This window comes from Culicoides brevitarsis, chromosome 3, assembly GCF_036172545.1.
Source record: "Culicoides brevitarsis isolate CSIRO-B50_1 chromosome 3, AGI_CSIRO_Cbre_v1, whole genome shotgun sequence".
Classification (NCBI taxonomy): Eukaryota; Metazoa; Arthropoda; class Insecta; order Diptera; family Ceratopogonidae; genus Culicoides; species Culicoides brevitarsis.
This window is the reverse complement of record NC_087087.1, coordinates 5,841,985-5,901,570: the sequence shown is the minus strand read 5'-3', so window position 1 is coordinate 5,901,570 and position 59,586 is coordinate 5,841,985. Positions and strand designations below refer to the sequence as shown.

The 59,586-nt window shown below is 26.0% G+C and overlaps 12 protein-coding genes across 12 annotated transcripts; 9 read left to right on the top strand and 3 right to left on the bottom strand.

Moving 5' to 3' along the window:
- The first annotated feature begins 11,308 nt into the window (after nucleotides 1-11,308).
- Nucleotides 11,309-13,657, top strand: LOC134833113 (membrane-bound alkaline phosphatase-like). The gene is made up of 2 exons (XM_063847318.1): nucleotides 11,309-11,890; nucleotides 12,478-13,657. Exons 1-2 carry the CDS (start codon nucleotides 11,309-11,311, stop codon nucleotides 13,462-13,464), a joined length of 1,569 nt encoding a protein of 522 aa, XP_063703388.1. The 3' UTR covers nucleotides 13,465-13,657.
- An 895-nt stretch (nucleotides 13,658-14,552) lies between these two features.
- On the top strand, nucleotides 14,553-16,765 carry LOC134835073 (membrane-bound alkaline phosphatase-like). The gene is made up of 2 exons (XM_063849929.1): nucleotides 14,553-15,013; nucleotides 15,782-16,765. Exons 1-2 carry the CDS (start codon nucleotides 14,693-14,695, stop codon nucleotides 16,763-16,765), a joined length of 1,305 nt encoding a protein of 434 aa, XP_063705999.1. The 5' UTR covers nucleotides 14,553-14,692.
- A 1,283-nt stretch (nucleotides 16,766-18,048) lies between these two features.
- On the top strand, nucleotides 18,049-19,299 carry LOC134833787 (membrane-bound alkaline phosphatase-like). The gene has a single exon (XM_063848237.1). The coding sequence runs from the start codon at nucleotides 18,049-18,051 to the stop codon at nucleotides 19,297-19,299; it is 1,251 nt and encodes a 416-aa protein (XP_063704307.1).
- Nucleotides 19,300-20,984: 1,685 nt separating this feature from the next.
- LOC134834490 (membrane-bound alkaline phosphatase-like) lies at nucleotides 20,985-22,696 on the top strand. The gene has a single exon (XM_063849190.1). The coding sequence runs from the start codon at nucleotides 21,050-21,052 to the stop codon at nucleotides 22,514-22,516; it is 1,467 nt and encodes a 488-aa protein (XP_063705260.1). The 5' UTR covers nucleotides 20,985-21,049; the 3' UTR covers nucleotides 22,517-22,696.
- A 797-nt stretch (nucleotides 22,697-23,493) lies between these two features.
- On the bottom strand, nucleotides 23,494-25,050 carry LOC134833786 (membrane-bound alkaline phosphatase-like). The gene has a single exon (XM_063848236.1). It carries the CDS (start codon nucleotides 25,048-25,050, stop codon nucleotides 23,494-23,496), a length of 1,557 nt encoding a protein of 518 aa, XP_063704306.1.
- Nucleotides 25,051-28,633: 3,583 nt separating this feature from the next.
- On the top strand, nucleotides 28,634-35,854 carry LOC134833783 (chitin deacetylase 1). The gene is made up of 8 exons (XM_063848230.1): nucleotides 28,634-28,763; nucleotides 31,850-31,922; nucleotides 32,541-32,750; nucleotides 32,806-32,892; nucleotides 32,947-33,199; nucleotides 33,260-33,351; nucleotides 33,947-34,469; nucleotides 35,573-35,854. The coding sequence occupies exons 1-8, from the start codon at nucleotides 28,634-28,636 to the stop codon at nucleotides 35,852-35,854; spliced, it is 1,650 nt and encodes a 549-aa protein (XP_063704300.1).
- On the bottom strand, nucleotides 35,563-36,810 carry LOC134834806 (uncharacterized). Its single transcript, XM_063849589.1, has 2 exons — nucleotides 36,567-36,810; nucleotides 35,563-36,509 (listed from the first exon to the last, which is right to left on the bottom strand). Exons 1-2 carry the CDS (start codon nucleotides 36,721-36,723, stop codon nucleotides 35,899-35,901), a joined length of 768 nt encoding a protein of 255 aa, XP_063705659.1. The 5' UTR covers nucleotides 36,724-36,810; the 3' UTR covers nucleotides 35,563-35,898.
- A 111-nt stretch (nucleotides 36,811-36,921) lies between these two features.
- LOC134833503 (GPI inositol-deacylase) lies at nucleotides 36,922-44,497 on the top strand. Its single transcript, XM_063847828.1, has 6 exons — nucleotides 36,922-37,164; nucleotides 39,067-39,984; nucleotides 40,891-41,437; nucleotides 41,747-41,876; nucleotides 41,932-42,435; nucleotides 43,241-44,497. The coding sequence occupies exons 1-6, from the start codon at nucleotides 37,030-37,032 to the stop codon at nucleotides 44,319-44,321; spliced, it is 3,315 nt and encodes a 1,104-aa protein (XP_063703898.1). The 5' UTR covers nucleotides 36,922-37,029; the 3' UTR covers nucleotides 44,322-44,497.
- A 781-nt stretch (nucleotides 44,498-45,278) lies between these two features.
- LOC134835055 (coiled-coil domain-containing protein 86) lies at nucleotides 45,279-46,372 on the top strand. The gene is made up of 3 exons (XM_063849907.1): nucleotides 45,279-45,457; nucleotides 45,520-45,669; nucleotides 46,197-46,372. The coding sequence occupies exons 1-3, from the start codon at nucleotides 45,375-45,377 to the stop codon at nucleotides 46,333-46,335; spliced, it is 372 nt and encodes a 123-aa protein (XP_063705977.1). The 5' UTR covers nucleotides 45,279-45,374; the 3' UTR covers nucleotides 46,336-46,372.
- Nucleotides 46,373-46,710: 338 nt separating this feature from the next.
- Nucleotides 46,711-47,865, bottom strand: LOC134834351 (transmembrane emp24 domain-containing protein 5). The gene is made up of 2 exons (XM_063848983.1): nucleotides 47,747-47,865; nucleotides 46,711-47,658 (listed from the first exon to the last, which is right to left on the bottom strand). The coding sequence occupies exons 1-2, from the start codon at nucleotides 47,747-47,749 to the stop codon at nucleotides 46,954-46,956; spliced, it is 708 nt and encodes a 235-aa protein (XP_063705053.1). The 5' UTR covers nucleotides 47,750-47,865; the 3' UTR covers nucleotides 46,711-46,953.
- Nucleotides 47,866-49,095: 1,230 nt separating this feature from the next.
- Nucleotides 49,096-50,277, top strand: LOC134833931 (putative transferase CAF17 homolog, mitochondrial). The gene has a single exon (XM_063848439.1). It carries the CDS (start codon nucleotides 49,103-49,105, stop codon nucleotides 50,129-50,131), a length of 1,029 nt encoding a protein of 342 aa, XP_063704509.1. The 5' UTR covers nucleotides 49,096-49,102; the 3' UTR covers nucleotides 50,132-50,277.
- On the top strand, nucleotides 50,162-50,554 carry LOC134833782 (cysteine-rich DPF motif domain-containing protein 1). The gene has a single exon (XM_063848229.1). It carries the CDS (start codon nucleotides 50,162-50,164, stop codon nucleotides 50,552-50,554), a length of 393 nt encoding a protein of 130 aa, XP_063704299.1.
- The last annotated feature ends 9,032 nt before the right edge of the window (nucleotides 50,555-59,586 follow it).

Genomic DNA, 59,586 nt, shown 5'->3' with positions numbered 1-59,586 from the left:
TTAATTAATTAAAATTATATTTTTAAATTATTTAAAAAAAATATTTTCAAATTTTTTAAATAATATTAAATTAAATATTAAAATTTTTTTAATATTTTTAAATAAAAATTTAATTTTTAATATAATTTTTTTTTTATATTTCTTAAAAAAGTAAATAAAATTTATTAATATTTAGTATTTTTTGTCTGAAAAATTAAATTAAAGCTGATTTTTTTTTAAATAAATTAAATAAAAATTTAAAATAATTAGAAAAAAAAAATAAATTTATTTATTAATTAATATTTATTAAATACTTTTTTAAATATGTAACTAATCGTAAAAATTATTTTTATTTTATTTTAAATTTTTCTACTTTTTTCGAATAATTTAATGAAATTTTTTTTATTAAAGTTATACTTATTATTTATAATTTATTTATAAAAATTAAATTTTATTTATTTTCAAAATAACATTTAAGTACCGAAAATAATTTTCTAAATAATTAATTTCAAAAAAATTTTTTAAAAACTTTGAAATCTTTTTATTTCTATTTAAAAATGACCTTCGACTTTTACCAATCATGCTTCGAACATTTTAAAATAAAATCATTTTCATATTAATTTCAGTAAAAAAGCATAATAATAGATCATTCCATGTCCCTCCCATCATTCGTCGTCGTCGTCGTCGTCATCGCACCGAAAGAACGTTGCGGTCAGTGGATGAAATATTTCCTTTGGCTCGTTTTCCTTTTTCCCATCCAGCAGTAATTTACTTTAAAAAACTTTTTTTTTTGTACTATTCAAATGCGAGCTATTTTCTGCCTGTACAGATGTTGTACTCCAATAAATTTCTCTTCGTCAAATATTCATGAGCTAATTTTATGAAATTTATTATTTGAAAATATAAATTCTTCTTCTTCTCCTCCTGAAAAACCGCCTGAACGAGGAACGTAGGAGAGATAGATGTCTAAAAATAATAACAAAGTATCCTCAACTCTTCTACTTTTCAACCCTACCGAAGACGTAATTTGAAGCAAACAAACAAACCAGAGACCGCACAGTCTCAAAAGAATCGTAAATGCTTGGACATGAAGTACTTTCATCTCATTTTTGTAAACTCTTGCCGAAAAATGAACAAAATCTACATAAAAGTCAAACATAGAGAGAGAAGAATTTTGAATGTGTTGCAAAGCACATTATACATTTTATATACAAAAGACTGATAATCCCATCTTTGCCAGGATTAATTTAATGTACTTCATCGTTCATCTTTTTTCATTTCATCTCTAAAAGCACTCGCTCCATTTACTTTTAGTTAATCACAATATCGCAACAATAATTGAGTAACGTTTTATGGAAAAAAGATTACCTTATTTTAAATACGCATTAGAGCAAATTATCGCATTTACGGAGAAAATGCAGATCAAAGTCATGTAAAAAAAAAATAACTAACGGAACTGTCAGTTTGTCGTTTCCCACATTTGACAGCTCCTTTTGTGCATTTTAAATTTTGCGGCCTGATTGAAGTTCAATTTTTTTTGAAGGAAAAAACTAAAAAAAAGTTAAAATTAAAAAAAATAAAATTAAATATAAAAACTAATTATTTTTTAAAATTTATTTTAATGATAAATATTTATTTTATTTTAATTAATTATTTTTTTATTATTTTTATTTGATTTTATAATTAATTAATAATAAAAAATAAATTATTAAAATTAATTATAATTTTTTAAATTATAAAAATATCAAATTAATTAAAAAATATTAAATTAAAATTTATTTAATTTATTTATTTATTTAATAATTAATAAATTTTAATTTTTAATAATTAAAATTTAACTTTTTTAATTTTAATTTAATCAATTATTTTATTTAATTTTATAATTTTTTATTTTAATTCAATTATTTTTATTTTAATTCAACTAATTAATAAATAAATTTTATTAAAATTTTTTATTAAAATTTATTAAAATTAAAATAAAATTATTTAAAAAAAATTAAAAAATTTATTCACTTATTACTAAATAATAATTATTTAATTGATAAAATTTTTTTTTTAGAATTAAAAAAAAATAAATTAAATTAACATTTTATTTAAATTGATAAAATTACTTAGTAATAATAACGAAAAACTTTATAATTTAATTTTTTTATTAATTTTAATATTTTTTATTAATTAATATTAAATTTATTTAATTTTGTAATATTTAATATTTAATTTTTTTTTTAATTATTAAAAAAAAAATATTGAATTTAAATTAAAATAGTAATTAATTGAAAAAAAAAAATAAATAAAAATAAATATAAAAAAATAAATTTAAAAAAAGCTTTAGTTTTATTTGAAATACAAAAAAAAATCTTTCAGTCAAACGAAGTCAAATGCCAGAAAAAAAAATCGTGAAACAAGCAAGAGACAGAAAGATACAAAAATTTGTTCAACTTTGTAATTAAAAATTCTATAGAAAATTGTACCTACCTTCCTCCGTTTTTTTTCCACGTTTTCTCTTTTATATTCATTTCCACTTTATTTTATTTTTCGCTTGTTTCATTCAGTTAAAATTTGCTGTACACATACACGAAAAAACCGGGAAAATCCTGACTCTCGTTATTTATTTTTTTTCCTCTTGTTTTGAGATTTCAATTTTAAATGCATAATTAATGTACGCCATCATTGTTTTTCGCTGCCATCAGTTATATTGTGTGCGATGTCGAGTGAGTATTTGTGCACAAAACTGATTGTAAAGCTTTAAAAGTAAGTGAGTTGCGTTGAATGAATGGCACAGAGATGGAATGGATATGCGGAGAGAGACAAAAAAGGGTTGTTTGGTACTTTTGATGGACTTTTTAAACATTTTTTTTTTGTGGAAAAAAGGATTTTTTTAAATGAAAAGTTAACTTTTTCGATTAGTTTTCAGTTTTTTTCCAATTTTTTTATAATTTAATTTAATTAATTAAGACGTTAAGTTGTTTCAAATTAAGAAGAAAATTATTTAAAAATTTTAATTTTTTGAGATGTTTTCATTTTAATATAAAAATTATTTTATTTTACAAATTTTCGAAAATTCGAAATTAATTTCGAAAATTATTTTTTTAAATTTTTTCGATGAATTTTTATTTTTGTTAACAAAATTAAGAACTTTTTAAATATTTAATGATAAATTAAATTCGAAAATCAACCAACCAAATATTTCAAATTTTCGAAATCATTTAATTTTTATTTAACAATATTTAAAAATTAAATAATTTCGAAAATTTGAAAATTTTGTTGGTTGATTTTCGAATTTTATTTATCATTAAATATTTAATTAAATATATAAAAGTTAATAATTTTGTTAACAAAAATAAAAATTCATCGAAAATAAATATAAAAAATAATTTTCCAAAATAATTTCGTATTTTCGAAAATTTGTAAAATAAAATAATTTTTATATAAAAATGAAATCATCTGAAAAAATAAATAAAAATATTAAATTCAACTCAAACATTTGTTTTTTTTTTTTATAAAATGCTGTCAAATAATGCTTTTATTCAACTATAATTATTTAAAAAAAGTTTTTTCAAATTTTCGAAAATATATATTTTTCGAAAAAAGATAAGAAAAATATATTTTTAAATTATCCGATTAATTAAAATTAAAGAAATATATTAAATTATTCCTAAAAATTTATCTATAAATTTAAAAAATTTTTTTATAATTTATTTATTTTTTTTAATATCTTTAATTTTCGAAGTAAAATTATTATTTAAATTCGAAATTATTTTCGACTTTTTTTTTAAATAATTTTTTTCAATTCTTTTTAATAACAAGAACTTGTATTCAAATTATTTTAGATTTTCATTAGAAAAAAATTTATCTTTAATATTTTTTTTTGATTTTTCGTAAAATTTTTTTTCAAAAATCTTTCATTTAATAATTTTTGGTAATTTTTCCTCCATATTTTCTCCATAATTTTGTTAAATTTAAAACCTCTTTAAACACCATTTACTTTAAACCTTCAAACAAATCCCCGCATGATGATATATTTGCGTCATTTTCTTGCGTGTTTTAATATTTCTGGGGGTCTTTTGTACATCCAAAACATAAAAAAGGGTTGCTGCCTTTTCATACATGATTTTTTGAGCTGTAAAATATCATAATAACCATAATAATAGCACACACACATGGTATAGCCCACAGTTCAGAAGTCGAGTTTTTGTTACGAAAAAAGAAAAAAATAGACATAATAATAACAGACAAACGATTTCCATTCCAACATCGTCGCTCTTTGAAAAGCGGCACGTCGTCCTTTTATAACTCGTTTCGAATAACGTCACGTTTGAGTACTACAGGAGCAATAATAATAATAATATAATAAGTAGGTGTAGTACTTAGTAGATGTTTCATTTTAAAACGAAGCTCCATGTCACGACGATGATGGTAATGATTCGCATTGCTTGTTGTGTTAAATAGCGTTACGGGCTTTTTTACCCCATTTAAATGAGCGTGTTGTGTATGTAAATGATATTCTTTGCGGTCTAAAGTATTCTAAACTTCACAACCGACACGCATGTCGTTGCAATAAAATGTGAACTATCGCGTGCTTTTTTCCATATTTTCCCGGCAGACGCTTATTTGTGTCTTGCAAACACATTAATTTGATGTTTGTCTTACAAAATGGAGGAAAATTGTTCGGGAAAACTCCCACTTTTGGTATTTTTTCGATGTGTTTTGCGGAAAGTTGGAAGCCCCTTAATTGTTAGTTGGATGAGTGCGAATTAAATATTGATCGGTATCCCTTCTAGATTTTTTTTTTCGTGAGAATCATGATGACACGATGAGAGTAAATAAAAAAGCGATAATCACATCCAAGTGTCAATTTAAGTTTTCCGATAAAAAGATATTTATTTTTTTTTTGCACATCATCAAGTTTCTTTTTTTCTTTTTGTTTCAGCGGAAATTGTTGTTTTGATTTGGTCTTCAATAGTTTGTCAACAATTGATTTGATAAGAAGATGACAGGAGTGATCAGCATCTTTTGAGGTAAGTTTTTTATTTATTTATTTTTTTTTTATTCTGAAATTAAATTTAAAAAATAATTAAAAAAAATTGAAGTAAAAAAAAATTGTCAAATTTTTAAGATACCTGTTAAATATTATTTATTTAATACTTTAATTTAAATAATTTGTTTTTAATTATTGATGTTTTAAATTTAAAACTAACCTAAATTATATTTTAAATTTTTAACAATTTTTTAATATTTAATCTAAAAATTTGTTAGATTTTTAAATTAAAATTTTTTTTTTTAAATTTTATTTATTTATTTTCCTTTATTTTATTTATTTATTTATTATCTGAATTTATTTATTTTTAAAAATTAAAAATACAATATTTAAAAAAATATTTTTTTAATATTTTTAATTTTTTAATTTTTGAAAATTTTAAAACTAATTTTTTAAAATACTTTTTCAATCTAATCTAAAATTTTGGTTAAATTTGTTACTACAATAAATATAAAAAAAATTAAATTAATTTTTTTATTTTTTAATTATTTAATTAATTATTTAATTTTAATAAATTTTAATTTTTAATTTATTTTTTTATTTTAATTATTTACTAATTTTTAATTTAATTTAATTAATTAATTGTTTAATTTTTTAAAAATTTAATTTTTATTTTTTTTTATTTTAATTTTTTTTTCATTTATGTATTTTTTATAATTTTTAAAATATTTTTTTTAAAAAAAAAATTAAAATTTTTAAAAAATTAAAAAACAAATTTTTTTTTTAAAATATTTTTTCGATTTTTTTACCAATGAGAAAAAAATTGATTTTAAAATAAATTTCTTGAAAGTCCTTCAACAGAATGAAACTTAACGTTTCACAAGTACAATACTCCTTACATCAGTTCATAAAATGAAAAAACTTGTTACAACTGCAATTGCAGCAATAAAACTGAAATTTTCCATTAAATTTCTGTCCTAAATGGCAGAACAATGTTTTCCTCCATACCATTCCATATACAAAACTGTCTTCATTCTGAAACAAAAAAAAAATAAATTTAGATTCTGTACCAGATTTTATTGCTGAACAGAAAATGAACAAAAAAGGTTAAACAATGACAACATTTTTTTAGTTCAAATGTTTTTACATTTCTACTTTCAATAGTAGTAACTTTGTTGAAAAACTTTTCTATTTCGTTTTTTTTTATTTGCTTCAGTTTAATGCCATCACCTCGCTTCGTTCTGTATCGCATTCTTTTCACCAAACAGTTTTTTTTCGTGTTATTGTTACTTTTTTTTTTTGCATCGAAGGGATACTATCACAAAATTACTTTTAAGCAAAACTTTCGAAATGGGCGTCGAAACTACTCGACTTCTCATCCCTTTGGCCAAGTCAAAAAAATAAAACAAAAAAAAAGCAAAACAAAAACAGAAAATACGTAAAAACAATAAATATTTAATGCAACTTGTTAAATTTTTAATGAATTTTCTTAGTTGTGGTGTACAAAATGCCACATGAGCTACACGAATGTATCTTTTTCCCTTACAATTCGACACAACAACCTGCACGACTATGACGACGACGAAGACACATGGAGACACGTTAAGAAGATACAACACTTGGTTTTTCATTATTATTTTCAGTCACTTTATTTTTATTTTCTCTGTTATAGTTTTCTTGTTGTTGTTGTTGCTGGAAAAAAAAAACTTTAAAAAACAGGTAAAAGTAATGCCAACAGTTGTAAAGTAAGGAAAGATGTCAAGTATGGTTTTGGTAAGTTTAGTATCTAATTTAAGGAAAATGTCTTCGGTGAGATGTCTATTTGGCAGCAAACAGACATTTCAGATCTCTCAACTCTTTTTTTGCTCTTCGTTCGTTGTTCGTTTAATGAAAATGTTTCTTTTTACAGTTTTATTGCTTTCAACGTGATGACATACGATTTTTAACACACGCGTTAGAGTTTTTTTTTTGTTTTAAGCGGGAAAAAAGGTAATTAATTTCCGCTGCCATGATGAGAGGAGTTTGCTACGCATTCAAGCAAACAGGTAAGCTCTTATCTTTCTTTTGTGTAAATGAAAAAAAATCAGACTTAGCAGATGTTAAGTAACAAAGAACTTGAGCGCATTTTGAAAAAGTAAGAAGTTCATTTGGGTAAGTAAAATTTTGCTTTATAAAAAGTTTTTGAACACTAAACCAAATTATTTTTTTTATAAATTTCAGCTTAAGAAAGATTTGCAAATTTTTCTACAGATAATCTAAAACTCAACTAAAAAATTGATTTAAGAACGAAAACTTATAATCTAAGACCGTATTTGAATGAATATTATTTTGAATTAATTTAATGTAAATACAAGGATCAAAGAATCAAAGTCAGATGACAATCGAAATATTTTGAATACAATTGATTTGAACTGCAATATTGCTAACAAACAAATAACATTAACGAAACATGCACTTTCACAAAAGTTCCGGTAACTCAATTATTACAACCACGGAGTAGTATGATCATAACATCCCTGTCAAAGTTTGTCGAAATTGTATAAGAGAAGACTTCATTGCAAAAATTAACCTTTTCCATGTGTTATGGTACCGATCAACTTTCAGGAAGGCATGAACCGCATGATGGAAGGCACTGATTTTTTATGGAAGGCACATCATGAAGAATTTTTTGCCGAACAACAAAGAGCTTTAGCTGATATTTTGTCTTTTAACAAATTTTACTACAAATGAACTCTTTACTTAAAAATTTCTTTATTATTCGTCTTCATGTGTACAGACAACTTTTTATATATTGATAAATTCTTTTTAAACTTTTGAAAAATGTATACAGTAGTAACGGAAGGACTTCATAGAAGCGCCGTTATTTTTTTTCAAAATTTTTAAAAACGCTTGTAAAAAAACGGAAGTATCAACTCTCATAAAATGAATACAAAAACACGAGGAGAGAAAAAAAAGTAATTGCACCCGTTTTGTTTATATTATTTTATGAAGGTTATCAACTAATGTAAACAATTTCCGCGCATATTTTTTTTCTCTTTGGTAAACAAAGAATGAGTTCCTTTTTTAAAACAAACATCAATTCTTGTTGAAATTTTATTTTTTTAAAAAAAGCAAAAGAAGATCAACCGTCAATTAGACGCTTTTTAAAAGAACGACACATTTCAATTACTTTCAAACCAATTTTTATTTTCACTTTATTAAATCTATTTCTTCCATTAGCGTCGATACTCTTCTCCTTTTTTTTTTATCTCTTCTCAGAAAACATATAAAAAAGGCAAAAAAAAAAATCGGTTAAAATCTTGTTCAATGTCAATCAATTTACGTACTTTATTAGATGAATTAGTAGTTGTCGTCTCCGAAAAAAAAGACAATTTTTTTCGGCATTAACATGAGAAGCGTTTTAGTGGTTTTTCGTGTCTGTTAATTCGAAAGCTTTGAATAAAAGGCGATTTTCAAAGGAAAAGTAAGGACTTTTGAAGCAATCTCACTTAACCCTAGATAAAAAGAGATACACGCTATTGATCGTCGTTGATGGCTGTTCGAGTCAATATACTTCTTTATAGTACCGGGTACGACTTCAAGCCATAAATAATAAATGAATCTTTTCTTTCTTCGCTGGAACATGAATTAAACTTTTCAGAAAAGTTTTTTGTCTTCGAGAAGTTTTTATCGGCCTTGTTGTTGCTTTTTTTTGCGTCATTTTCATTATAATTACATCCTTTGATCCGCCAAATCTGATTGGATTAAATTAAAAACCCTCACGAAGTTGACAAAAAAAAGTTTGAAAGACATAAAAAAAATCTGCCCGAAATTAACTCGGACAAGTAAAAGTTAAAGGATAAAAAGTAATAAAAAAACAGAGACTGACAACCCATATTTCTCACCTTTCTTATCGTTGTGAGTAGCGGCGTGTCATAAGCTAAACACACACACACAACACATAAACGTAATAATAATAAAGCCAGAGAAATTTTCCATTTCCAAAATATAATTTCATGCCCGAAAACTGAAAAGTTTATTATCATGCGATTCCTAAGAATAATTACAAAATGCATTATTTAAGAGCTATCAAAAAGTAGGATGGTACCTTAAAACGCCATGCCACGTAGTTGCCTACTGTTTGCTATCCGTACATTTGGAAAGCAATTCAAAATGCCATATTGTCAGTATTAATAACATAGTATTCGAAGTATATTTGTTGTAATAATTACAATGCTCTCCATGGAATTAAAGAGTTATTATAATCCTTGATTTGATATGAATTGTTGTTTTTATTAACGGTAGTTGTTGTTGTTTTGTATTTCCCCATACGGGTAGGTATGACGGGTTGATTTTTCGGCTCGAATATGAATATTGCTACTGTTATTATTATTATTCTACTAAAAAGTTTAAATTGAACATCATTTTCATTTGAGTAATGTCAGAACGCGGCATGGGGAATGTAATCGTTGAAAGGAATAATGGTAAGTTTTTGAAACTTATTTAAACTGAAGGTAAGTTCTAACTCATGAAAAATATCATGATAAAATTTTGTTGAAAAAGAATAAAAAGTTTTTTTTTATTAATTTCAACTTCAAATTTCTGATTAATTTCAAAGCTCAAATTAAAAAAAAATAAAAGCAGGTTGTAAGTTTAAAAAGTTATGACGAAACATCTCTTATATTTTTTCTAATTTGAGGTCTTCTTGTGGATAACTAAACTCGTTCTTCCCTGTTATAGAAGTGAAACACTTTAATTTGATCAAACAGAAGAAAATATGCTATTCAAAGACCTATCATTCAAGTAATTGTACGAAATTTGGTATAACGAGACAGAGCTCAATAATAAGAATGTGGAATTTATTTAATTTTAACGTCCCGCGATCAAACAATAAAGTCCTAGACCGCAGGAGAAAAAAGTAACATTGATATTTGGAGAAGAAGGAGCTTCTGAGGATTTAGTTATTTTGACATGATATACCAATGGATTGTATGCATACTCTATACTTGAACAATATTCAAAAACAGACTAATGATTTCTAAAATATTTTTTCCAAGCCATCAGATCGCTTCAAAGTAAGAAAAAATTAAACTTTTTGAATTATGAAGTAAATTCAAATTAATGAATAAGTTATTTTTAAAACTTCGTTCGAAGAAAAAAAAGCATGTGAAGACTTTCAATACAATTAGTTCAAGAACAACAAATGAAGGAAGCCCTTCTACAAAAAATTCTTTGAAGATTATTTTTTAACAAAATCAATCAAACCAAATTTTTTTTCTAAATATCTTTGAACAAAGTTTTTCCTAAATATTAAATTTTTTCTTCAAAGTCGATAAAAATTAAAGTTCAATAAATTAGTAGAAAATTTGTCATGCTAATTCATGTCTTAAATCCTCTCAACGTTTCAGTTCCCCATGTAACTCAAAACACGATATCATGATGTTCACGTCATTAAAAAGTTGAAAATTTAGAAAAGGGTCACAACAAAGATCTAAATATTAAACAAATACGCGCACCACACAAACACACACACAGACACCATTCACCTAAACATAACCCGTTGATATTTTTGATATACTGACAAAATCCTAAAACTCGGCATATTGTTGATGAACCAACCAAAAATTTTCTACACAACAAACATTAATAATTCAAATTGTAATTATATTTTACTTTCATAATTACATGATTTAAAATTTTGTTTTTGTATCTATTTCACGTGTACATCCGCAAGCTGTATGGAGGTAATTCTGTTTGTTTAGATTTAGAAAATATAACAATACAAATTAGCTGGGTGTTGTTCGACATTCTGCCTTCGTGATAATAATTGGAAAATTTTTCCGAGCGTTGCTGGATTTTTTTTTAAAGCTGAAAACATTTTAAAGCTCTTTTTTGATTGATGTAGAGAGAAAAAAAATTCTCTTTTTTTTTCATGCTATAGTTGAAAAATGTATCCTGTCTGTCCATCTACCTTCACTAACTTTTGAATTTCCGGTCGTGTGAAAATAAAATACATTTTGCAATATTGTCCGTTTTTTTCGACATCATATTTAGTACTTTATGTGCGGAAAAAAGACGGAAACTTTTTATTTGTGTGTATATTTTTTATTTTAGCAACAAAATGACAGGATGGCATATAGAAATTAATATCAAATATTTTTTTTTACTTTTTTTAAAATGAAAAATTTTTCACATGTTTCAAAGTTTGTCACTTTTTTATATGGAAAAAAAGAGCTCAACAAAAAAAAATACTAAACAAGAGAATCCACTTCAACTTTAAACTTATCAAAGCCGATAACGAAAATTGATTAGAATTGCTTTACAATTTATAATCTTTTTTTTACAATCGTCAGTTCAATTTAGCTACTCGAAATGTTTGGAACAAATCTTTTTTCACTTAAACTCCTGATCTTATCAGCGTGTTTCTTGACCTTCGTGTCTTCGCGAGCACCTGATTTCCATTCGCATCCCGAATTTCGTGATTCAGAGCCTTTGAAAAAAAATCACGAAGCTGAGTTCAACACGGATTATTGGAAAACTGTCGGTTCAAAGGTTCTCGAGGAAAATCTCAAAAAGCAAAAGACCCAAAAAATTGCAAAAAATATCATTTTATTCCTCGGCGATGGTTTGGGAGTTCAAACAACTTCCGCAACTCGTTCATATGTCGGAGATCCAAGCATCAGCTTGGCTTATGAAGACTTCCCTTATGTTGGCATGTCGAAAACTTATTGCGTTGATAGACAAACTGCTGATTCCGCATGTTCAGCGACAGCTTATTTGTGCGGCGTAAAAGCCAATTACGAAACAATCGGGTTAAATGCAAAAGTTCAGAACAAAGATTGCAAAGCTGGGCAATTGGAGGAAAATAGAACGCCATCTATTGCGAAATGGGCAATGGATGCAGGTAAAGCAGCGGGATTGGTGACAACGACGAGAGTAACTCACGCGTCGCCGGTAAGTTTTTTTTACGGACAAACGTGTGACTTAAGAATTTATGAACGTAAGATCTTAAGTTAAATAATTTTCATGAATTATCAGTGAAAATTTTGATGATTCTTGAAAATTACGACTTAATGAATGACTTAAGATCCTTACGTTCATAAAAAAAATACACGTTTGTTCTTTTTAGAAAACAAACGTGTAACTTAAGACTTTTCTTATGAACGTAAGATTTTAAGTCAGAAATTCTCACTGATAATTCATGAAAATTACGACTTAATGAAATGACTTAAGATCCTTACGTTCATAAAAAGTTACACGTTTGTTTTTTGTACAAGACAAACGTGTAACTTAAGTCTTTTCTTATGAACGTAAGATCTTAAGTCATCCATTAAGTTGTAATTTTCATGAATTTTTAGATATTTTTACTGAAATTCGTACAGTAGTGAACAAAATTTCGAGCTCCTTGAGCTCTTTTACATTTTTTGTACGAATTTCAGTAAAAATATCTCAAAATTCATGAAAATACGACTTAACGGGATGACTTAAGACCCTCACGTTCATAAAAAGTTACACGTTTAGTAAAAAAAATATTTTAATAGACGGGCGTTTATGGTCATATCGCATTCCGTGATTGGGAAAACGACGAAGAAGTAAAAAAATCTGGATGTGATCCAAAAACCACAGACGATATCGCTGAACAGCTCATTCGAGACGAGGTTGGATCAAAACTTCGTGTCATTATGGGCGGCGGAAGGTACAATTTCCGCCCAGTAGAGTCTATGGACGAAGAAGGAAAGCCAGGTAAACGTCTCGATGGCGTCGATTTGATCGAAGAATGGAAAAAATCCAAAAACGGTAAAGGAAATTACGTTTGGAATCGTCAAGATCTCTTAAAAATCAATGCCACAAACACTACTACCGTTCTTGGGCTCTTCGAGGATGGGCATACTTTGTACAATTTAGAAACTATTCAATTAGGGCGTCAAGATTTCGAACCAACTTTAACTGAAATGGTCGACAAAGCCATCGACGTTTTAAGTACCGAGGAAAAAGGTTACTTTTTGTTCGTCGAAGGCGGGCGAATCGATCATGCTCATCACGAAAATCAAGCGAAACTGTCTTTGGATGAAACGAAGGAGTTTGCCAAAGCGATTCAAATGACAAAAGAAAAAGTTGACTTGGAAGAAACTTTGATCGTAGTTACTGCCGATCACTCTCATGCCTTTAGTTACGGCGGATATCCCGGAAGAGACGTCGATATTTTAGGCACAAATGGACAAACCGCAAATGATGGCATGGAATCTTTTATCTTGAGTTATGCCAATGGAATGGGATCTTATGAGCACGTGAAGAAGGAAGGAGGGCGCGTTGATCCAAAATCTTTCGCGAAACCAATTTTCTTCCAATATCCGGGAATGATTCCAAATGAGCTCGAAACGCATGGCGGCGAAGATGTTGGCGTTTATGCGATTGGGCCATGGTCTCATTTGTTCACGGGCAATTTCCAACAATTCACGATTCCGCATATGATGGCGTATGCAGCTTGTATTGGGAACGGATTAAAAGCTTGTGATGACGATAAATAATCTTATCTCTGTTATTTGATTTTTTTTATTGCTTAATAAAATTTTTTTGTGTGGATTATCAAATTCAATATCAAATTGATCATTCGATTCGAGTAAGTATTTTATTACTCAATTTATCGAAATTTAATCTCAAGGCATTCCCAAAACTCGAGTTCAGAGGCTAAAACTTAAACCCCAATTTTTTTTTAATTTTTTTGAAATTTTATTAAAATTTTTATATTATTGAATAATTTTAATTTTGTAATTTTTTTAGAAGAACCTCAGAAATATTTATTATTTTTTTTTAATTAATTTTTAAATATTTTTTGAGATTTATATTTTAAAATTGAAAAATTTAAATTAATTTTTTAAAAACCAATTTTTGATCAAAAAAAAAAAATAAAAATAAAAAAATAAAATAAATTTGCCATTTTTAATTTAATTTTCTTAAAATTTCAATTTTTTTAATTTATTTTAAATTCTTATATAATTTATTTTTTTTTAATTTTTTGAAAGTATTAAATATTTTGGATAAAAATATTTTTCAAAATTAATTTTAATTAAAATAAAAAATTTATTTTATTTATTTAAATTAGTAAATTTTTTAAAATTATTTCAAAAAATTGTAATACAATTTTAATAATTTATTTTATAAAAGTCACTTTAAAAAAATTTTCAAAAAAAAAAAAAAATAATAAAAAATAAAAATAAATAAATTTTTAGATAAAAAAAATATTAAAATATCAAAATTTAAATATTTTTTTTTAATATATTTTCGAGCTCTAAATTTAATTTTATATTCGAGCTTCAATAAATCGACCTCAAAAACTTACAATCCTCACTTATCTCTTAAATTATCTGATAAAAAATTATTAATTTTTTGTTTATTATTTTATTGTTGATATTCTCACCTTTTAGTTAATTTTTTTATTTCGCAATGTTCAGACCAAAATTTTTCCTCGCATTCATTTTCATTTCTCTCACGGCTTTTGTTTCATCCCGATCCCCAAATTATGAGAAATTTCACGAAAAATACACAAAAGAAGCCAATATTTTCTTATCTGGCGAACGTCGATTACATCCAGAGTTCCTAAAATCCTTCGTTTTACCCAAAATTTACGAAGCGGAGCAAAATTCTGAATTTTGGCAAATAATTGGAAAAAATGTTGTTCGAGAAAATCTAAATAAAATTCCAGAAAATAGAAAAATTGCCAAAAATATCATTCTTTTCCTCGGAGATGGGCTCAGCATGACAACGACAACAGCGACGAGGAGTTTTGAAAGTGATCCGAACCAAAGTTTGGCGTATGAAAAATTGCCTTTTACGGGAATGTCGAAGACTTACTGTGTCGATCGACAAGTTGCTGACTCGGCTTGTACTGCAACAGCTTATTTGTGCGGCGTGAAAGCGAATTATCAAACAATTGGTGTCAATGCGAAAGTTTTTTACAAGGAGTGTGATGCTCAGGTTGTGAAAAAGAACAGAACGCCATCAATTGCAGAATGGGCAATAAAAGCGGGAAAAGGAGCAGGAATTGTTACGAATATGAGAGTTACACATGCGTCGCCTGTAAGATTTTTTTAAAATTTTATTAATTATTTTTTTAATTTTTTTTTTTTATTTAAATTTTATTTTTTTTTTTAATATTTTTTGTTAATTTTTTTAACATTTCTAAATTAAAAAGAAAATTTTTAATTTTTTTTTAATTTTAAAAAAAAATATTTTCATTTATTTTTTATATTTAATTATTTTTTTATAATTATATTCTTTCAAATTTTTTAAAACTTATTTTCATTAAATTTTAGTTACTTTTAATTTAAACAAAATAATTTATTTATTTTAATTTTTAAAAATAATGTTTATTTATTTTTTTCACATTTTCTTTTGTTTTCCCAAAATTTTTAAATTATTTAATTAATAATAAAATTCTATTTTTTTTTTCAATTTGAATATATTTAAATTTATTTAATTTTTAATTAATTAATTTAATTTAATAAATTTAAAAATTTTGGAAAAAAAAAATAAATATTAAAAAAAAATAAAATAAATAAATTAATTTTTTAAAATAATTTAAATTAATTAAAATTATGTTAATATAATTTGAAAAAATTAAATTAAAAAAAATAATTTAATATAAAATTAAATGAAAATTAATACAAAAAAAAAAATTGAGAAAAAAAATAATGTAATTAAAATTTTAATGTTTTTTTAAATTTTTTTAATATTTTTAATTATAAATATTATTTAATTTTTTTTTCATAAAATTAGATTAAATTTAAACATTGATTTTTTTAATTAATTTTTTAATTTTAAACAATTTTTTTTTAATTATTTTAGGCAGGAGTTTATGCAAACACAGCAAATCGCAATTGGGAAAACGACGCCGAAGTCGAAAAAAGTGGCTGCGACGCTTCTTTAGTAGATGACATTGCCGAACAACTCGTTCGAAACGCTCCCGGCAACGCCCTTCGTGTCATTATGGGAGGCGGACGTCGAAATTTTCGCTCCAAAAATCACATTGACGAGGAAGGCGACGAAGGAAAACGCAACGATGACGTCGATTTGGTCTCCGAATGGCTCGAATCTAAAAAAAATCAAGGAAAATACGTCTGGAATCGAGAAGAACTCCTCAAAGTTGATACCAAAAATGTTTCTTACCTCTTGGGATTGTTCGAGTCGTCTCACATGTTCTACAATCTCGAAGTTTTGGAAGAAGGTCGTGACGAATTCGAACCAACGCTCGCAGAAATGGTCGAAAAAGCCATCGATGTGTTGACTTCCGAGCCAAATGGGTATTTTTTGTTCGTCGAAGGCGGTTTAATCGATCACGGACATCATTCAAATCGCGCGAAACAAAGTTTGGATGAAACGCGCGAATTTTCCAAAGCAATCGAACTGGCAATGAGCAAAATTGACCTTGACGAAACTTTGGTAGTTGTCACTTCGGATCATTCGCATTCTTTCAGTTACGGCGGATATCCCGAAAGAGACGCGAATATTCTCAGGACGACGGGCGAAGAAGCTGAAGACGGCATGGAATCAATGTTTTTGAGTTATGCGAACGGCAAAGGTTACAAAAAGCACGTAAAAGAGGAAGGAGGTCGAGTTGATCCAAAAACGTTGAAGAAACCGAGTGATTTTCGACATCCAGCGACGTTGCCAAAGGATTCGGAAACGCATGGCGGAGATGATGTCGGAGTTTATGCTGCTGGTCCATGGGCGCATTTGTTCACGGGAAATTTTGAAGAACACACAATTCCGCATATGATGGCGTTCGCTGCTTGTATTGGCGATGGAATTAAAGCTTGTGATGAAAAATAAAAAAAAAATTATAATTTTCTTAAAAAAGCTTAAAAAATTTTTTAAAAAATTATTAAAATAATTAAAATTAATTATATTTTAATTAAAATTAATAATAATAATTCTTAAAATTATTTTTCGAAAAATGTTAAATTTGTTAAAATTTTTTAAGAATCTAAAAGATTTTATTTTGAATTAACAAATATGCGATTTTCAAATTTTTAGATTTTATTTTTTTGAATTATTCATAAATTTATTATTATTTTCAACAAAATTCTTTAAAATTAATTAAAAAAAAATTTAATACTTCAAAAAATAATATTTTTATATACTAAAAATTTTTTGATTTTTCAAATAATTTTAAATATTTTTTATATTATTTTTTTTAAACATTTACAAATTTTAATACAAATATTTAAATATTATTAAATTAAAAAAATTTCTTCATTAATGGCTGTTTCATTAATGGTTAAGCTTAGACTGTTTAAAAAATTTTTCTTAAATTATAGGAAAAAAATAGAATAAGTGTAAAATTTGAGAATCGCTTTCCTGCTAATTCAAACATTTATGTCAAATTTGTTTTTTCTAAAAAACTAAATATTTATTTAATAAAAAATATTAATTTAAAATAAATTTTACAGTTTTATCAAAAAATCTTCGCAGTTAAAATTTTTACAAAAAACATTTTTTTTCTCGCATTTTTTAAAATATTTTAAATTACTTTAAAAAAAATAAAAAAAAAAAATTAAAAAAATTTAATAATTTAAAAAAATTAAATGAAATTTAAAAAAAAAATAAATTATTTAGTTTTTTAATTTTTTTGAAAAAAAATTCTTTAAGTCTAAATTACGATCTTTTAAAAAGAATTTTAATCAACAAGCGATAAAATTGAGTTCATTGCATTTTATGGAAAAGTTCACGTTACTTTGTCTGCATTTTTTATATCTTATCTTCTTAATTCTTTGTTTTTTTCAGAACTTTTGTGTCAAAAATTTTTCAGTTAATATTGAACTTTCATAATGTTTAAACCAAAAGGAAAATTTCTCCTATTTTTGCTATTTTTGAGCTTTTTAGCTTTTGTTTCATCGAGAAATCATCCCGAATTTATTGAAAAAATTAAAAATATTTTTCACAAATCTGAATCGGACTCAAAATATTGGAAAAACATCGGAAAAAAAGTCGTCAAAGAAAATTTAAAAAAATTCAAAAACCAAAAAGTAGCAAAAAATTTAATTTTATTCATCGGCGATGGTCTCGGAATTTCAACAACTACCGCAGCTCGTTCGTATCTCGGCGATCCAAAAATGTCGCTGGCTTACGAAACTTTACCTGCGGTTGGAATGGCGAAAACTTACTGCATTAACAGTCAAGTTGCTGATTCAGCTTGTACCTCGACGGCCTATTTATGCGGCATAAAAGCAAATTTTTACACAGTTGGCGTCAACGGGAAAGTTAAACTCGACGATTGTTCGTTCAATGAAACTAATAAAGCGCCATCTATTGCGAAATGGGCTTTGGATGCGGGAAAAGCGGCGGGTTTGGTAACAACGACAAGTGTCACGAATGCATCTCCGGCGGGGGTTTTCGGGCATGCTTCGAATCGTTTTTGGGAATTGGATTCGGGAGTTGTGAGCAGCGGATGCGATCCTGAAGTTACTGACGATTTGGCGGAACAAATTGTGAGAAGTGACGTTGGATCGCGACTCAAAGTAATTCTCGGAGCAGGAAGTTCACTTTTTAGAGGCAAAAATTCGGTTGGCGAAAATGGAGAAATGGGAGCTCGGGAAGATGGCGTCGATTTAATCGCAGAATGGAAAAATTCAACAAAGGGAAGTTACGTTTGGAACAAAGAAATGTTGATGAAAATCAATCCAAAGAAAACTTCGCGTCTTTTGGGACTTTTCCATTCTTACAGCATGCTTTACAATTTGGAAGTTTTGGAACAAGGACGACAACATCTCGATCCATCACTCGCTGAAATGACGGAAAAAGCAATTGACATGCTAAAAACTGAGAAAAAAGGTTTCTTTTTGTTCGTCGAAGGCGGCAGAATTGATCATGGAAATCACGAAAATCGAGCAAAAATTGCTCTTGATGAAACTGTTGAATTTTCCAAAGCAATCCAAGCAGCGATGGATAAAGTTAACATGAAAGAAACTTTAATTGTCGTCTCGGCGGATCATTCTCATGCCTTTAGTTACTCCGGATATCCCGAAAGAGACGCAGATATTCTCGGAATAAATGAAGATTTAGCTGAAGATGGACTCAGTTCAATGTTTTTGAGTTACGCCAATGGACAGGGATTTAAAAAGCATGTTGATCAGGAAAATGGAGGAAGAATTGATCCAAAACCGTTTCCGAGACCAATTTATTTTGAATATCCTTCGATGATTCCGACTCAGTATGAAACGCATGGCGGAGAAGATGTTGGTATTTATGCAGGAGGTCCTTGGGCTGAATTGTTCACGGGAGTCATGGAGCAACATACGATTCCGCATTTGATGGCTTATGCTGCTTGTATTGGCGATGGATTAAAAGCTTGTGATGAAAAATAAAATAAAAATAAAAAAATATTAAAATTGTTTTAAGAAATAATTAATTTAAATTAATTAATATTAATAATTCTTAAAGTTATTTTTCAAAAATTGTAAAATTATTTGTTTTTTATATATTTTTTTTAAAAATTATTTTTCAAAAATTGTAAAATTATTTGTTAAAATATGATAAAAATCTGAAAGATTTTATTTTGAATTAGCGAAAATGCGATTTTCAAATTTTTAGCTTTTATTCTTTTGAATTATTCATAAATTTATTATTATTTTCAACAAAATTCTTTAAAATTAATTTTAAAAAATTTTTTAATTCTTCAAAAAATAATATTTTTATATACAAAATATTTTTTGATTTTTCAAATAATTTTAAATATTTTTTAATTTTTTTTTTGAACATTTATAAATTTTAATACAAATATTAAAAAAAAAAATAAAAAAATTTCTTCATTAATGACAGTTAATATTAGAGTTTTGAAATAATTTTTCTTAAATTTTAAAGGAAAAAAAGAATAAATGTAAAATTTGAGAATCGCTTTCATTCTAATTCAAAAATTTATGTCAAATTTGTTTTTTTTTCTAAAAAATTAAATATTTATTTATTTAATAAAAAATATTAATTAAAAATAAATTTTATCAAAAAATCTTCATATTTCAAATTTTTAGAAAATTTTTTTTCTCGCATTTATAAAAATATTTTAAATTATTACTAAAAAAATTTGAAAAAAAAAATATTTAGTTTTTTAATTTTTTTTTACAAAATTCTTTAAGCCTAAATTACGATCTTTTAAAAAGAATTTTAATCAACAAGCGATAAAATTAAGTTCATTGCATTTTATGGAAAAGTTCATGAATTTTAACAGAAAATAACTCGTTCTTTGTCTGGATTTTTATATCTTATCTTCTTAATTCTTTGTTTTCTTCAGAACTTTTGTGTCAAAAAATTTTCAGTCAATATTGAACTTTAAAAATGTTTAAACCAAAAGGAAAAGTTCTCCTATTTTTGCTATTTTTAAGCTTTTTAGCTTTTGTTTCGTCAAGAAATCATCCAGAATTTATTGAAAAAATTAAAAATATTTTTCACAAATCCGAATTAGACTCAAAATATTGGAAAAACATCGGCAAAAAAGTCGTAAAAGAAAATTTTAAGCCGCGGACAAAATTAACTTTTTCTATATTATATGTATATTATATGCATATAATTCGTATATTATATGTATATAATTCGTATATTATTTGTATATAATTTGTATATTATTTGTATATTATATGCATATAATATGCATATAATTTACATAAAATTTATATATAAAATTTTTTTTTATATATAGGAATCAGAAGCTATATTAGTTCTGTTTGCCCCCCCAAAAATTTTCGGCTTGCTACGCCCCTGCTAAAAAAAAATCTTATTAAATTAATTTTTTGCCTTATCATTATTTAATAAAAAAATTAATAAAACGTGACTATATTGCAATCACCAAAATTACTTTAAACAAAAATTAATTGTTTGGGTGCAAAAGCAATCAAATTGCTCAAGATATCTGAAAAAAACAATAATCTTATCAATGCAATAAATTCATAAAATAAATAAATTTAATCCGAGCTTTCTTAAAGACTTTGTATCAGACACCCGATCAGTCAATATTCAGCTCGAAAAATGAAAAAAATAATTTTATTCGTATTATTTTTCATTAATTTCTTAAATTTTGGGTCTTCTTCTCCAAATTTTAATAAAAATGAAGATTTCGAAAAACGAATGCATCCAGAATTTAAATTCAAGTCATTTGAAAAATCTCACGAAGCTGAATTTCATTCGTCTTATTGGAAAAAAATCGGAGAAAATGTCGTCAACGAAAATATTTTAAAGTTTCAAAATAAAAATCCAGCGAAAAATGTAATTTTTTTCATCGGCGATGGTCTTGGAGTTCAAACAACATCCGCTACTCGTTCATATCTCGGCGATCCAAGCATGTCTCTGGCTTACGAAACGCTTCCCTACGTTGGAATGGCGAAAACTTATTGCATCGACAGACAAGTTGCTGACTCCGCTTGCACTGCAACCGCTTATTTGTGCGGAATTAAGGCGAATTATCGAACAATTGGCGTCAATGGAAAAGTTTCTGAAGGCGATTGTACGTTTTCAGAAGAAAATTCAACGCCATCTATCGCGAAATGGGCTTTGGATGCGGGAAAAGCAGCTGGTTTGGTGACAACAACGCGAGTAACTCACGCTTCGCCTTCGGGAGTTTTTGGTCACACGTCGAATAGAGAATGGGAAAATGACGCAGAAATTTTTGAGAGTGGATGCGATCCAAAAATCACGGAAGATTTGGCAGAACAAATTGTAAGAAACGACGTCGGATCGAAATTAAAAGTCATTTTGGGAGGCGGCAGAGAGAATTTTAGACCACAAATCTCGATTGACGAAGAAGGAAAGCCTGGAAAGCGTCTCGATGGCGTCGATTTGATCGAAGAATGGAAAAAATCCAAAAATTCTGAAGGAAAATTCGTTTGGAATCGCAAAGAGCTTTTGGAAATTGATCCTAAAAATGTTTCTTACCTCTTGGGATTGTTCGAAGCAAGTCACATGTTGTACAATCTCGAAGTTCAGGAGCAAGGTCGACAACATTTGGAGCCAACTTTAACAGAAATGGTCGAAAAAGCCATCGACGTGTTGATTTCCGAGCCAAATGGATACTTTTTGTTCGTCGAAGGAGGCAGAATTGATCAAGCGCATCACGAAAACTGGGTAAAACGCTCCTTGGATGAAACTCTTGAATTTTCAAAAGCAATCCAAAAAGCAATTGACAAAGTTGATATGGAAGAAACTTTAATCGTCGTCTCGGCGGATCATTCTCATGCCTTTAGTTACTCCGGATATCCCGAAAGAGATGCAGATATTTTTGGAACAACTTCTAAAAAAGCTGAAGATGGGTTGGAGTCACTTTTTTTGAGTTATGCCAACGGAAAAGGATATAAAACGCATGTCAAAGGAGAAGGAGGTCGAGTTGATCCAGAATTTCTTCCGAGACCAAGTGATTTTCGATATCCGGGAACTGTTCCTAAAGACTCTGAAACGCATGGCGGAGAAGATGTCGGAGTTTATGCAGGAGGACCTTGGGCTGAATTATTCACGGGAGTCATTGAACAACATTCGCTTCCGCATTTAATGGCTTATGCTGCTTGTATTGGCGATGGAATGAAAGCTTGTGATAAAAATTAAAATTTATAAAAGTTTTTTTTTATTATAATTTTTTAAATAATTTTATAAAAAATTAATTTTTACAAAATTAAAAAAAATAATTCATTTAAAAAATTAACGAAAAATAAATAAAAACAATTTGATTTACTTTCTTTAAAAAAAAACAAATATTTAAAAAAAAATCTAAAAATTATATTTAAAAAAAAATTAAATATAAAATTGTTTGCTAAAGTTTTAAAATAATTTTGTTGTTTGAATTAGCAAAAATGCAATTTTCAAATTTCAAGTTTTCATTTTTGAATTATTTTTATTTTTAACTTAAATTATACTAAAAGAATTCTTAAAAATTTCAAAACACAAAATTAATCAATATTAATTTAAATAAATAAAATTAAAATTTAATAAAATTAAATTAATTTAAATTATCAAATTAATTTAAAATTTCTTAAATTAATTTTAAAAAATTTAAATAATTATTTTTAATACAATTAAAACAATTCCTTCAGTAATAAATTAAAGTTAGGATTAGACTTTTAAAATATTTTTTTTTAAATTTTCAGAAAAGAATTTTTTTAATTTCACATTTGAAATTTGAGAATCGCTTTTTTGCTAATTCAAAATTTTTTGTCAAAGGGTTTTTTAAAATATTTTATTGGCTTAAAATGTATCAAATTTTAAAAAAATCTAGAGAAAAATTTAAAAAGAAAAATTAAACACCCAAATATAATTTTTAATTAAATTAAAAAAAAAAATAAAATATTATAAAAAATAAAATAAAATATTTTAAAAAATAATTTTAAAAATAAAAAAAATTAAAAAATAAAAACTAATAATTAAAAAAAAAATATTTCAACTTTTATTTCCGAAATTCTTTAATATTTTTTCATTCTTTAATTTTATTTATTTAAAAAAATTTTTTTTTTTTAATTTAATTTTTATTTAATGTTTTAAATTAATTATTTTTTTTTTAATTTTCTGAAAATTTTAAGAAAAAACTTTTATAAATTTTCCATCTTATCACAAGCTTTCTTTCCATCGCCAATACAGGCAGCATAAGCCATCAAATGCGGAATCGCATGTTGCTCAATAATTCCCGTGAACAATTCAGCCCAAGGTCCTCCTGCATAAACCCCGACATCTTCTCCGCCATGCGTTTCCGATGGAAGAGGAACAGTTGCCGGATATCTAAAAGTACTTGGTCTCGGAAGAGGCTTTGGATCAACTCGACCTCCTTCTTCCTTAACATGCGTGTAATATCCTTTTCCGTTGGCATAACCCAAAAACATCGAACTAAGTCCATCCTCAGCTAATTCAGAAGTTGTTCCAAGAATATCTGCGTCTCTTTCGGGATATCCGGAGTAACTAAAGGCATGAGAATGATCCGCCGAGACGACAATTAAAGTTTCTTTCATGTTAACTTTGTCCATTGCTGCTTGGATTGCTTTGGAAAATTCAACTGTTTCATCCAGGGAACGTTTTGCCAAAGTATCGTGATGGGCATGATCGATTCTGCCTCCTTCGACGAACAAAAAGTAACCTTTTTTCTCAGAACTTAAGACTTCGATGGCTTTTTCGACCAATTCTGCCAAAGTTGGTTCCAAATGTTCTCTGCCTTGCTCTTGAACTTCGAGATTGTACAACAAATGATTCGCTTCGAACAATCCCAAGACATGAGAAGTATTTTTAGGATTAATTTTAAGCAATTCTTCACGATTCCAGACGAATTTTCCCTTGCCTTTCTTGGATTTTTTCCATTCTTCGATCAAATCGACGCCATCGAGACGCTTTCCAGGCTTTCCTTCTTCGTCAATCGCGGTTTTTGGTCTAAAATTCTCTCTTCCGCCTCCCAAAATGACTTTTAATTTTGATCCGACGTCGTTTCTAATTATTTGTTCTGCCAAATCTTCCGTGATTTTTGGATCGCATCCGCTATCGAGCACCGCAGCGTCATGTTCAAAGTTTCTATCCGACGTGTGACCAAAAACTCCAGCAGGCGAAGCGTGAGTTACTCGCGTTGTTGTCACCAATCCAGCTGCTTTTCCCGCATCCAAAGCCCATTTCGCGATGGAAGGCGTTCGATTTTTCTTCGAAAACGTACAAACTCCATCGGGAACTTTTCCATTGACGCCAATTGTGTAAAGATTTCCTTTTACGCCGCATAAATAGGCTGTCGCAGTGCACGCCGAGTCAGCAACTTGTCCATCGATGCAATAAGTTTTCGCCATTCCAACTGACGGCAAAGTTTCGTAAGCGAGATTTTTATTCACGTCGCCGAGATACGAACGTGCGGCGGAAGTTGTTGAAATTCCGAGACCATCGCCGATGAATAAAATTAAATTTTTTGCGACTTTTTGGTTTTTGAATTTTTTGACATTTTCTTTGACGACTTTTTTGCCGATTTTTTCCCAATATTTTGAGTCCGATTCGGATTTGTGTAAAATATTTTCGATTTTGTCAAGGAATTCGGGATGGTTGTCGATGATTCTTGACGATGCAAAAGCTAAAAAGCTTAAAAATAGGAAAAGGAGGAGGATTTTTCCTTTTAGTTCAGCCATCTTAAAAGTTCATTAGTGACTGAAAAATTTTTTGGCAAAAAAGTTTTTTTTATGAAAACATAAAAATAATAAGATAAGATTAGAAACACGCTAAAGTCAAATGATTTTCTATCAAAAGTCGTGAACTTTATCTCAGATCGCAATGGAATTAGTTTTATTATTTGATTGCTTATCGATTGATTAAAATTTAAAAAAAAAATAATTTAGATTAAATTAATTTTAGAAAAAATTTTAATATTTTTTTTAATTGAAATTTAGAAGTTTTTTTGTTAAAAAAATAATTTAAATTTTAATTTAGTTATTTTAAATTTTTAATTTAATTTCTCTTTCTTATAATTTCAGACAAAAATAAAACTGAAATAAAAAAAGCATTAAAATAAATTTTTATAAAAAAAAATAATTTAAAAAAAATATTGAAAAATAAATTAAATAAAATTTAAAAAATTAATTAATTTAAATTAAATAAATTATGAAAAAATATTGTATAATAAAAAATAAAAAAATATAATTTTAAATTAATTTTTTAAATAATTTATTTTAAAATATTTTTTTAAAGACTTACTAAACTTAACTTAATATTTGCCTTTTTTTTATTACAGTTAATAAAATTTATAATTATTTCTTTATCATAACTTGATAAAAAAATAATAATTTTTAATAAAAAATTTACTGTTTAGGGGCAAAATTGCTCAAGATAATTTAAAAATAATAATAATAAAAAAATTATCTGATTTCGATAACTTATCATTGCAATAAATTGTATAGTTGAATATAATCTGAGTTTTCTTAAAGAATTTGTAGCGAAAACCCGATCAGTTTTTTTTTTAATTTTTTTTGATAATAAAAAAAATAAATAATCAAAAAAATAATTAAATAATTTAAATTTAAAAGAATATTTTAAAGAATTTAGAGAAGAATATTTTTTCTAAATTTTTAAATTAAAATTATTGATTTTAATTTTTTTAAATTAATTTTTAAGTTTTTTTTAAATAAATAATTTTTAAAATAATATTAAAAATATTTTCTTTTTAAATTAAGTTATATTTTTAAATATTTAAATTTAAATTTAATAATACAATATTTTGAATAATTAATATTTATTTGAAAAAAAAATGTAAAAAGCAAAGAAAAAAAATATTTTAAGAAGGAATTTTTTTCTCACTCAAATCACTTTTCTCAAAAATTTATTTTAAATAATTTTTATTTTTTTTTATTTTATTTAATTTACGACAAATTTATTAAACACTCTCAAAAATTTCTTGCGCACGTTTCTCATAATCTGCTTTAATTTGTTCAGAATTCTCAAATACCTCATCTGTTCCGTAAAATTTGTTCAAAATTTCTTTGCGATACTTTTTCAATAAACAATCAAACGGAAGATATGCTCGATCGCATGAATGCATTTTAACGGCAGCTTTTCCTTCCGCGGCGCATCTTTTAACTTCATCAAGAGGCAAATTATCAAAAGTTGCATGAAATTTCGCTGCATCGAGATTTTCATCGGCATCCAAAAATTGACCTTTTTTCAAGACGCAATTAATCATGCAATGGGAAGCATCAGTTGCAGGGTATTCCATAACATGCCAGTGAGCAACGTCTTGAGGAGAAATTTCAGAAAATTCCCATTTTAACTTCAGAACACATGCAGCGCCGTGTTTTTGGAGCGAAACGAGACCATTCTACGAGAAAAAAATGTTTAATTAATTTTTTTTAAATTTTCAGATAAAAATTCTTACCTCGTAATAATAACTTTTTCCCAAAATCCCTTGAAAAAGTACAAAAACGGCAAAAATTTGAAGAAACATGTCTCTTACTTTTAGATTTTGAAGTAAAATTGACTTAATAATGTCTCAAATCTCGCTTAATATACAATTTTATTTAAAAATTTTCATTTCCAGATCCAATATTTGTAAAAAAAATTATTTTACACTCACTCTAACTCATTTGCATTTGTGTAAAATCACATTTCGCATTAAAATCGCAACCAAAACAAATGTTTTGAGGGTAAAACCCTTCATTCGTATCACTCCGAATCCATAAGTTACTTTTATTATTGCATATTTCTTGTTGTTTTGGGTTGTCTATTAATTAAGAATTAATATTTGATGCATTTTTGACTTATGATATGGGTGTTTTGGCAACATTCGTATTGCGACCATATGTGAATTTCCGTGAATATATGGAGAGAAATGAATGGAAATCATAATAAATTGCTTTGTGTTGAGCGATTATGTGCCGACATCTGTTGGGAAGTAGTTGAAGTATAATTCGTGCTGCCTGTGTAACACATGAATGGGTGAAAAAAGGGTCAAATTTACCTCTTAAGAGGTTAATTTATCGTTTCAGCATTTTCTTCATTCCTTTTTCCAAATTTTGTTTTTTTTAGAATATTTTACATTAAAATTTGTCATATTTTCAACATAAAAAAATCTCTAAAATAGAAAAAAAAAATTTTTTAATTTTTTTATGAGTTTGAATTTTTCTTGGAGCTTCTTAAGATTTTCTGAAGAAAAAAATATGAAAAAAATATTTAAAAAAGTAAAAAAAAAAATTAAAATAAATTTCTTATAAAATATTTGAAAAAAAAAAATTAATATTTAAAAAAATTTTTTAAAAAAATCAAAATTATTACAAAAAAAAAAAAAATTTAAAAATTAAAATTAATTTAAAAAAAAAATTTAAATTTTTATAAAAAAAAAAATAAAAAAAATAAAATAAAAAAAAATAAAAAAAAATTAAAAAATTAATAAAAATTAAATTTTAATGAAACTAAAAATTATTAACAAAAAAAAATTAAATAAATAAAGTAAAATAAGAATAATTTTAGAAAATTTAATTTCAATTTAAAAAATAAAATTAAAAAAAAATTCAAAATAAATTTTAAAGAATTTAAAAATAAATATAAAAAATAAGAAATAAATTTTTTAAAAAATTTTAAATGATTATTAAATTAAATAATTATTAATTAAAAAAGAAATTAATTCATTTTAGAAAAAATAGAAAGTTTAAAAAATTTTCATAAAATTTCAAATTATCTTCAATCCAATTTTTCCTCACCTTTAACCCGCTCGACATCGAAAATCATACCACAACCTCTTGCTTCCATTCACATCGCGCGATCAAAACAAAAATTACGAAGATCCGCACAAAACAGACGATCATCAAAACAACGTCGTCTCGTCGCTCTCCTTCCACAAACTTCTTCTATATTGCATAAAAATGCACTTTTTATCATCTCTGTGCGCGCAAAGAAAGAGAAAAATCTTTCAAAACAACAAAATAATAATAGAGCAAGTTTACAATGAGTTTTTACCGCTATCTACGCGACGTACCGCAAAAAGCCTCAACTAAGTCTAAGTAAGCGCAAAAAAGAGAAGAAATGTGTATAAAATTAAGCGGAATAAGTTACAACAGTTTAGTCTCTTTCGTCTTTTGCGTGGATTAAGATGTGTCTGCAAAGAAAAAAAAATATTTAATTAAAAAAAATTATTAAAAATTGAGCATTGTGTAATATTTAAAACAATTAAAAAAAAAATTGTGAAATAAATTTTTAACAAAAAGTGATAAAAAACGCAAAATTATGATGACAAAGGTCGATAAAACCGTCAAAAATCGTGTAGTTATGTCAAAAAATCGTACAAATTTCAACATTTTACGTGCGGCGGCTACTTTCTTAGTTTTTACTTTCACTGCGATCTTCAGCAACCACCGATGTAAGTTGCAAGATTAGTTTATTTTATTATTATTGCGCGTCGTAATGTCTGATTGTGTGGTTCGCGTGCCATCGTCTGATGGTCAAAAACGATTAACTTGTAATTTTATGCAGAAAAACAGCAGCAAACTTCTTCATTTGAGTTTTTTTGACGCTGTGACAATGGAAACATTAGAAAAGATTGTCGATTCAATGGTAATGGGTTTCGTTTTTAAGCTTAAGTAAGCAAGTAACGGTTGACGATCGCTCTCTGGGTCAGTTAATTTCATAAATTCATAAACGTTTTTTAGTGCGAAATTTTTAAATAAAATTGTTTAACGTCGATTTGAAGATTTTTTTCTTAATTTTTACGTCACTATGGGTTGATTTTAAAATTTTTAAGAGCAAAAAATTTAATTTATTATAAATTTAAAAAAATAGGCTAAAAATTAAAAATTTTATGAAAAAATAAGTTTTACTTCCATTAATAATAAAAATAAATTATTAACGGGAAAATTTTTTAATTGACATTTTAATTTTTTTTTCATTTAAAAATTTGAGTCAAATTTAAAAAAAAACGGCTAAAGTAAAATTTCTTAATTTTTTTTATTTTTAAAAATTTTAAAACATAAAATGTCACTAAAATTAAAATTTTTACACAAAATTTATAATTTTTTTAATGTCTTTATTTTTTTGTTTTTTCAAAATTAATAATATTTAATTTTGTAAAATTTTTTATTTTAAAATAAAAAAATTTTTTGAATTTTTTAAAAATTTTAAAATAAAAAAAATTTATTTTTTACAATTTTTTTTTTTTAAAATTTAAGAAATTAAAAAAAAATCATTAATTTTGGGTAAAAATATCTAAATTGTTTTTAAAAAAAAAAAAAAAATGTTTAATTAGAACAAAAAAAATTATTTTTAGAAAATTTTATAATAAAAAATTATTTAAATTTAGAAAAAAATATTTCACGTTTTTTTAATGAAAAAAAAATTTTTTTAAATTAAAAAAAAAAAAAATTATTTTTTGAGTATTATTTTACTCAAAACTCAATAAATAATAATAAAGTTTCATTTTTGAGTAATTCAAAATTTATTTTCAATTATCAAATTGAAAAAAATTCAACAAAAAATATTTTGAAATAAATTAATATAAAATTATAAAAAAATTTATTTTAACTAAAAAATTGTTTCAAATCATAAAATATTTCAAAATTTGACAAATTTTAATTTTTTTTAATTTTAAATTTCTTATATTAAAAGTATTTAATAAAATTAGAAATTACCTAATTAAAATGAAATTAATTAAAAATTAAAATTATTAATATAAAATTCTACAAAAAAAAAAAAAAAAAAAATATGGCGTAAAATCTTCAACTTCAGCCCACTGTGCCTATTTAAAATTTTTAAACTTGACATTAAGCTTCATTTATCTGCAAATATTATCAGTTTTGAAAACTATAAAAAATTGCATTTAACACCCATTTTCATCTTTTAAGTACAATTTCTATTGCTTTTTACGTTAAATACGAAATGGAAAAATACAGATCAGATTTTAATCAATTTCACGGTTGTCGCCCTCAAACATTGTAGAATTTTTGTACTTTCACGTTATCTATTTTTCGCTCTAGATTCAAGCAAAATTTTTAGAAAGGCGATATTTATCACAAATTTAATTAAATTTCTTCCATTGTGTCGCCCTTTGAAGGGAATGCACCCACTTCTAAGTAACTGTTAAATTTTTTCTTCCGCGAAAAAAAAAACTCTTTGCTAAATAAATTATCTAATTTATGCACAAAGAGTTCTCTTTTCTTCTTTCTTGCTTATTTATGCCTCGAAACAATTGATTTGCAGCAACCTACAAAAAAATTGCAAATACCTTCGACGAACAATGCACAAGAGAAAAAAAAACGAAGAGTTCTTCTGGGTTAACCTCAGCGCGATATTTTATTGTATTTATCTATTTATCACACATACCGCCCAGTTATTTGCTCTCGCAACGCAACGCGATCAAATGCCGGGCAAATAATAATTTTATTATGTTATTTTTTCAAGTTCATGGCAGCGAAACGACGAGAAACAGAGAAAAAAAAACTTGTTCATCATCTTCAATTAAAGCAAAAGATGAAAAAAATGTTAAAATGCACACAAGAAAACTGTAATAGTAGCTAATAAGTACCTATAATGTAATGTTAATGTTTCTCGTCTATGAGATGCGATGAAGAAAAATTATGAGAAAGTTCATGTTTCGTAAGTTTAAATATTTGCGAGTCATGAAAATTTATTAAATTGAACAAAAAAAATTTAAAATGTGCATTGGGACAAAGCTAAGAATGTAAGTAAGGACAAAATCTTGAAATTTACATGAGGAGAAAAATCTTCGAATGTGCATTGTAACATAGTTAAACATGTGCATTGGGGCAAATTTAAGAATGTACCTTGGTTAAGACTTCAAAATTAAATTAAAGAATGCGGTTTGGGTCAAAAATAAAGAATATCCATTAAGAAATATCTCATAATATGCATTGGGGAAAAAATTCTGAAATATTTCAAGATTTTGTCCCAATGCACATTCTCAAATTTCATTCTCAATATTTCACATTGTTTAATTTGAGTTTCAAGTCTTAACAAATATACGTTCCTTATATTTGCCCCTATGTACATTTTAAAATTTCGACCCAGTTCACATTCTAAAATTTTGCCCCAATGTACAATCTTTTTTTTCAAATTAATTAATTTTCGTGTCTCGTGAATATTTTAACTATCGAGACATGAATTTTTTACAAAAAAGTACCGGCTTTTTCTCTGTGCTGCGGTTTTCTTGCTCTGTTCAGGTGTTAACTGTTTCAATATAATTTTTTTAACGTCGTGTTTTGTTGTTGTTGTGTGGTATTTAGTGCTTGGTTTGAATTAATCGGAATTGCTTTTGTGTGTAATTATTCCAGTGATTGGCTCGAGTCGGCCAATGGCACGATGAACTCGACAAAATAGTTGATTATGTCATTTTCTTTTTCTTGCATAATTTTAATTTGCCGGCTAATTTTAATTTTTTTTTCTATCACTCGAATGGAAATTTACCGTATTTTATGGTTTTTCTTGTCATTGCAGGCGATGCGAGTAATTTAGTGAAACGGAGTCTCAGAGATACGGTTCAATGTGTCGAGGATGGAAGATTTTATAGGTGAGTTTTTCTAAAGGAAAAGAAAAAAAATATTTTTAGAAGGTTTTTATGTGGTTTGTAAATTTTATGGTTGAAGGGATAAGGAAGTCAAGTTAAAATGTTTAGAAAAAAAAATTTGAAATAATAAAATATAATAAAAAATTTTTTTTTTTTAAGAATTAAATTTTTTTTAAAATAAATATATTTTATTTTTATTTTATTTACTTAAAAATTTAATTTTTCATTAAAAAAATTTTTAAAAAATGAATTTTTTTGAATTTTTTTTTAAAAAAAATTTTTTTTTATAAAATTTTCTTTTAAAATATTTTTTTTTCTTTATTTTTTAAAAAATTTTTAAAAATTTTTTATTTTATTTTAAATTATTTACTTTTTTTAGAAAAAATTTTTTTTTAATTTTATTTTTTGAAATTTTTTTTAAAAATTAAATTATTTTTAAAAAAAATTTTTAAAACTTTCTTTAAAATTTTTAAATTTTTTTAAAAAAAAATTTTTAATTTTAAAAATTTTTAAATTTTATTTTTTTTTATTTTTTAAAAATTTTTATTTAATTTTTGTATTTAAATTTTTAATTATATTAAATTAATTTTTAAATTAATTTTTTTAATTTAATTTTTGCAGAAATCCCGATCGCCCTCAAGACAAAGTTTGGACAAATAACGAATGCGCCAAATACTATTTGTGCCTCGACAGCGAAGTATTCGAGTTCAAATGCTCCGTTGGGCTCTTATTCGATGTCGCACGTCAAATTTGTGATTTTAAGCAAAATGTCGATAATTGTCACATTACCGCAGAAACGCAAGTTCCCAAACCTTTATTGGATTTAGCAAAGTAAGTCTCAAAATTTCTTCATTTTTTCCTAATTTTTTCATAAAATTTCTTTTAGTTGTCGCGACAAAGCTGAACTTGGCTGCGCTGATGGCACGTGTCTTCCCAACGAATATTTCTGTGATGGTTCTGTCGATTGTCCGGAGTAATTTTCTTCATTTTTCGATTTTTTCATAAATTTTCATAAATTTCTTTTTAGTGGCTCCGATGAAGGATGGTGCGATAGTGAACATGATCCAAATGCTGCTGATGCTTGCGATCCTGCAAATTGTGTGTTACCTGATTGTTTCTGTTCGAAAGATGGAACGCTCATTCCGGGACAATTACAGGCCTCGAATGTGCCCCAAATGATAATTATGACTTTTGATGCGTTAAATTTTGAAAATTGGGAGTTGTATACAGAGACGATTTTTACGGAAAAGAGGAAAAATCCCAATGGATGTCCTATAAGGGTGAGAATTTGAAGAAATTTAATTAAAAAATTATTTTTTAGGAGAATTTTTGCGTTTTAGGGAACATTTTTCATCTCTCATCAGTACACAAATTACCAACAAGTGCAGAAAATGTGGAATGATGGACATGAAATTGCCGTGAACTCTATTTCGTAAGTTTTAAAAAATTAAAATTTACAAATTTATTTCGTAATTTTATGTAAAAATTTATTTTTTGAAATTATTTTTTTTCTTTATTAATTTAAAATAATTTTTAAATTTAATTTAAAAAATAAAATTTAATTTAAATTATTTAAAAAAATTTTTTCAACAAGAAAATTTTATTATATTTCAAAAAATAAATTTTTAAATTATTTAAATGAATAATTTTTAAGATTTTAAATTTTTTTTTTTTAAATAAAATAAGTTAAATTTTTAAAAATTAATTCAAAATTTTTAAATAAATAAATTTATTCAAATTAAAATTAATTAAATAAAATTATTTAAATTAAATTAAATGATTAATTAGTATCAATAAAAAATAAATTTTAAATAAAAATTAATTAAAAATTAAATTAAATTAAAAAAAAATATTTAAATATAAAATAATTTAATTAAATTATTTAAAATAATTATTAATTATTAAAACTTAATTAAAATTAATTAAGAGCTTTAAAGAAAAAAATGATTTTTTTTAAATTTTTATTTAATTTTTTAATAAATATTTTTAATTTTCTAATTTTTTTTTATATAAAATTTCATTTTCAGACATCGCGAACCCGAACAATGGTGGAGTAAAAACGCAACAATCGAAGATTGGTTCGACGAAATGGTTGGTCAAGCAAACATCATCAACAAATTCGCGAGTGTTCGCATGGAAGACTTACGTGGCGTTCGTGTTCCTTTCCTCCGTGTCGGATGGAATCGTCAATTTTTGATGATGAAAGAGTTTGGTTTTGTCTACGACGCAAGTATGGTTGCTCCTTTTTCGAATCCTCCGCTCTGGCCTTACACGCTGGACTACAAGATGCCTCATACGTGCACGGGAGTTCAGCAAAATTGCCCGTCGCGCAGTTATCCGGGCATTTGGGAGATGGTTCTGAATCAATTGGAAGCCGGAGAGTACACTTGCGGCATGGTTGACAGTTGCCCGCCGCATTTATCGGGCGAAGATATTTATCGGATGTTGACGCACAACTTCGAGAGGCATTATAGCACGAATCGCGCGCCATTGGGATTGCATTTTAGGGCCACGTGGTTTAATAAGAAGGAGTATATTGAGGCTTTTAGTGTGAGTATTGAAGGATTTTAAAGAAAAATTGATGGATTTGGATAAAAATTGTCATTTGGGTGACAAGAAGTTCAATTTTTGAAAGATTTTAAGTAAATTTTTGCTTTAGAATCAACAAAATTTTTCTTCTAGATGTCAAAATTTTCAATTTTGAATAAAAATTTTTATAATTTCGAGCGAAATATTTTTTTAGATTTTAATTTGAGCTCAAATTTGTCAATTTTTTATCAAATTTAATTAAAATTTTAAGAAATTAAATTTTTTTTCTGAAAAAATTATTAAAATTTTATCGAAAAAGAGTCTTCAGATGCCTAAAAAAATGAGTCAAATTTAGAAAATTTCTTGAAAAAAGTATTAAAATTTTCAAAGTTTATTTAAAATTTTAGAAATTTTTTTTTTAAATTTAAGAAAATTTAAAAAAAATTCAAAATTCATAGAAACTTAAAAAAAATTTTTATAAAAATTAAATAAAAAAAAAATAAAAATAAATAAATTAAATTTAAATTAAATTAAAAATTAAAGTGAAAATTAAAAAAAAAATAATTTAGACAAAATTTTTAAATAATTTTTTTTAATTTTTTTTTTTAAATTTATAAAAATTTTCGAAATTTAGTGCCTTTCATTAACCAATTTTGACAAAATTTAATAGAAATTAATTCTATAATGCCTGAAATTCTCAATTTTCATTAAAATTTTATTATTTTTTGTTTTAAAATCTTTAAATTTTGTCAAAATTGATTTATTTTTCACATAAAAATTCAATTCTGTTAAATTTTTTTTTCCAAATTTCATAATTTATTGTAAAAGTTTGTTCGAAATTTGTAAAATTTAAGCGTTTGACTTAATTTGTTTTTCAATCAATCTAAAATGAGTCTTTTTTACGAGATTTCGTTAATTTCTTGTCTCAAATTTATCAATTTTTAATATCTTTTTTAAATTTCACAATTTTGTGTCTCAAAACGATTCAAAATTGCTAAATTTGTCTTTTTTGACACAAAAAAAATATTTTCAAACAAAATTTGGATTAAATTTCACAAAAAAAAAAATTCTAAAAAATTATTTTTTCTTCTAAAATTTTATTAAAAATTTTATTTTTTTTTCAGAAATTCCTCGACGACATGTCAAAGAAGAACGACGTTTACTTCGTCACCGAGTACCAAGCGATCCAATGGATGCGAAACCCGACGCCAATCAGCGGCTTGAACCAATTCTCCGAATGGGACTGCAAAAATCGCCAACTCGAACCGAACGAAATCGCCTGCAATCTCCCGAAAACCTGCAAATTACAAAGTCGCATTCTCCGTTCCGAGCGATATTTGGTCTCTTGCTTATCTGAATGCCCCGCTCAGTATCCATGGGTTCGAAATGAGTTCGGTCTCGATTGAAAAATTCAATAATTTATTATTTTTTACTTAAAATTAATTTTTTTTTAGAAAAATAAATCTAAAATACTCCTTTTAATTGCTTTCTTTTTAGCTTCGTCGGTGATTTTCATGAGTTGCGAGGCAATTAATTCGCCAAAAATGACATCTTCGTTCCGAACTTCCGCATTTTGAGGTGTATTTGGCACGACTTTTGGCTCAGACAGTGAAATATTCTCCAAAATTATCGGTTTCGTGGTTGTAGAAATCTCCATTTCATCGGGAACGTCAAGAAAAATACCTTCGTTGGTACTTTCAGGCAGAATTTCTTCCTCGGGGAGCTCTTCAACGATCGTTAAAACGCTCTGAGACTCACTTTCGCCAAAGAAATCGCTCAGTAAGTGACTCATGTCGCCTTCTTCTTCATCATGGTGTCGCAAATCTTCTTCTGTTATCACAAATTCGTACTCGGGCTCCTGGTTTTCTGAAGAATTTTCATTAAAATCCGGATTTTCTGTCCTAATTTGCGTTTGAATCTTCATTTTTACGTGATTTTTGAGGAAATTCATCTCGTCATTGTATTTATAAGAGAACGGAGTGTCACTTTTGAGCATTTTACTGCGTAAACCTTTCACATATCGCTCTCGTTGGGTGATCCAGCGACGTTTAACGAACTCAGCTACAAGAAAAAATCAAAAATTTTTAAAATTCTTATTGAAAAATTAAATTTTCTTACGTTTTTGTCCTATTTTTGCCGCTAATTCCTTGAAAATGTCATTTCTTTTGTCTCTGTCGTGGTAATCTTTGTGACTGGAGTCCCAAATCATCGGGTTTTGTTTGATAAATCGAATAATGAACAAATCTCCATCCCGGTTTTGATTACTTTCAGTCATTTTTCGAGCCGTTACACGAAATTTGAGCCTAAAAATTAGCCAGGGACGATTTTTTTATGAATTTTTTAGAGAAAATCCGCAATTTGACTCACTCTACCGGTAAAAAAATCCGTCACGAACCTCTTTGGATGTCGTTCAAGTCACTTTCCTCTCGCTCCCCTGCCCGAAAATGTTTAGTCTTTGTTTACTTCTCGCCCTCAATGGACGAGTTAATTTTCCGTCGTCTGATTTAATTCTAAAAAAAATTGAAAAAAATATTATTTTACGATCCAGACCAGCGGAAAAGCATCCCGAACGCCCGTCACGATGATCAACAAAATATTTTTAGCCATATCATTAGTTAGTCTACTGCTGTACCTTTACGGAATTCTCACCTCCGTGATAAATGTCGAAGAGAATTCCTGCAAAATGACTTACATGTTCGAGTATCCCCAATTTGTCGTAAGTATTTATCGGCTTCTTATCAATTTCTTATCAAACGCAAATATTTGTAAAAAAAATCTCGTCTTTTGATGAAAAACCGACAGAACAATAAAAAATTGTCAGCTGAAAAAGTTCCCAGACAATTGAATTAATTTTTCAACAAGTCTTCGGCTGACCATGTCCCAGTTTTGAACTGTTAAGCGGTCCGAGAATGAATTTTTAACGTGTGGGAATTTATTATTTATGCGGAAATGGAAATTATTACAGGGAACTTTTTTTAAATTTTAATTTTCTCATGAAATCCGAACCGAGTTTTTGAGTGTTCTGATGGAAACGTGAGGGAATTGTGGTGATTCGGTAATGAGCTTAAAAGTGATAAATTGTGCAAAGTTGCAATGAGCAGTGATGGGTAATGACGATAATTTGATAAATTTTTTCCTCGTAAAGATATGAAGTTGTCGTCAAATTAATAAATTTAATTTTTCATAAATATTTTAATTTTTTAAAAAATTTTATAATTTTTTTTTTTTGATAATTTCTCAAGTTTTTTTTTATTTTTTTTTTAATTTTTCGTACTAACTTCTTATTTAAGAATTTTATAATTCTTATTGAAGAATTTTATTTTCTTTAAAATTTAGTAATTATTTTATAGTTAAAAAAAAATATAAATTTTACATATTTTTTTAATAAATAATTATTCCTTATTTTGATAATATTTCACAATTATCCTTCGATTTTTAATTTTAATTTGATAATTTTTTTTTTAAATATTTATACTTCTATGAATTTTTTATTTATTTTTAATAAAAATTTATTAAATTAATTAATTTATTTTTTAAATATTCATAATTTTTAGAATTATTTCTGAATTCTCGTCTTTTAAGACTTTTTACTTAAATTTTAAAATATTTATAATTTTATTTTAATAATAATCGTTCAACATTTTTTTATTTTCCAAATTTTTTTTGAATTTTTTATTTTTGTATATTAAAAATTTTTTTTTTTAGCTTTTTCTATATTTTTAAAATTTAATTATAAATAAAATATATTTTTAATGAAATTTAATTAATTTTTTTTAAAATCATTAAGATGTTTTCATATTTTTTTACGTCTTATTCTATTTTTTAAATTTTTAAAATATTTTATTTTTTCTTTATTAAATTTTTTTTTGTTTTTATTTTTTTAAAATAATTTTTCTTAACTAACTTTAATTAATTTTTTATAAACTTATTAATTTTTTTTCTACTTTATCTTAATTTTTGAAATTAATTTTAATTTAATAATTTTTAGTTATTTAATTTTCTTTATCGAAAAAATTGAAAAACTCATGAAATATTTAAAATTTATTATTTTTTTAATTAATTTTTTTTTTTCGTAAATTTTTATATTTTTCTCATATTTTTTATTAATTTTAAAATTTTTATCAAAATCTCTTAAAATTAAAAAAAAATATATTTTTTTTCCATATTTTGTTTTTATTAATTTTAATAAATAATTAAATTTTTAATTTTATATTTTTTAAATTAAATTAAAAATTCATTTTATTTAATTTTTTTTTTTAATTTTCATATTTTTCCTCGAATTATTTTTTAAATATTTTTCTTTGAGTTTCTCAAAAAAAAAAAAAATTTTTTACTTAACTAATTTTTTCTCATGGGAATTTTCCATAAAATTATTTCAATTTATCGATTTATCGCAGGAATTCATTAAAAAATATGAAATATCACGCAAAAGTCGATTATTTTTAAAATTCTTTAAAAATGCAATAAAAATTTTCCTCATACACGTCACTGACTCAATTTCACATACAATAGCTAATTTTAAGTGACATTTTGCAAAAAAAAAAAAAATATTTTTTCTATTTTTAGCTCCATTCATTAATTCCATCTTTTTGTCATTTTTTTTTTTGTCTTTTTGCAGAAAATAAATTTCCGCGAGAACGATGATTTTCCGAAATACAACTTGTACGCGTATTCCGAAGGTCATTTGACGGAAAATGCTCGAAATATGTACTTCAATGGGGCTCCCGTGCTATTCATTCCGGGCAACGGAGGTTCTTACAAACAAGCTCGTTCCTTGGCTTCTGTTGCTTTGCGAAAAGGTGTCGACAACGATTGGATTCAACATTTGGATTATTTCACCGTCGACCTCAACAGCGAGTATTCGGGCCTTTTTGGGGGCGTTTTGGAAGAACAAACGCAATTTATCGTGCATTGCATCCGAAAAATCCTCGATTTGTACAAAAAATTGCCAAATCCGCCAAAAAGTTTGGTCATCGTTGGACATTCGATGGGCGGAAAAATTGCCCAATCGCTCGTTACGAGACCCGAAATTACGGATAGCATCAATACGATTATCACACTTGCGGCGCCGATGGACAAACCTGTTGTTGCTTTCGATTATTACACGGAAAAATTTTACAAAAATACCGAAAAATATTGGTTGCAACATCGGAGTAACGTGAAAACGGTGACAAATACGACAAATAATTGCAAACCGTACAAAATGAAGGTTGGAGCGACGAATGAGACGGAAATGAGACGATTGGATGAAAAGCTGCTCGTTACAATTGGCGGAGGAAGTCGCGATTTGTTGGTGCATCCGGGATTGACGAGTTCGAAGTTTAGCGATATTCACGTGATGACGACAAAAATCCCGAATGTGTGGCTAACGACAGATCACAAGAGCTCGGTTTGGTGTTTGCAACTCGTGATGAACATAAATCGCTTTTTATATAGTATAATTGTGCCATTTACGTCGAAAAAGCAACATTATAAGGGGCAAGGATTTGTGGAAGATAAGAATTTTAGACTCAATAAGGCGAAATGGTTCTTTGATGTGAGTTTTTTATTTAAAAATTTTTAATTATTTTTTATTTATCGAATTTTGATCAAAAAAAAATTTAAAATTTGCATTGGGACGAAAATTAAAAATATTCAATAGGACAAATTTTTGTTTTATAATTTAAAAATTACATTGGGCATTTTTTTTATTTTTTTTTAATTTTTTTGATATAAAATATGCAACGGGATAATTAATTAAAAAAATAATTCTATTAATTTTTTTCAAAATTTTAAATTTTCATTGGAAGAAAACTACAAATTGTTCAATTTAATTTAATTTAATTATTTTTTTTTAAATTAATTAAAATTAAGCTTTAATTAATTTAAATTTTTTTTTCAAAATTTATCTTTATAATTTACATTTTTTATTAATTAATTTTAATTTTTTTTTAATTTAAATTTTTTAATTTTATTAAATGTGCTTTGGGAAAAAATTAAAACAAAAAATTTACACTATTTTTTATTAAATTTTAATATTTATAATTTTTATTAAAATTTTTTTTCTGAATGCATAATTTTGAAATTTATTTTTTTTTATTTTAATTCAAAATATGCATTGGGTAATAAATTAAAAATGAAGGGTCAAAATTTTTTTATTTAAATCAAATTTAAAAAAAAAAGTTATTTTAATTTTTGATATTTTTTTAAATTTTTTAAAATGTTTATTGGGTAAAATATTTAAAATGCTCATTGGGTCAAAATTATTTTTTTTCTTTTTTTTAATTAATGTTTCTAATTTTTTTTTCTTAAATATTTTCATGAAAAAAAATCAATTTATGCATTGGGTTGAAAATTAAAATTTGCATTAGTTCAAAAAATTTAAAATATGCTTTGGGTCGAAAAATTCATATTTTTTTTTGATAAAAATTTATAATTTTTTAAAATATTTTCATTTTTTCAGCCTCAAAAAGAAATCACAACCCCAAAAGAAGTTCAACTCGTAACCGACAAAAGCAACATTGGCGATTGGGTCGAAGATTCTCGTCGCGTCTTTTCCGAATATTTTGCCAAGGGCATCGAGCAAAATCGTTTTCAGATGATTCGTCTCATCGACAACCCTTTGCATAAATTTGTCCGTATCGAAACGATAAATCTCGAGACAAGTGACTGGATTTTCGGTTGTGCAGCGAACGAAATTGACGGAATGAAGCGCTATTGCTCGAAGGGAGTCTCTTTAACGCAATATGTGACAACTTTTCCCTCCGTGAAGAACCGAAGGATGATTTTTATGATGGATTTGCACAAATTAAAGATGAAAAATCATCTGTGGACCCATTTGGTGATCCGAATGACGAAGACAAATGAACCGTTTAAGGTTATAGTTGATGTTCATGACCCCGCAGATCGAACGTTGACGATCTCGATGCCTAAATGGTACAGCTTTGGCATGGAAAAGTTGCTGGATGACACTTTGATGGGCAGTTCGATCTATTATTTGAAGATAAAAGGTGAGAAATTTTAATTTTTTTACTCAAAAAATCACAAAAAATTAAATTTTATGAAAATTTTTATCTAAAAAAATTAATTTTGTATTAAAAATTTATTTTAATTATTTTTTTGTCTAAAACATAATTTTTTTTAAATTTTTTTCTCATAAATTAATTTTAAATTTTTTTTTGAAATTTGTCTAAAAAATAATTTTTATAAATTTTGTTGTTTAAAAAATTAATTTTTATTAAATTTTTTGTCTTAAAAATTGATTTTATAAATTTTTTATCTAAAAAATTTTTTTAATGATTTTTTTGATATTTTTTTAGGCATGGATGAAACTCACGAGACGATAGAGTTGAATGTCAAGCCAAAATCTTGCTCCAAAGAAAATCATCAAGCTGTCGCAAAGATTTGCGTTCCTTGGACCGAAGGTTTCGAGCGATTTACGTACTTCACGTAAGCCAAAAAATCCCTTTAAAACGAATTTTCTTTAAAATTTTTCATTTTTTAGTGATTCAAAGACATCCCCGATGTACCTGTATGTGCCTACATCCAAACCAATGGGTTACAATACCTCAAAAATTCCCGTAAACGTCGATTTGCATCTCGATCCTGCTTGTCGGTACAAAATTTCCTACCGCAACTCCTTTTCTCAAACCCTCGGAAGGATCGTTCAGCAATTTTCGCAATGGATTCCCGCTCATTTGGCGGCAATTTTGTTCCTTGTGCTCAAACATCAGATTACAGTGACTCCCAAAGATGCGAATTTCAAGTGTGGCAACTTTTATGCGGCAATTATCAAGTGTTCGCCCTTCTTTATAATCACGGCATCGCGAGTTTTTGTGAAACTTGTGCTGTTTTTCAAGTTTTTGCCGCCTCCAGATGCCTACGAGTACTCGTTGTTCGTCTCGATTTTGATTCATGGCACGGCGATGGCGGTTTTGTGTGTCGCCACGGGAATTGCATGGGCAGGAATTTGCTTTTTTGGCAATACGGCACATAAGATTTTGTTCAAGTGAGTAAAAATTTGATTTTTAATTAAAATTATAAAAATTCTATAAAATTTTTCAAAAAATTTTGAATGTTTTTATACAATTTCGTAAAAATTTTAAAAAATATTAAAATTAGTTCAAATTTGAGAAAATTAAAAAAAAGTTATTCAAAATTTGCATTCCAAATGCAAGAGACGGAAAACGCCGTTTTGCAACTCCAAATAACCGTTCCACAGATTAAAAAAAATTAGTTAAATTTCAAGATTCTAATTTTTTTATAAAAATTTTATTTATTTTATTTTTTTTAATAAAAGTTTTTGAATTTTTAATTAAAAAAAATATTAAAATTTGAGAAAATAAAAAAAAAAAATAGTCAAAATGTCAGATTTAGTTTTTTTTTTAAATTATTAATTTTTTTTTATTTTTCACTTTCACAAATTTTTATTTTTTTTTAAATAATTTTTATATAATTTTTTTAAATTTTTTTTTTAAATTTTAAAAAATCAAAAAAAAAATTTTTTTTTTGTAAACAAAATAATTTTTAAAATTTTAATTTTTAATAATTTTAATTAAAAAATAATTTTTTAATTTCACATAAATAAATTATTATTTTATTTAGTTTTCTAAATTTTTGATTAATTTTTATATTTTTTCAATTTATTAAAATTTTCTAAATTTATATAATAATTTCTCAAATTTCGATAAAAAAAAGAATTTATGAATTTCAAAATTTTATATTTTTTTTTATTTTCACAAAATTATTTTTTTTTAATTTTTATAAAAATTCTAAAATTTTTATCTCATTTTGACAAAAATTTCTCTTTTCAGGTTAATTCACTTACCAATTCCAACACTATCATCTACCGTGACAAACATCATTGAAAAATTCCCGATGTCTGTGGCTATTTTCTTAATTTCTCTCTCGATGGCTTCATGCGGCGCTGTAGGTTTACTTCTTGCAACTCTCGTGTATTTTGTCATCATCACAAAAATGTACGAAGATTATTTGGAAGAATTTGTCTTTAAAACCGCCAAATTGATCGCTGAGAAGCTTTTTGGCAAAAGACGCCGTCCTGCACCCGAAAATAGCGAAGAAAATTCCGCCGCGCCTCAAGCTCAAGAAGGATCCGACGAACCCAACATTGAAACGCCTCTCGATGCTCAAGTTGTCGCTCGACGCCCGAATGGCGAAGTTGAAAACGAAGAAAATGACGACGAAGAGGGCGAAACAGAATCTGACAACGACGAAGCTCTCAACCGGATGTTGCGGGAAAGTCTTGATCGTTACAAAGAACAAGAAGAAAAATCGCGCGCCGAAAAACTCGCAGAACGCAAAGAATATGACAGCATCCTCGATGGTTTGAGTGAAATTAATTTCCATTTGTCGCTTTGTTTCTTGCTTCTCATCACGACACTCCTAAATCTACCCACAGTTATTACATGGGCGCGAAATTACTCATTTTCCCCCCTTTTGCATCCCGATCCGTCGATCTACCCAGCTTGCGTAACGTTGGCGTCCCTTGCTGTGATCTGGCAAATGCCGACGCCACGCGATCTCCGTTGGTACAATTACGTCGCGAATATTTTCTACGTTCTTGCGGTTGTTTCTGTCATTTATTGTCAGGAAAGTGCGTGGCGTTTGAACTATTTGATCGCTTTTGCTTTTGCTGTGATCGCGTTCCATCAAGTTTTCGCGCCAAAATTCAAACCATCAACAAAAATCGACTTTTTCAAAGATCCAAGATTTCAAATACAAGAAATTGAAAAATTATTGGACCAACCGGAGAAGAAAAAACGCAAGAAGAAGAAACCAAAGACGGATGAAGAGCCTCAAGCGAGCACGAGCAAAACAAATGACACAGAAATTCTCGAAAAAAATAACGAAAATCCTGAGGAACAAAACTCTTAAATTAATTTTTTGAATTTAAAAAATTTTTTTGACGTGATTTACTTACTTTGCAGCTAATTTTACACACCGTATTTAAGTCAAAAAATTAGTTTGTAGTTAGAATAATTTTTAAAACGTGTTAATTTATCGATTTTAGAATTAAGTTTAATGTTTTATTTTTTAAAAAAAAATATCAAGCAATGTATTTAGATGAAATTATAAAATTAAAAGACAATGTACTCACTCACTCACTTACACAAAAAAAAAAAATACAAAAATGAAACAATAAAAAAGTCTCGAAAATTTTTTTTGAGATGGATGTTTGTTACCAGTTGCAAATAAAAAAATATTTTTTTTCATTGAACAATTTTCAAAAAAAAAAAAAAGAAATATTCAAGAAATATTTATTTTAACAAAAAATCATTTTTTTATTTTTAAATTATTTTTATTTTAAATTTTATTCATTTTTTTTATAAAAAAATTTATTTTATTTTCTATAATTTTTTTTATTTAACGACATTCAAAAAAATTATTTAATTTTTAATTTTGAATTATTTTTTTTTTAATTTTAAATTTTGAATTATTTTTTTTTTTTAATTTTAAATTTTTATTTTTTTTTTTATTTAATTTTAAATTTTAATTTTTTTATTTAAAATTTCAAGATTAAGTTTTTATTTTTTTTATTATTTTTTTTTTAAAATATTCGAAAACTAACTAATCCAAACAATATTCAAAATTTTCTAAAACTTCTGAATTATTAAAAAATTAGTTTTATGAAAATTTATTATTCTTTTAAAAAATTTTGAAATTTTTACTTTATCTTTTACAAAAATTTCATATCAAAAATATTTTTTTTTTATTTTGAAACTTTCGATTTTTTAGAATTTTAGAGCAAAAATTCGTAAAAATATTTTTTCAATTTCGTGAAGTCTGGGAGTCAATTTTTGACATTTATCACTTTTATTCGTCTCAACACATTTAACATCAAAACAAAGTCGCATGTGAACATTTATTTATTTCTCGAAGAAATAATTAATTTTTACCGAATTTCATTGAAAATATTAATTCCATAAAATGGTTGAAGACACAGAAGTTCATCCCACGAGCATTCGAGGCAGACCAAAGTCAGGAAGACATTGGAAAGACCCTAAAGAAAGGTAAATTTGGATAATTTTTGTTCAATTTTATTTACGTTGAATACAAAAACATGCATTTTTAGGTTCACAAAAGTGAAGAAATCAATCAAGACAAACACAAATACGTTGAAGAAGGCGATGGCTTTGAAGAATGAGCTCAAACGAATCAAGGAGTTGTCGAATCAGATAAAATTGGAAAGAGCACAGGAGAATGAAATGAAGAGACAAAGGAGGTAAGGTTACGATTAAAGGATTTAAAACATGAGAAAGTTTAAAGAAGAATTTTAAATAATTTTTTTAATTTTATTTTTTACGAAAAAAAAATAAGAAAAATTAAAAGGAAAAAAAAAATTTAAAATTAAACTTTCGTAAAAAATATTTTTATAAATTTTTTATGTTTTTTTAAAGTTTTCTAAAATATTATAATTAAAAAGAAAATTATTAAAATATTTTTATTCTGATTTTTTGAATTTTAAAATTATTAATTTGACATTTTGAGTATTAAATTTTTTTTAAATAATATTCAATATAAAATTCAAATGATTAAATTTTGGTTCAAAATAACATTTAAAATTTTTTATTTAAATATATAAAAAATAAATATTTCAAGATAAAAAATTAAATAAATTTAAAAAATTTTTCCAAATAATATCTAAATATTAATAAAAAAATATTTTTTTAATTAATTTTTTAATATTTTTTTTATTTATTTTTTTAAAAATTTTTTACCATAAAAATTAATTCAATTCTTTATTTTTAGAGAGGAGAATGCGAAACGCCGCTTAGAGAACGAACGCAAATCTGAAGTTGTCCAAATCATCAAAAACCCAGCAAAAATTAAGAAGATGCGGAAGAAACAATTACGACAAATTGAGAAACGGGATACGAGCCAAATGTGAATTGATAATTTTCTGAAAATTAATAAAAAAAATAATAAAATAAAATAATAAAACTTTTTTTTACATAAAAAAAATTGAATTTTTTTAATTTAAAATAAATTTTTAAAAATTTTAAAATAATTTTTTTTTATGATTTTTTTTTTTTTTTGAAAATATCTTTTAGTATTAAAAAATAAAATTTCTTAAATAAATTAAGGAAAAAATTAAAACTTTATAAAAACAAAATTATTTTTATTTTTTTTTTTAAATTTTAAAATAAAAATTTTTTGCTTTCAAATAATTTTTTTTGTATAAATTTAAAATATTTTTTCATACAAAATTTAAAAATAAAAATAAAATAAAATAAAACAAATGTTTATCACAAACGTGGTTTATTTGTCTCTTAAAAATGAATAAATTACATTTAATTTTAATTTTACATTTAATTTTGTATGGCAAGGACTAAAAATCTATTCGATGGTGATAATTTTGCTATATTGCTTTATTTTTAAAATTTATTAAATAAATGCTGAGATTTCAACTTTCTTTTTTTTTTAGAAAAAAATATTTAAATGCAGAAATCTTTGGTGTTGCGTTTTTTTTTTGTATTTTCACTGGAAAAAAATATTTATCAAAAAATTACGACGAAAAATGTTTGAATTTCGCCCAAATTTTGTTCGCTTTCGAGTCCGTGTCGAACAAACTTCGCACCATGAAAACTTGCAGCGTGCCAACTGCCAACATGAGAAGAATTTGCACAAAAGACCAAATATTGACACGATGAAAATTCTGTTCGGCGATGTTTCTGTCGCGTGCTTCGTACGTGCTGAGCATGTCTTGCGCCTGTTTGGCTCGCGTCAGATATCCCTTGACTTTTATCACGGAATCGTAAATATCCTGAACTTTTATCTCGTAAACATCTTCGGGATTCAAGCCTTCATAGTCGAAATTTTCTCTGCTATTGTCGCCTTCCGTCTCGATAATGAGCTCGAAAAAGACCGTTTTTCGGTTAAAAGTGCTGAAAGTGTTGTCGAAACAAAAGCGATAAAGTTGATCCTGCTTCACGTCGACCCGATGAATGTTTTCGCTGCGTTTGTAGTCCGTGAAGAGGATTTTTCCGTTGCCCTCGGCAATTGTAAAGGAAATATCGAGGTCTCCGTGCCCGCCATCGATGACGGAGTAGTCGAGATCGATGGTTTGACCCGCTTTGCCGGCTTCGAAGAAACATGAGGTTTGCCCGGCTTCGACAATGATCGTCATTTCTTTGTCGATGCCAGCTGAGTCAACAATTGACAACGTTAATCCGGTGAGTAAGACACATATCACGAAGTTTTTGTACATTTTCTATAAAGAAAAATTAAAATTTTTGATGAAAAATGATTTTTTCCTTTTAAATTTGAATAAAATTTAATGGAAAAGGGGGAAAACTTACCATTTTCAAGCGATTTTCTATCGTCACATCAAAGAGTTTCAAGCTTTAATTAAAAAATTGCTTGAAAAAAATCAAGAGCGACTAATTGATGTTTATTTTTTTTTCTCACTAATGTTAGGGTTACCAGATTTATTATTTTAAAAAATTAATTTAGAGCATTCCAGATTCTAAAATAACAAAAAAAAAAAAATTATTTGAATAAAAATTTATAAAAAATAAAATAAAAGAAAAAAAATTAATTATTAATTAAAAATTAATTGATTTTAATTAATCAAATAAATTTAAATTTTATTTTTATTAATTACATATTTTTGTTGAAAAATAAAAAAAATATTAAATGAAAAAAATAATTAAATATTTTGTAGAATAATACTTTTAAAATATTTTTAAATTATAATTAATTAATGAAGAATTAAATTTTTAATTAATATTTATTTAATTAATATTTTTAAATTGAAAGAAATAAAATTTAAAAAAATTAAAAACAAAAAAAAAAATAAGAAGAAATGAATAATTTAAATTTTATCTTTAATAATTATTTATTATTTTTTTAAATTTATTTCTTAATTTTTTTTTTGTTGAAAAATTTAAAAATAAAATAAAATTAAAATTTTAATGAAAAACTTTAAATTAAAATTATTCAATAGTTTTAAAGGAAATTAAATAAAATTTTGAGTTTATTTTTTTTTAAATTTATTTTACATTTAATCATACCAAAATGTTGCAATTTTTTCTTATTTTTTTAGGATAATATTTTTGAAAATTACCAAAATTTCGATGAGAAATAAATTAAAAACATATTTTTTAATATTGATAAATAATTATTATTAAATTGAATTAAAAAAAATCTTCAAAATTTGTTAATTTTATTATATTTTTATTAATAAAAAAAAAAATAAAATTAAATTTATTTATTTATTTTTTTTTAACTTAAATAAAGAAATTATTTTATTTTTTTAATTTTTGAACTTTAATTAATTATTTTAAATTAATTAATAAAATTAAAAAAAAAGCTTTAAAAAATTGTGAAAATTTGTAAAAGAATTTATTTTGTCAAAAAATTTATTTGTTTTTTTTTATTATTTTTTTTTACAAATAAGGAAAATATTTTTTTTTTTGCAAATTTTTAAAAAATAATTAAAATAGGTAACTTTTTATACAAAAACATTAAAAAATTAAAAAAATTCTCATAAACATTGGCAACCCTAACCAACAGTTTTCCTCCAAAAATACTTCCTTACCTTTATATTCTCGTAATTTCATTCTCCCGAAGTCTCATTTTCGAACAGCTGTGCGGCAAAATCCTCTTTCCAACACAAAAACAAGCCAAACATCGAGGTAATGTCCCTTTTCGCGATGAATCGTCTTCTGAGGTCCCTCGTGAGGCGCCATTCTTCCACATTTCATCGCAATTTCTCATCAAGTACATCTCCTGCATGTCCCGTTCTCAAAATCGAGCATTTGCAACAACGACAAATGATATTTTTGGCTGGCGACGAGACAAGTCAGTTCCTTCAGGGGCTCGTAACGAACGACATGAGCCATTTGGAGCGCGGAAATACCGCCATGTACGCCTTATTTCTGAACAAAGGAGGTCGCGTGATGTACGACACGATAATTTACAAAGAGAAAAATGCCAAAGAAGGAAGTTTCTATGTCGAAGTTGATGCCGAGGTAGCAGATCAGGTCGTCAAACACTTGAAACTTTATCGAGTACGGCGGAAAATTGAAATCGAAAAGACTGAAAACAAGAAAGTTTGGGTTGTTTTCGATGATGACACTGAAAAAAAGTCAAAATCGATCGTTTTGCCGAAGAAAAATGTGGAAACGGGGATTTGTTGTACAGATCCAAGACTGAAAAACCTCGGAACGAGACTGATTTTAGACTCTAACGTCGGAATTGACGACATAAAATCCCTTTTTGACGTTCCCGAGATGGTCGAAAGCAACGAAAATGACTACAGGAAGCATCGTTACCGCTTGGGGATCGGCGAAGGTGTTCAAGATCTCCCGCAAGGCAAAGCATTTCCGCTGGAAGCGAACGTAGACTATCTCAATGGGGTCAGTTTTCACAAAGGTTGCTACGTTGGACAAGAATTAACCGCCCGAACGCATCACACAGGCGTCGTTCGCAAGCGTTTGATGCCTTTGACCTTCAAAACGACTCTCCCAAACCTTCTCGAGCCCCAAACGATCGACATTTTAAACGAATCCGAACAAAATGTTGGTAAATTACGCGGATATTGTAACGGAAATGGCCTCGCCCTGCTGCGAATCGAACCCGCTTTAGCTGCGAAGAAGCTTTTTGCGAACGGAATCGAAGTTGAAACCCGAAAACCCGCTTGGTGGCCCCAGAATGACGACTCATCGAAGCACATTAGATGATTTTCGTAAAAAAAATCCTTTTTTTCAGACATGAGCATGCCAAACGAAGTCCCGAAGGAGGAAAAATCCGAACCTGAAGTCATAAATTTCAACTGCGACAATTGCGGGATGAGCGAAATTTGTCATTACAAAGGAAAAAATCCGTATTTTGTGAAAAATATTAATTTTACGGAAGATTGCTATGTCATGAAAGATCCTTTTAGTCCGCCGCCGGGAGCTGATACGAAGAAATCCTTCACGGAATATTATTTGGTGCTCGGAGCGCATTGTAAGAGCTGTGATAAATGTGTTTGCAGGGGAAATGAATGCAGTTTTTATTATGGGGCGACATTTTGTTTGGATTGTGCCATGCGACGAATAAAGGAATTTCCGTTAGAGATTCAAAGCAAAATTAGAAAACAAATTGCGAGTGTTGTAAAGTAGTCAAAAGATGAAAATAAATTTAAACGAATTTAAATTTTGAATTAATTTTGTTTTTGGCGCCATTTTTGATCTGAAGATCGAAATTTGTTTTTTTAAGGTTTGAGGTTATGTTTCGATTTTTACGAATTTTATTTTAAATTTTCATCCAAAGTTGAAAAATTTAATTTTTCTATTAATTTTTTTTATTCAATAATTTTTTTTTTGATCTTCTTAAAATTGTTGTTTGAATATTTTAAAAAATTTTGAAATTTTTTTCAATAAAAATTCAAAAAAGTTTTGAGGAAAAAATTTAACATAACCTTTGAAAAAAAAAATTTTTTTTTTAATTTTCAAATAAAATTTTTTTTTAAAATTTTTAGGCTCGTTAAGGTTTAAAAAAAATCTAACCTCAAAATTTTAAGATTTTACCTTTTTCTGCTCATGTTTCAACTGAAAACATAAGTTTTATTTTCAAAAACGAATTTTGATTAAAAATTTTATTAAAACAAATATACAATATTTCATTCAATATGAAAAATTTAATTATTTTTTCGCAAAAAAAAATTGTTGATTATTAAAAAATTTTTTTTGAGGTTATGTCAATTTTTTTTTGGATTTCAATTAAGAATTTTACCATTTTGATCTTTTTTGAATTAAAGCTTTAATTTTTCCTAAAATTTTTCTGAAGATGATTTTTGTTTTGCAAAAAGGTTTAAATTTTTTTACAAATTTTGTAAAAATAAAAAAAAATTTATTATTACAGAAAATTCATAATTCACAAAAAAAATAAATTAAAAATTATTTTTTTTTTAATTATTTTAAAAAAATAATTTAAATGAAAAAAATAAATGAAATTAAATTAATTATTTTTTTAAAAATATTTTAAAAATAATAAATAATAAAAAATTTAAATAAAAATAAAAATAATTTAATTTAAATTAAATTATGAAATTAAATCAATTTTAAATTTTATTATTATTATTATTATATTAATTCATTCAAATTATTTAAATCAAAAATTATTAAAAAATAAAAATTATAAAAAAAATTTTTTTTTAAAATATTTAAAAAAATTAAAAAAAAAAAATTAATAAATAAATAAATAATTTTTTTATTGTCGAAATAATAATAAATAAATAAATTAATCGAAAAAAAATAAATAAACAAAGTAAAGCTTTCAAGGAATCTTAGAAACTAAAACAAGTTTTAACAAAAAAGGCACATGAAGAAACTTTCGTCGCTCTTATCCGTAAAAAGCAGTACGACGACGCAAATATCCCGGATTAAAGTGATACATTTGCTTCTGTTCTTGCTCCAATGCCGATTGTTTCGCCAAAAACAAAATTCCCGCCACAAGCGCCGCATTGTTGATCACACCCGCAAACAGTGCTGCCATCTTCAACACAGGAATCAAAAATGGCAAAAAACTCGCAAAAATCGCCATTGGGAAAATGAAAGTTGGAATAATGAGATCTGTATACGAATTTTTCTTATTTCCTCGTCGTCCGAAAGTGTTGCGACGTCTTCCTTCCTCGAGAATATTTTGCTGTGACGTTGTCTCGACTTCGGGCTGTTTAATTTGTGTGTTTGGCGTCACGGCGGAGGGTTTCGCGGGCGATGTGAGATCTTTGCGATCTGTTACGGGAGCCCAATCGTCAATCGAAACGGGAGATGGCGACGGCAACGAATGAGAAATTACGATAAAACATCCGAAAAATAGCAAAAATGCTGCTTGATACATTTTATTTTGACGAGTTAAGCACAAAAACACAAAAAAAAATGTTAGAAATTTATGAATTGAGTTCTTATCTCTACAGCGGTTGTAACGTTACTAATTCATAATTTCATTATGGCGTTTCTTTCTACAGCTTTGGCGAAAAATTTTTACACAATGTTGATCAAACGCGTTGTTTTGTTTTGCTTTTTCGCTTGCAATAAATTCGTTCATGCTCTCTCAGTTTCATGCCTCACTAAGCAAACGACGCTCGATATCTCTCGCTTGAGACACAAAAGAACACAAAAACGGGAAAAATTAATTTAGAAGTTAAAACAAGATGCGCTTAATTGAGTATTTAAGTCGGCACTTACTTATTTTTAGCCATAGGTTGTTACAATTTTTAATTTTTTACTTTTTTTAAATTTGATAATTTTTTTTCAAAAAAAATTTAAATTTATTTTTTTTCAAAAAATAATTAAAAATAATTTTTTTTAAAAAAAAATAAATAAATAAATTCAGGTTTTTAATTTAATTTAATTTTGATTCAATATTTTTATTTTTTAATTAAAAATTTCAAATGTCAGTTCAAAAAATTTCCGTTAAAAATTTTTCTTAATTTTTTTATTTTTATATATTTAGTTTTCTTCTAATATTCATTAAATTTGAATAAATTTAAAATAAATTTAAAAAATTTTTAATAAATTTAAATAATTTATATTTAAAAATGAGAATTTTAAGTTACATACATAATTTTATAAACTTTCAAAGGGACTCTACAAGGCACAGATTTTAACAGTAAAGGATATCACAATAAATACTAATTTTTAATACAAATTTTTCCTTTGAATTCAAAAATTTTACATTAAAAAATTTTAAATGTCAATTCAAAAATTTCCGTTAAAAATTTGAAAATTTTTTTCATAATTTTCAATTCATATAAATTAAAAAATTTTATTAATTAAAATAATGAAATAAAAAAAAAATAATAATTATTTAAATTTTATTATTTAAAAATTTTGTAAAAATATATAATTAAATAAAAAAATTATGTGTCAATATTAAACTTCCGTTTAAATAAAAATTTTCTTTTGGTAATTTTTAATTTTTTAAATACTTAATGAGTTTTAAAACTAAAAAAAATAATTTCAATCATTTAATTAAAAAAAAAATTAAAATTATATAAAATGTCTAATTAGAAAAAATATATATTTTTAAATTATTTGAAAAAAAAAATTAAAGTCAATGAAAATAAATTTTTAAAACGTTTTTTTTTGAATATTTATTTTATTTTTTCTAATTAAATTTTCTTAATTAAAATCTTCTTAATCTTCAGTCAATCGAAAAATAGAAACCGCATTTTAGGGAAGATAAATCACGCACAATTCCGTAAAATCCTCACACGATAATCATCATGAACGATCGATCATTAACCAAACGTGATAATTATATGCCGAAAAAAAATTCGCTTTTCCATCCAAATCATTGCCGATAAAGGTTTGAGAAATAAATAAAAATCAATTACGGAACAACATGCTTTTAAGCCACGCCAAAGATAACAAGCGAAATCTCTTTTTTTTTGACAAACTTTCTAGCAACGTGCTCATGTTAGCCGAGAATGTAGCGTGAAAATGCGTAAAAAAGCTGAGTAAGTAAAGCTTAAGCATGCATGCATTAAAAGAGCAATCCATATAATTATGATGTGCGAAGAAAAAAATGACCAGAAGCAATTATAATTATGTTTGTTTGCTTTTTTTTCGTGTTTGTGAAATTGATTGCTAGTTAAGTATATGTGAAGCAAGAAATGTAGTTTTAAGGTCAATTTTGACAAGTGTTTGGTTTTGTAAGTTAAATGTGGTTACAATGTTGTAGAGTTGTAATGAAAATTTGTGAAATAATTTTACTTTTTATGACATTTTAACGAGAAATTTTAAAGTAAAAGTTAAAAAAAATTATTTTAAAATTTTCTGTATTAAAAAAATAAATTAACATAAATTAATAAAAAAATAAAAATTAAATTAATTAAATTGAAATTAAAAAAAAAAATTAATAAAAATATAAATTTTTAAAGATATTTTTTTAATAAAAAAATTAATTTTTTGTATTTTAAAAATTTTCTTATATTTCATTTTTTGAGTAATAATTTTTTTTACAAAAAAAAAAAATATAATTTAAAAATAAAATATTGTAATAAAAAAATTCAATTGAAATTATTGACGGAGTTTTAAAATTAATAAATTTATTTTTTTTATTTACCTATTAATTTTTTTGATTTTTTATTTAAAAAATATTTTTTCCAATTTTCGAGAAATTAAAATTTTCTTTAAAAAAAATTTTAAAATTTTTTAAAAATATTTTTATAAAAAAATAAATTAAATTATTAATTATTTAGATTTATAAATTCAATTTTTTTTTAAATTATTAATTAAAAGTTAAATTTTTAAGAACTTTAATATTTCTTTATTTAGAAAATAAATAATAAAATTATAAAGAATTTTAATTAAGAATTTAAATTAATTATTTTCTATTTTTTTAAGTTTCTAAATTTTTAAAATTAATTATTTAATTTATTAAAAAAATTTAAATAATTAGATTAAAAACTAAAAATTTTTAAAAGAGAAAAACATTTGCATAGAAAATGAAATTTCACCTTCACTTTTTCATAATTTTTTACCCACAAAATTACCTGACAGACGACAATTTGACCAAATCTAGACCAATAACCTTCAGTTATTGATAAAAATCGAACAAAAATTGGAAAATAACTTTCTAACGCATATTTCTTCTAAAAAAAATACTTAACAACCACTTAAAATTCCGAGAAAGAAAAACCACACACTAATCAATACGTGATGCCAATTATTACTTCTTCATTTACGCTTGTCCGGCATGTGGTTTTCACGAGAGATAAATAACCATCGCATAGATCTTTCAAGAAAAGTGAAATTTTTCCGGCTAATAAACAGAAACTTATCTCACTTTTTTTTATTTTATCATTTCATCGCAAATTGCAATTTTTCACCAAAAAACGAACGATTTTTATCTAATTCTGTGCATGTTTGTTGCACGTAAAGTAAAAAAAAATCGTTTGGCGAGCTGTTTTATTGTTTTTTAGATAAATACGTGTTTAAAAGAATATTTAGTGCGTATAAAAATGTAAAGTTGTTTGATCTAAATAATTTGCGCCTCACGCTTATTTTACTTTATTTTTGTGCAAAAAAAAAAATGCAAGAGAAATGGAATTTTTTTATTTTATTTTTCTGTTGTCTAATGCAATGCCAAGGTCTATTTGATGAATAGCTTGCAGCACGAGCAAAAAGAATAAAAGTAACCATCAATTAGTCTTGCTCTTGGGACATTCTTTTGCTGGATGGACAAGCGATGTACTTGAATGATTTTGTGGTTTAAAAGAATTAAATGTTATACGACTAATTATGTAAGTATAAAAAAAATTATGTTCTAACGGATTTTTTTTTTATTTTTTACATTTTCAGCTTTTTAATGAAGTAATTTGAAAGCAAAGTATTTTTTATGTTAGAATTAAACCAAGCAAATAAATAAACAATTAAAAAATTGTTTGAAACTTCATGATTTTACATCCTTTCAATTTAAGAGTCAGGGATGTAGAGAAATATAATGTAAAAGGGACAAAATTTTAAAGGGCCCTCAAACAAAAATAGCTCGATTTTTTTAAATGAAATATTTGAAAAAAATTAGACGAAAGCGATGATAAATAAAATTTTCCATGGAAAGAAGCAAATATGAGAAAGTAGAAGAAGACTTAATTCTACAAGAAACAACTTGATATGAATTTACAAAATTTGCCAAAAAGCAGTTGGATGTTCCAAACTAATTATATTCATGGAAAAATGAATTAAATTTCCTCTAAAAAAAATTACTAAAATACTTGATTTAAAAAAAAGCATGTTAACCTATTAAAAACGAAGACTATGATGAAGACTATGACTTGTCTCGTAAGGACAATAGAACATTTATTATTAAATCAAATTGATTTCGACTTTTAAGCAAATCATTGGTAAGATGTACTTTCGCATGTAATATTACCATATTAAAAAAAATGGCTTTATCGATAAAGAATTAAAAAAAGCCCTATATCATGTAGTCCATGGTTGAAAGTATGTAATGTTGCTCTGTTTAACAAAAGCTAATTCTTACAATAGACTATAGCTTAAATCTCTGAAAGAAGATTGAGAAAATCCTTCGACCAATTATAATAAAACTTGAACCAATGCACAAAAAAATTCTTTTACCAATTTCGAAGATTTAAATTTTTTTAACTACATTTATCTCATGATACAAAAAAAAACAATTAAAATCGTTCAGACCTTATTTCCATTTTCTTATTAAGATAAGTAAATTTAATTATTTAAATTTCAATTTTATGAGAATCTTTATTTAATTCTTTAATTAGTTTATTAGATTTAACAGTAAAAATTTTTTAAAATTATTTTAACTCTTAAAATTTTTATTTTTAATAATTTTGGAATCTTTGAAATTTTCCAATTACAAAATTTTTAATTAGTTTATTAGATTTAACGGTAAAAATTTTTAAATTATTTTTTTCTCTTAAAATTTTTATTTGACTTTAACATTTAAAATAATTTCTTAAATTGTTACTCGGGTGCGTTTAAATTTTTTGAACGTTTTTTTTCTTGTTCAAATTTTATATTTAACTAAATTTTTTATATTTATATTTTACTTAATTATTTATAATTTTTTAAATTTTTTAATCTAATTTTTTTATATTTAATTTAAATATAATTTTTTTTAAATTTTTATTTTAATAATTTTTTTATAAAATCGTGCCCCTAATATTTCCCATCCCTGACTTCTTTCAGATGTTCAGAAACATCTTTCAATAAATCTCTCATTAGCATAATTTAATGTTCTTTACACCGCAGAATCAGATTCCAAATCGTCGTAAAAGAAAAGTTCTCGCGGAGTAACTTTCCATTCCATATAACTTTTGCCGACGAAAAGTAAATTATGTTCGCGTCATAAAACTTTTATTCGTTGTTACCTTCATCATATTTTGCAACAAACAATTTTTTTTGTACATTTTACTATCTCTCTGTCTCGCAACATGCAACAACTGCACACACAATAACATTATAATAATAAAATAATAATGTAGAGTAAAGCGGAATCGACAACAACACGAGTAATAATAATAAAATTCATTGTTCAACACTTTTAGTTACTCATTTTATTGTAGGTAGTATTGCATCCAATCATACGCGTAAATATTTCTTTTTCCATCACAGTAGGCAACTAGAATTGTTTCGCTTGTGTTAGTGACGTGTGTTTTTTTTTGCTCCAACGGAAAGTGATAACAAAAGTGATAAAAATAAGTTTTCAGTTGTATTTTGAAGCTACTCGCGAACGCACATATTTTTTTTTTTAGAAAATTTATTTTTTTGTATTTTTAGAAAAAATTTAATTAACAAAAAAAAAAAAAATAAAAATGAAACAAATCTCGTTAGTGTTGATTGCAATTGTAGTGCTGCCATGTTTGGTTAGTTGCGAAGACGAAGCTCGTGGATTAAGTAGTCGCGGCATATTCGAACGAATCTCGTCAAATTATCGCAAAATTAAATCCGTTTCGGCAGAAAAGAAAAATGACGATTTGTTGCAGGATGGCATGCGCTTGTTCATCGATATGGGTGAGCCATGGCTTTATTTCTTGTTCCGTGGACTGTTGCCAGGTAATGAACGAAACTCCTCTTTCTCTCCCTTTTCCGCTTTTTTCTCGAATAGCTCGCGGGCGCAAAAATAACTGGCTCGACCGAATTGTGCCTCTCTTCATCCTGCCATTTTTAATTCAATCAGCAATTGTTCCATTTATCGTGCAAACAATCAAGCTGCTCGTGATCAAATCCTTGCTCATCGGCAAAACGGCATTGCTCTTCTTCGTTCTTGGATTACTGAAAAACTCATCAGCCATGAAGCGTTCAGGAGTTCCGTATTACTTGAAGGAAATCCCCGCTGATGAGAGACCCGATGATGCCTATTACCATCACTTTGCGCAACAAAATGAAGCTGCAGCTGCCGCAGCTGCTGTCGCGGGACAAGCCTCGGCTGTAGCTGGATCTCCTAACGAGGCGCAGAACGGAGGTTTTGCGTATGCGGCTCAACAAAGAACTCAATGAAGAGTTTTTTTGTGAATTAACTTCTTGCAGTGAAGAGTGAAAGATTTTTTTAATTTATTTGAGAAAAAAATGCTTGTTTATTTATTTATTTATTTGTACAGAAAAAAATAGAAAAAATGTGAATTAATGAAAAAAAAAAAAATTTTTTTTTAATGATGAAAAATTTTCTATGTGAAGTGCTTTGAAAATAATGAAAAAAATGGTTCAATGACAATTTTTAATCAAAGATAACCTTAATTAACATCCAGAAAGAACAAAAAAGTTCAAAAGTTACATTTTCATTATTACAGTTATGAAAGATTCTTTTGTTCTCAATTGACAGCTTTTTCATAATAAAAAAAAAAATGAAAAGCATTGTTGACCGCTACTTGCTCCGATGGACAATTACGCTCCAATAACGACTTTAATGTGAACATAAAAGGGGCTTACCTGCTATTTCTTTAAATCCGAGTAGAAACATTCTCATGATTCGGAGCTAAAAAAAAATACAATTATCGATAAACTTTTGCTCGTTTATCGAATCGACTTATAAGTATTTAGAATTTAAGGGAAAAAAGTCTGTTAAGGTTCATAAATGTATCGTAGGCAGTTTATTTTTATCGCATTTTCTCCATCTCCATTGTGGCTCATGTTACATGTCTCGATAGAAGGTGTTAGTGTCGAGATATATCGCCGAGAAGGATGACGCGACGTTACGTTGGTTACTATAATGAATACAAATTATTGATCAGTTCACATAATCTTTTTCTATGGGAGAGGAGATAAAGTTGTTGTTACTAAAAAAAATTCGAGAGGAAAATGGGGTTTGGAAAGTATTTTTCGAGGTTCGGGAATTTGTAAAGGTAAGATTTTTTTAATGAATTTTTTTTAGATTTTCATGAAAACTAAATCAAGACAAAAACTAAATCAAAAACTGTGTCAAAGCAATTTTTGTCAAATTTTGCTCCAAATGGATAAAAATTTGTCAGAGGGCTCTAATTTATCATTTTTAATCATTTTCTAACTTAAAACTGCCAAAAAATTGAAACTGAAAAAAATTTTTCCTTTGACATAGTTTTGTTTTGAAAACTAAATCAAGGCAAAAAACTGTGTCAAAAACTATGTCAAAGCAAAGCAATTTTTGTCAAATTTTGCTCCAAATGGATAAAAATTTGTCAGAGGGCTCTAAT

Bases quoted from the DNA above. Each gene is read 5' to 3' on its own strand.
- LOC134833113 (XM_063847318.1), top strand. From the start codon at position 11,309: ATGTTTGGAACAAATCTTTTTTCACTTAAACTCCTGATCTTATCAGCG. The intron at 11,891-12,477 runs GTAAGTTTTTTT...ATATTTTAATAG, and splicing joins GAGTAACTCACGCGTCGCCG to ACGGGCGTTTATGGTCATAT.
- LOC134835073 (XM_063849929.1), top strand. From the start codon at position 14,693: ATGACAACGACAACAGCGACGAGGAGTTTTGAAAGTGATCCGAACCAA. The intron at 15,014-15,781 runs GTAAGATTTTTT...TAATTATTTTAG, and splicing joins GAGTTACACATGCGTCGCCT to GCAGGAGTTTATGCAAACAC.
- LOC134833787 (XM_063848237.1), top strand. From the start codon at position 18,049: ATGTCGCTGGCTTACGAAACTTTACCTGCGGTTGGAATGGCGAAAACT.
- LOC134834490 (XM_063849190.1), top strand. From the start codon at position 21,050: ATGCATCCAGAATTTAAATTCAAGTCATTTGAAAAATCTCACGAAGCT.
- LOC134833786 (XM_063848236.1), bottom strand. From the start codon at position 25,050: ATGGCTGAACTAAAAGGAAAAATCCTCCTCCTTTTCCTATTTTTAAGC.
- LOC134833783 (XM_063848230.1), top strand. From the start codon at position 28,634: ATGACAAAGGTCGATAAAACCGTCAAAAATCGTGTAGTTATGTCAAAA. The intron at 33,200-33,259 runs GTGAGAATTTGA...TTTGCGTTTTAG, and splicing joins CCAATGGATGTCCTATAAGG to GGAACATTTTTCATCTCTCA. The intron at 34,470-35,572 runs GTGAGTATTGAA...TTTTTTTTTCAG, and splicing joins AGTATATTGAGGCTTTTAGT to AAATTCCTCGACGACATGTC.
- LOC134834806 (XM_063849589.1), bottom strand. From the start codon at position 36,723: ATGACTGAAAGTAATCAAAACCGGGATGGAGATTTGTTCATTATTCGA. The intron at 36,510-36,566 runs GTAAGAAAATTT...TTTTTCTTGTAG, and splicing joins GGCAAAAATAGGACAAAAAC to CTGAGTTCGTTAAACGTCGC.
- LOC134833503 (XM_063847828.1), top strand. From the start codon at position 37,030: ATGATCAACAAAATATTTTTAGCCATATCATTAGTTAGTCTACTGCTG. The intron at 37,165-39,066 runs GTAAGTATTTAT...GTCTTTTTGCAG, and splicing joins TCGAGTATCCCCAATTTGTC to AAAATAAATTTCCGCGAGAA. The intron at 39,985-40,890 runs GTGAGTTTTTTA...TCATTTTTTCAG, and splicing joins AGGCGAAATGGTTCTTTGAT to CCTCAAAAAGAAATCACAAC.
- LOC134835055 (XM_063849907.1), top strand. From the start codon at position 45,375: ATGGTTGAAGACACAGAAGTTCATCCCACGAGCATTCGAGGCAGACCA. The intron at 45,458-45,519 runs GTAAATTTGGAT...ATGCATTTTTAG, and splicing joins TGGAAAGACCCTAAAGAAAG to GTTCACAAAAGTGAAGAAAT. The intron at 45,670-46,196 runs GTAAGGTTACGA...CTTTATTTTTAG, and splicing joins GAAATGAAGAGACAAAGGAG to AGAGGAGAATGCGAAACGCC.
- LOC134833931 (XM_063848439.1), top strand. From the start codon at position 49,103: ATGAATCGTCTTCTGAGGTCCCTCGTGAGGCGCCATTCTTCCACATTT.
- LOC134833782 (XM_063848229.1), top strand. From the start codon at position 50,162: ATGAGCATGCCAAACGAAGTCCCGAAGGAGGAAAAATCCGAACCTGAA.